Below are 59,767 nucleotides of genomic sequence, written 5' to 3'. Positions count from 1 at the left end.
ATATGTGTGGTTTTATTTTCAGATTTTCTGTTTTATTCCAATGATCTATATGTCTTTCCTTACACCAATGCTGCCTTGATTACTGTAGCTTTAGAGAAAGTCTTAAAATTAGGTAATAAGGGCTTGGGATTTAGCTCAGTTGTTCCACCACCTGCCTCCCAAGCGCAAGGTCCTGAGTTCGATCTCTGGTACAAAAAAAAAAATTAGATAATAAATGTCTTCCAACATTGTTTTTTTTCTTTTTCTTTTTCTATCCTTTGTACTACTACATAACTTTTAAATTCAATATCCAATTCTTCATTTATTGTAAGTATACATAGACCTGAATTTTTATATACCTTTATATACCTTGTGTTTTCTAATCCTGCTAAATTCAAAAATACAAGTTCTAGGGGCTCATAGAGATTTCTTAGTATTTTCTCTGTAGATAATCATTTCATCTACATATAAAGATTTTACTTATACCTTGCCAATCCTATACTAATTGTTTCTTTTTATTGCCAGACTATTTTGGTTTGTGCCTATGTTTCAAAGTTCAGTGAACAGATGAAGAGTAGGCATATCTGCCCTTGTTCCCCACCTTAGGGAGAAAGCATTGTATCTTTTCCATTCATATAAGCCATTTTTGCTGGAAGTATGGAGTACATGTCTTTAATCTGTTGAGAAGGTTCTGTTTTACTTCTAGACTCCTGATAGGTTTTACCATGAACAGCTGGAGAATTTAGTCCAATACATTTTCTCCAACTAGTGACAGGATCATATGGCTTTTGCCTTTCCTCTGTTAAAATGATGACTTATGGGGGTGGATCTTCCAATGCTGAACCAACACTGCCATCCCATAATAAAACCACTTTCTTACATACTGCCAGATCTGACTTCCAAGAGTTTGTTTTGTTAAACAAATTTTTATCTATGTTCATACTTTTTTCTTCTATTATCTTTATCCAGTTTTAGGATTAGCACAATGTTGAGTTCCTAAAATGAGGGAAGAAGTGTTCCTTCTTTTTTCTGCTTTAAATGTTTGATATAATTTATCAGTTAAAATGTATATGGCCCTGTTGTTGTCATATGGGTAGGTTTTCAAGCTAGGAATATACTTTCTTTAATAGGTGTTATTCAAATTTTATATTTCCTCCAGAGTTAGTTTCATTAATTTGTCTTCCAAGGTACTTCTTAGAAGTTGTCAAATTTATTTCAAAACAGATTTTTGAGATATGCTTTCTATATCCTTTTAAATTCTGTAAAATCTGTGGTAATGTCTCCTAGATCTTCATATTATAATTTTAAAAATGTGTAATTGATATTGTGTAATAGGAAGTAAAGGTCTAAAGGAGCAGGGGAAGTGGGAGGAGTAGGGGAAAGGAAAAAAGGGAAAAGAAAACATATGAGAAAGGAAAAAAATGGAAACAAAGTCTTTGCCGATAGGGAAGGGTGGAGGGGGTGAAGGGAGGGCAAGGAAAGGGGAAAAAATAAGAACCAAGAGACTCATGTAATGGTACAAGATCCCAATGATGAATGTAACTGTATTTTATACCAAAAATGTACCAATAAACTTAATAGGGGGAAAAAAAAGAAATAAAGTCAGCAAGTACAAAATGTAAGTCAATGATCATTCTACAGTTTCTAGCTTAAGTGCTGAGTGAACAAATGGAATACACAGGCCCAGAAGAAACAGATCTGAGGGAGAGAGATGCATTCTATCCAGGACATGTTTCTTTAAATACCCATCATACCTGGAGTTCTTGAAAGGGACACTGGAGTCCAAGATTTTGAAGACAATAGATATTCTCCACTTCCAGGCATTTTGAATTAACTGACATCCTCTTTCTTCATTCAAACTACTTTCCAGATAAAATTTATATCCTTAGCTTGGGCTTAACAAATGAAGGGTTATCATATTTTTGCAAACTTGTTTCTCCTAAAAATAAAACTGGCATAAATTATTTATAATACTTAAAAGAAAAATCAAAGTTCAGGCATGGTGGTACATACATAATCACGCTATTTGAGAGGTGAGTCAGGAGAATAGCAAGTTCAAAGTCAGCCTTAGTGATTTAGCAAGACTCAGTCTCAAAATAAAATTAATAAATGGCTGAGGGTGTTGTTCATTTGTAAAGCACTTGCCTACCATGTATGAGGCCCTGTACTACAACAAAAGAAAGAAGAGAGAGTGGAAGGGAAGGGAGGAGGGAGGGAAGGAGAAGAAGAAAGAAAGAGGAGAGAGGGAGAGAGGGAAAGAGGGAGAGAAGGAAAGAAAGAGAAGAGAAAAAGGAAAAGATAAACGAAAAGGAAACAAAATTTCAAGTATATCAAATAACTGATCCTCTATGGATATTACAGATCAATATAGTCATGCAAGTCATTGATGGTAAGGGAGAAAATATTGTATATGTTCTCAAAAATTAATTGAAAATAATAACATATTAGTCAGGCTTTAAAATTCTTCAAGAAAATCAGTCACATAAAGGAGCCAAACACCCTCACTAGAGGAAAGATAGCCTCTTTAATAAATGGAGCTGGAAAAATTGGGCTTCAACTTGCCAAAGATTAAAACTAGACCTATATCTCTCACCATGCACTAAACTAAAATCAAAATGGATTAAAGATCTAAATATTAAAATAGAAACTCTGAACCAGTTGGAACAGAGCTTAGGTAGAAGTCTTGAAGACATAGGTATAGGAAAAGATTTTGTGAACAAAACCTCAATTGCCCATGAACTAGCAGAAACAATCAACAAGTGGGATCTCTTCTTATTAAAAAGCTTCTGCACAGCAAGAGAAACCACCAGCAATGTGAAGAGACAACCCACAATGTGGGAAAAAATCTTTACCTGGTTTTCCTCAGACAAAGGTCTAGTATCTCAAATCTATAAAGAATTTAAAAAGATCAGACCTCCCAAATTTAAAGACCCAATCCGAAAATGGGCATCTGAAATGAACAGACATTTCTCACACAAGGAAGTAGAAATACCAAATAAATACATAAAAAAATGTTCAACATCACTGGTCATTCGAGAGATGCAAATGAAAACAACACTGAGATTCCACCTCACTCCAGAAAGAATGGCTGCTATCACGAAATCAACCAACAACAAATGCTGGTGGGACTGTGGGGAAAGAGGAACCCTGCTCCACTGCTGGTGGGAGTGTAGACTGGTGCAACCACTGTGGAAATCTGTATGGAGCTACCTCAAAGAACTAGGACTGGAAGTCCCATTTAGCCTCACTATTCCCCTGCTGGGGATCTTCCCCAAAGAATTAAAAGAATCATACCACAGTGTTATATGTGCACCCATGTTCATAGCAGCACAGTTTGTGATAGCTAAAACTTGGAAACAGCCCAAATGCCCATCAACTGGAGACTGGATAAAGAAAATGTGGGGTTTTAATAAAATGGAGTACTACTCAGCCATAAAAATGAGAAATTAGAGACATTTATAGCTAAATGGATACACATTGAGCCGATACTCTTGAGTGAAATAAATAGGACACACATGTATAAATGCCAAATAGTTTCTCTGGTATGAGAAATTGAAAGTGTAAATAAGGACTAAAACATATAATAAGTAATGTGAAATAGGAAGAAAAGGGGCAAAGGGGAAGGAAGTGGGAGGGGTAGGAGAAAGGAAAGAGGGGAATGGAATTAATATGAGAAAATGGAAAAATAGGAACAAAATCTTTGTAAATAGGGAGGGATGGAGGGGTTGAAGGGAGGGCTGGGCAAGGGTGAAAAATAAGAACCAAGAGAGACTATGTAAAGGTGCAAATTTCCAATGATGAATGTCATTATATTGTATACCTAAAATGTACCAATGATTAGAATGAACAATCGATAATGCAAAATAGGAAGAAAAGATCCAAAGGGGTAGGGGTAGTGGGAGGGGCAGGGGAAAGGAGAGAAGGGAAAGGAAAAATGATGAGAAATGGAAAAAAATGGAAGTAAAGTCTTTGTAAATAGGGAAGGGTGGAGGGGATGAAGGGAGGCCTAGGAAGAAAAAAAAAGAAAGAAAATCAGTCACATGTTTTAACATCCCTAACCTTCATGATCTATAACAACTTTTGTGCCAGAATACTAGTTGGATACTAGTTTGTTTAAGATAAACAACACTACAGTGAAAATAACCCTTGCTTCAATAAAGACTTCCCTTTTACCTAAACTAAATTTCATTAGAAAAAGGAGAAATACTGATGCCAAAATGGGTTATATTAACTAGACTAAAAAATGTTGACTGTTCCAAACCTCAGGGTATAAAAATGAACAGACTCAAAATGTTTTACTGAAATAAACATTACCTCAATCTTGTGTATATAGACAGTTTCAACTTTTCCAAAACCAATGCTAGATATTCTTGTTTGACTCTTGTTTGTTGTCAAATGCCATAGATAGCCTCCTATCATCTTATGACAGTAATTCAGGCTAACGTATAAATACATCACACACAATTAATTTCCACTTCTTGAAGCAGTTATGGGAATAAAAGCAGAACAATTCTTCTAGTCTCTTTACTAGATTCAAATGCTAATCAATTATATCAAGCTTCAGGGCTTGCTCTACCCAGATTGCTTACTTTTGACCAATTCTGCTCCTTATAAACTGGGATCTTGAACAAGATCCTGGACCTTTGTGTGCCTGTTTATTGCACCTACAGAATGGAGCAGTGACAGTATTTAGAGCTCTGGTCACAATATGTGCCACATAAGTTACCCAAAGGAAAATGGATCCTGTCTGCCTAGATAAACAGAATGTCATCTCCCTCCAAGAGCCCATTTCCCATATCATCAAATTGCTTCTGGGGCTGACTGATATTCTAAGGATTAGACCTAATACTTCCAAACAGATCCAGACAGTATTTCTTGGAAAAGAGGACTCCACCTGCATTATTAATAGAACAGCAGTTCCAGGGCTCACAGCTTCTGAGCTCCTATTCTGCATTCACCCCAAGAAGCTTCCAGAAGGAAGAGTCCATTGCCCATGGTCAGTTCATGTTTTGCTGAACAGTACCATGCTATGGCTTAGAAGAAGAGAAACTTCCTTTCCTTTCTCCCTCTTCCCCAAGACCTGTGGAACATATAAGCCCCTTATGATAGTTGGAGAGTTCTGAAAACTAGTCAATAACAAATTTTAATTTGTCAAGCTATTTTAGTATTTTCCTTGTAAAAAATTTTTAATGAATTAGGATTATATGGTATCCCGGGAAAAATATTTCTTCTACTTCCTTAAGAATCTGAGATTAAGAATTAACATAGTTATACACAGATATGGCATGGTCTATGTTTTGTTGACCATCACTACAAAGCCCAGTTTCATCTCCATGGGTGACATAATAATACTTTATAGAATATATATAATGTTCAGTGTATGCATTCTTTACAAAATGCATTGTAGAAACATGGTTTCCTAGCACAGCTTCCTCTGAAAGTTTTGACAAAACAGGTCACTTAAGAAGCAACTGTTACAAGAAAAGTAGTAATGATTTAAATCCATCTCCTGATAACCCAGATAACTGTATGCTCATGAAGATCACTCTCTGAATGGTCAATGTGATCTCTCTGAAATCAATCTCATTTGCATATCTAGTTATTTTTTTCAGTATGATTACAGAAGACAGAAGGTCATGTTCAGGAGGGGTGGAGAAGAGATGCAGGGGAATGTCAAATGAGCAGTGGTGAGTGTGGTACAAAGGGAGGGCCTGGGCAGAGCAAACTGTGACGCTGGCAGGCTAAAGGAGTTATTTCACAAGCTTTGTTATTTCTCAAAAGAATTGCATCAGAGATTTAATAAAAATGAGTTTCAAATGGACTAATGCATAAATTTAATATAACTCCAAATCCAAATAGAGAAGATAGAGAAGGGTTTCTACCACCCACTAATCCTTCAGGATCTTTTGCATTATGCTCAAAGAGTTTTTCAGTAAACAAAAAGGTGGAAATATTTTCTGAAGGGTGATGTTCCTAATACGGATTGACCATGAACCTACATTTTTCCTACCAAGGCTAACTTTTATAGAAAATAATTTGCCTTTCCAACAGTCAGTAACCCTAGTGAGAAGAAATCACAACCAGATGAGTTGCTTAAGGCAACTACTAGCAGGCCAATGTGAGTGCCCCTAGGCCACTGTGTCTATTCCTCAGGGATTGAGTAGGTGTGTGGCAATATTCTGACCCCCTTCAGCCCTGGGCAGCTCAGCAAAGCTGGGATGGGATGGCAGAGCCTCGTCCAGGGTTCCTCAGAGGCCACTCCTCAGCGGGAGCTCCGACAGGCCCCTTGCCCACTGCCCACTTAGATGAGGGTCCTGTGTCAGTTTACTGTAGCTGCTTTAACAAATTACCACAAACTTAGAGACTTAAAACAAGTATTATTCCCTTGAAGTGCTGGTGGCCAGAAGTCTGAAATCCAGGTATCAGCAAGGGTTTCATTTCCACTGGAAGAGCCAAAGGAGAGTCTTGCTTTGCCTCTTCTATCTTCAGGGAGCTGTTGGCATTCCTCTGCCTCCAAGGTTACACTATTTCTTCTTCCTCTGCCAAACTTGTGTTTATGGAGTAAATGAGCATGCACCCTCCAAAATTCCTATGTTAAAATCCTTACCCCAGTGTGGTAGTATTAAGAGGTGGGGTCATTGGGAGGTGATTAGACCCAAGGTTGGAGTCCTCATGAATGAGATTAGTGCTCTTATAGAAAGGGGCCAGAAAGCTCAGTCACTTGGTTTTTTAGATATGTGAAGATTCAAGAAGTCAGCAGACTGCAATCTGGAAGTCAGGTCTCACTAGAACTCAGCTATGCTAACTTTCTGATATTAGAAATTTCTGTTGTTCATATGCCATTGCATTCTACTATAGGAGCCTGAGCTAGCTAAGATATTTGCCCTGTGAATTTATATAAAGACATTTGTCATTGAATTTAGGGCCTATCCAGATAATCCAGGATGATGTCCTAATCTCAAAAAATTACATCTGCAAATAACTTTTTTTTTTTCTAAATAAGGAAACATTTGCTGGTTCTGGGAGTTAAGACATGGACTTATTTTTGGGGGATTAGCATTTAACACACTATAGGGCCCATGAGGCTGACAGAGGCACTGATGTTCAAGATTCCCAAATACCTTAAGGAGAGCCTCATTTAGCAGATGTAGGGGCAGGAAGAAGCACAGCTCAGGCCTGGAAACCAGGACCAGGCAGTGGTCCCATGTTTCTGGCTTCAAGTGTACTGAATGTTCTCAGTTCACGTGCCTTTTTGAAGTATCATCCGTGCTGGCTACACTGGAACTTATCCAGTATGCAGACTTGTCCCAAAATAGAGCTTTGTCACTATTTTTAAAAATTTAACATGAAAAATGTCTACCCTCATTAGCAAAAGAAATTTCAGTTTTACAGTTCTCAGTGGTAAAAGGCAGGAGCTGCTGAAATATTCAAATGTGCTTTTATCTGTTAACATATTTTAATTTTTTGATTTTTTATTACTTATGCAAAGCTAGTATCTTGGCAATGATAATTATCAACTGTTTGCTAAGGCCATCATTAATAAGACTAGAACAGGAAGTTTTTGACCACTTCAAGCATAAAAAAAGAAACCAAAAATAAAAATTTAGCAAAACAAACTTAAGTTTCTTTTTAAAAATGTTCAATAATTCAACAGATTTAGATAAAGAATATTTAGCTTCTTCATTAGTGCTTTGTGTTTGTATCATAACTGTATACTTAAGGAATACATGATAAATTTTTCAACAAGCACCCTACAGATTCCTTGCATGAAAAAGCTAGAATCATTATATGAGATAATCATTAAAAAAGTGTTTGTGTGTGTGTGTGTGTGTTTGTGTGCATGTTTGTGTGTATCAGCAATAACAAAGGAATTCAAGAAAGGATAAAATAGGAAAACAAGAAGGGAACTATGACTGGATTTTCCTCATAGCCATAAAAACATTTGTAAAAATGTAATGATTGTAAGGGAGCAGTCAGATGAGAACATAAGGCACAAAAAGACCTAAAGGAAAACTAACCAAGTGAAGTAGGCTATTGAGTATGAAAGTGTTTTCTGACTTTCTAACCAGCAGAAATTGGTGGTCAACACTAAACTCAAATCTACAAATGCTATTAATATTCACATTTAAAAGTTTAATACTGTGACTATGTCCACATAGTGGATCATTACAGTATTAACAGTAAGTGTCCTAACAGCTTAAAAATAAAAACTCAACATAATGCTAAGTGGAAGGAGCCTGGAACAAAAGAATATATACTGTATATAAAACCAATCAAGATGTAATATGTGTATGTACCAATTATCCAAGATGGATGTAATAACTATGTATCAAAAACATATTAATAAAAAATTTTTTATAAAGATTACATACTATATGATTTCATTTGTAGAAAGTACAAATTCTTTTAAAGTGTTGAAAAACAGAACAATGGTAATCTTCAGGTTACTAATTTAGAAGAGATTATGGGTTGTTGAATTGATGACATTTTATAGTTTGGTCCGGAAGCTGGTTTCACAGATCGGAGCAGATCATGAAAATTCATTGAACTGGGCTGGGGATGTAGGTCAGTGATGCCATGCCTGCCTGGCAAACAAAGTCCTGAGTTCAATCCCTGGTACTACAAAAAGAAAGAAAAGTAATTGAACTACATACTTGTGTTATGTGCACTTTTCTATGTGTATGTTTTCTTCAATAAATTTTTTAAAAATGGGTAATAAATTTCTCTCCTATTTTTCTTTCTGGTGTTTATAATATGTGTATGTGTGGGGAAATAGAATACCATTCTATTCTATTCCATTGTTCTCACCTAAAATAAAAACAATGAATGAAGGGTTATATGTTCTTTCCCCAAATAATCCATTTAAATATAATCTTGGTGTTATAACATGACTATAAATGTGATTGAGAATATGGGGCTGTAGAACATGATTTCTGATGGTAAAGAGAAATTGTTTCCTCTATTAGGTTTGAGGTAGAATGGAACATAGATTGGTTGGACTCCAAGACATGCTTTTCAACCATCTCAAGCATGGTCAAGCTGTTGATGCCCTCTTCAGACCATCCCCCTGTAGAGTTAGCATGGGACAGTTATAACCAATGGATTAAGAGTGGAAATGACATATGTCACTTTGTGCCCAGGCATTTAAGAGACAAACATAATTTTTCTTCCTCTCTTCCTAACACACGTTAGAGAAAATGATTCTGTGTAACAGAAAACAAAAATCAAGAGAAATTTAAGAAAATCACTACTTATTCACATTAAAATGTAGCCAGAATTACATTTACAAAAGCATCATTTTATTGGTTGGTATCTAGGTAAAATTATAATAGTTAAGCTCACTGCTCCTACTGCACTACTAATGTCACTGATCTTCTCTTCTGGGTGTTCAACTAAAGTTTGGAGACCAAAACTAGAAAGGTAAGCGGGCTAAGAAGACTGCCAATATTTTCACCCTAGCTCCTCAAGGTCAACAAAGAATCCAGGACATGAGGGAACCTTTTCTATGAGATACTATATCTTTGGTAAGTCACCCAACCTCCTGAGCAGGGAGATTGCGGGACACCAGAGGACAAATGTACCATGTGCCAAAGGAGAATCACAAAGAGGGAAAAATCTCCCATGCTTTCACTGAAAGCAACGTGGTCAAGCAAGGCCTTGACCCATCCTGACAGCTGACACTGACAGAAGAGCTGAGAGGCTCTATGTGTGGTTCCAAAGCAATGCCTGAAGAGACTTAACTGAACTTGATAGATAGCAAGATCTTCATATTGATTGACACAGGTCTCATTTTAACTTGGTCTTAAATACCCAGTAGAAAAAAATATCCAAAAGAGGTATAAAATAATGCCATAGTAATAAAGCTAGATTTAAAAAGGAGCTCCAGTCACTGACCCCATCTGGCAGTTTCCAGCTCTACCAGTCAGTGACCGTGGTTATGGATCTTTAGGAAAAACTATGGTACAATCTATAAGAGCTCAGCTAGAATTTTGCATTTCTTAGTGAGATTTGTTCTTCAAATTGTCTCTTCTTACAGCTAAAACTAGAGAGACCTATGAGAAAGTATCAGACTTATAGGTAACTTTATCAGTGAAAGAATCTAAGAGCCAACAGGTTACAATCACTCACTATTTCAGTATCTAAATGTGACTTTCTCCCTGACCTGCCCTTCCGTTCTAGTGTGTTCATGCTTGGATTTTTCATGTTCTAATTTCTTTAAAAATCTTGTTTATTCTTGCCTAAAGGCTGCCAAATTCAAAGTGATCATACAGATAATAACAACAAATGTACTAGACATTTTTTTAACCAATATCCACCATCTTAACAAACATTCACTTCCTATACTCCCTTTCCTAATGGGAGCCGGAGTTCTGGCAGGAATCTCAATATCAAAACACTTCTATTACTCTCTGTCCCAAGAGCTAAATGAAGATATGGAAAAGGTAGCTGACTCTCTGGTCACCCTATAGTCCCAAATCAATTCGCTGGCAGCTGTGGTACTCCAAAATAGACAAACTCTGGATATAATAATAGCAGAAAGAGGAAGAACATGCCTCCTATTAGGAGAAGAGTGTTGTTACTTTGTGAACCAATCTGGCATTGTTGGAGACAAAGTAAAGGAGCTCAGGGAGTGCATAGAAAAAAGTAGACAAGATCTAGACTGAGTACAATCTCTGCCAGGATACTTTGACCAGTGGCTTCTGTAGCTTTTTCATTTCCTGGGACCGCTCACCATCCTCTGCATAATCCTGCTTTTTGGACCCTGTCTGTTTTGCTGTTTTCAAAATTTCTTACAGGAACACAAGCGGGCCTTTACCAACCAGATGGTAGGTGAATTGACCTCATCATGGCCAGCTACCGGCCCCTGGCTACTGATGGTGGCTCCACCTAACTAGACCACACCTCAGCTGTCTAAAACCCCTACCTAACAACACCCCTTTGCCAGCAGGAAGCAGCTGCAGAAAAAGAGACCTTCACCCCTATTCCATAATAACAAGAGTCTGGAATGATAGAGTTCTCTACCAGACAAAATGGCCCCAATGGTTCTACATTCTAAAATGGCTCCCATTCCTAAAATGGTTCCCAATTTCACTTCGGAAACATGAAACCTACCCCCTCTGGATAAGTAAAACCTAACTTGTTGCTCTACCCTGCTACCCACTCTATCCTCCCCTTCCAATCACCTGGCATCCTGTTGCTCAACTCTCACAATACTCTCCCCACTGCACTGCCCTATATAAACCTTACCCCAGCTAGTCTCTCCTCTCACCATTTTTCGAGGTAGTCCAGCAGCTCCTTCCCAATAAAGCCTTGCCTTGGGTGAAAAAAACCCCCCATCATTTTATGATTAAAAAATGTTTTCTGATATCTTTTCCTACTTTCTTTGAAGTCTATGTGAGCAATACACAGTTTGACCTTATTAATGTCCCTTGGGATTTAAAAAAAAAAATCATCAAAAAATTTACAATAACACCTAAAATCTTTCTCTCACATACACATTCTATTTGATATTCATCCTTACTCTTATTAAATAGTCTTATATTTCAACATTAGGAAATTTGCACAAAAAGTTAAAATCCATATGAAAATATCTTGAAATCCATATTACTAATGGATCATTCACATGTAACAACTCAGCATTGGTATGATTCAGTATCAAAATTGCTCTTTAACTTGAAAGGTTAAAGAAGAAAATGTGGAGAGAGTAGAAAGATAAAGGACAGGAAGTGTCTTAGTTCAAGAGAAGTGAAGAATGTTAGAAATAAGAAAATAAAACTAATTAGGAGAAAAAGGCATTTTCAAAGAAAGTCTTGTGGCTAAAAAAAAAACCTTTATGGAAACATTTGGTTTATCATTTAACATCTATCTTATGATCTACATATTTGCCAATTTATCCAATATATTTATTTTAATGATCCCACAAGCTGGCTTCCTAAAACAAACCACTCTCCTCAGGCATATGGATACAGTAGAAAGATAACCAGGAAGCAGCCCAAGGACTCATATTGCTTATTACAGCACTGCTTCTTGTAATAATTTATTTTTATAATAAAAGTATGTAGGCCAATGATTTCCTCAGAAGAAAGCTATCTTCACATTCTAGAAACTCATGGGGAGGTCCTTGAAAGAACAAGCCGTGCACACAGAAATGTATCCAGAAGAACCTGTCCTCCTGTGGAGTGCAAATTTAGCTCTGCTTTGAAGTAGCTGAGGTGGAACCCAGGAGGAGGCTCCCCTGCCACCATTCCACCACTCCTAGGGCAGAGGAGGTGAGCCAGTCCCATCATCCAGGAAGAGGCTCCCCTGCCACCATTCCACACTCCTAGGGCAGAGGAGATGAGCCAGTCCCAGAGTCCAGGAGGAGACTCACCGACCACCATTCCACTGCTCCTAGAGCAGAGGAGGTAAGCCAATCCCAGCACTCAGGAGGATTATCCCCACTGCTATTCCACTGCTCCTAGGGCAGAGGAGGTGAGCCATGTGGGTGCCAACAGCATCCCCACCCCCATGGAAATGAGAAGACATGTAAACAAGCCTCAAAAACAGACTTCCAGATCACCTACAGCAACCCCAAAGGGAAACCAGATGGAACAATCTGATATTCAACCACGTGGACTCCCTGAACTGGCAACAAAAGAGGATCTGGAAGAAATGAAATCAGAAATAATGTCCCAGATAACAGCAAAGATTGTGCTCATAGTGCAAGACATGATTGATAAATCTAGAGAGGGCAAAGATAAAAAAAATAGAGGATCTGAGGAACATGATGGAATCCCAGCATAGGAAACAAATGGAATCCATAAAACAGATGCAAACAGATATCCAGGAGATTAAAAATTCCATTGAAAGTCAATGCACCAGAATGAACCAATATGAGGATAGAATTTCACATATAGAAGATGAGATTGCAATTAGTGACCAGGAAAAGAAAAATTGCTTTAAAATTGTAAGGGACCATGAGAAAGAAATCCAGCAGCTCCTAGATGATTCAAAGAAGAATAACATAAGACTGATTGGAGTCAATGAAGAAAGAGGAGAGAGTGCAGATGACATAAAAAAACTGTTCACAGAAGTGATGGCAGAACACTTCCCAAGGAGGGGAAAAGAACTTGACATACAGATAAGTGAGGCATATAGGACTCCAACTAGCCCTGATCAAAAAAAAATCTACACATAGGCATATAATAGTTAGGATTCCAGAAACCCAACAGAAGAACAAAATTCTACAAGCAGTGAGAGAAAAGAAACAAATCACATGCAAAGGAAAGCCCATCAGAATCACAGCAGACTTCTCAATGCAAACCCTCAAGGCAAGAAGAGTTTGGAGTGATGTATTTCAAGCCCTAAAGGAAAACAGCCTCCAACCCAGATTGATGTATGCTACAAAACTATTTTTCAAAATTGGTGGAGAAATAAGATACTTTCATAACAAAGAGAACTTTAGGAACTTCATGAATACCAAACCAACACTCCAAAAAATTTTAGACAATATCCTAGGAAAAGACAATGAGGATCACAACCCCAGGAAGCCCAGCAGAATGAATCTGTTGTGTGTGACAAATTAAACACAAAGAGGGAGAATCCAACAACAACAAAAAAGTCATGATAAGGCTTTTAAAACTTTTAACTTCATCTCCCTAATGAGTGTATAATTCAATCTTATTATTGTACTGATTAGTATTTTTCTGATTCTAGAGTTGCACACCTTTCCTTGTGCTGTACTGGCTATTTATCATTTTGTGTCTACTTTTTAATTGGGTTCTCTATTAATGAGCTGTAAGAATTCTTTATATATTCTGGTCATAGGTTACATGTATTGTAAATATGGTCTGTTTAAGGACTACTTTTCATTTTAACAATGTCATTTAAAGTTCTAAATTTTGATGGAATCTCATTTATCAATTTTTTTCTTTTATACATCATTTCTTTTGTATCCTAGGTAGTTCTTGCCTATCCTAAATTCAAAGACATTTTCCCTTATAATTTCTTCTTAAAGTTTTATGGTTTTAGTCTTTCATATTTAGGTTCATAGATGCTTTCAAGTTATTTTTATGTATGCAAATAAAGGGTTGAGATTAATTTTTCATATGCGGATACCAGGTGTTCTAGTGCCATTTGTTGAAAGCACTATCTTTTCCTCGGCTCTTGAATTGAGTTTATGTTTTATAAAATGTTAATGTTAAATAATCTCTCAAAACTCAGTGGACCATATATGTGTGGTTCTATTTCTATATTCCCTTTTATTCCAATGATCTATATGTCTTTCCTTACACCAACATTGCCTTGATTACTGTAGCTTTAGAGGAAGTCTTAAAATTAGGTACTAAACGTTTTCCAACACTTTTTTTTTTCTTTTTCTATTTACTTTTCTAGGTCCTTTGTACTCCTACATAACTTTCAAATTTCAATATCCAATTCTTCATTTATAGCAAGTATACATAGACCTGAATTTTTATATATACCTTGTGTTTTCTAATCCTGCTAAATTCAAATACAAGTTCTAGGGGCTCCTAGAGATTTCTTAGTATTTTCTCTGTAGATGATCATTTCATCTACATATAAAGATTTTGCTTCTACCTTGCCAATCCTATCCTAATTGTGTCATTTTATTGCCAGACTATTTCGGTTTGGGCCTAGGTTTCAAAGTTTAATGGACAGATGAAGAGTAGGCATATCTGTCCTTGTTCCCCACCTTAGGGAGAAAGCATTGTATCTTATCCATTCATATAAGGGCTTTTTTCTGGAAGTATGGAGCACATGTCTTTTAATCTGTTGAGAAAGTTCTTTTCTACTTCTAGTTTCCTGATACCTTTTACCATGAACAGCTGTAGAATTTAGTTCGATACTTTTTCTCCAACTAGTGACAGGATCATATGGCTTTTTCCTTTCCTCTGTTAGAATGATGACTTCTGGAGGTGGATCTTCTGATGCTGAACTAACACTGCCATTCCTACCATAAAACCACTTTCTACATCCTGCCAGATCTCACTTCTAATAGTTTGTTTTGTTAAAAAAATTTCTATCTAGGCCCTACTGAGGTCCTGAGTCATGTGGAACACGCCAAATCAGCCCGTGCCCCAGCAACAATCCACTGGACCCCCCGCCCCCCTGCTCCTCTGTACAGCCACCTGGTTCCACACTACAAAGACACAGAGGACACCGGACTACCAGATCACAGTACTGAGTCCTGCTGTTCCCGGCACAGAGGTAGTGGCTTCTGAGCTGCCATCCCACTGCTCCTGGTCCAGAGGAGGGGGCTTCTCGGCCACCATCACTCCCGCTGCTCCCAGCCCAGAGGAAAGAGCTTTTGGGCCACCTTCTGTCCTGCCACTCCTGGTCCAAAGGAAGGGGCTTCTGGGCCACCATTCCTCTCACCACTCCCGGCCCAGAGGTAGGGGTGTCTGAGCCACTGACCCACTGCTCCTGGACCAGAGGAAGGGGCTTCCTGGCCGCCATACCTACCACTGCTCCCAGCCCTTGTCCCACCTTTCCCAGCTCAGAGGAGGTAATCGGTGTAGGCGCCAACAGCTCCCACCCACAGTCAAAATTAGAAAACACATAAATAAGTCTCAAAACCAGACTTTCAGATCACCTACAGCAACCCCAAAGGGAAATGAGATGGAACACTCTGATACTCAACCACCTGGACCCACTGAACTGGAAACAAAAGGGGATCTGGAAAAAATGAAATCAGAAATAATTTCTCAGATAACAGGAGAAATTGTGCTCCTAGTGCAAGACATGATTAATAACTCTAGAGAGTAGCTGAGGAACATGATGGAATCACAACATAGGAAACAAATGGAGTTCATAAAACAGATGCAAATAGATTTCCAGGAGATGAAAAACTCCACTTAAATCTGCACAGCAGAATGAGCTGATGTGAGGACAGAATTTCAGATATACAAGATAAGATTGCAATTAGAGACCAGGAAAACTAAAATTGCTTCAAAATTATAAGGGAACATGAGAAATCAATCCAGCAGCTGCTAGATGATGAAAAGAAGAATAACATAAGACTGATTGGGCTCAATGAAGAAACAGGAGAGAGTGCAGATGACATAAAAAATCTCTTCGCAGAAATAATGGCAGAAAACTTCCCAAGCAGGGGAAAAGAACTTGACATACAGATAAGTGAGGCATCTAGGACTCCAAATAGCCTTGATCAAAAAAAATATACACATAGGCATATAATTGTTAAGATTCCAGAAACTCAATAGAAGAACAAAGTTCTGTAAGCAGTTAGAGAAAAGCAATAAATCACATACAAAGGAAAGCCCATCAGTATCACAGCAGACTTCTCAACACAAATCATCAAGGCAAGAAGAGTTGGAGTGACATATTCCAAGCCCTAAAAGAAAACAGCCTCCAACCCAGATTGATGTACCCTGCAAAACTATCTTTCAAAATGGATGGAGAAATAAGATACTTTCATGACAAAGAGCACCTTAGGAATTTCGTGAATACCAAACCAGCACTCCAAAGAATTTTACACAATGTCCTAGGAACAGACATTGAGGATCACAACCCCAGGAAGCAAAGCAGAATGAACCCATCTGGCATGACAAGAAATTAAATGTAAAGGGGGAGAACCCAACAAAAAGAAAAAGTCATGGCAAAGACAAACCAATACGTTTCAGTTATAGCCATCAATGTTAATGGTCTCAATTCACCAATAAAAAGAAATAGACTGGCAGAACAGGTCAAGAAGCAAAATCCAACAATATGCTGCATGCAAGAAACACACTTAATTCAAAAGGAAACTCATAGACTGAAAGTTAATGAGTGGAAAACAATACTCCATGCAACAGGAACCCGAAAAAAAGCAGGAGTAGCTATCCTCTTGGCAGATCAAGTAGATTTCAAACCAACACTGATTAAGAGAGATGAAGAAGGACACTACATCCTTGTAAAGGGAAGAATCCAAGAAGAAGAGATGACAATCATGAATATGTATGACACTAGTGTGCCCAACTATATAAAATACTAACCGATATGAAAAGTCATATATGCACTAATACAATTGTAGTGGGGAACCTCAACACCCCACTGCCATAAATAGATAGATCAACTAGACGAAAAATAAGTAATGAAATACTAGAACTCAATCGAACTCTTGAACAAATGAACTTAACAGATGTTTACAGAGTCTTCCACCCCACAAAATCAGAATACACATTCTTGTCAGCTGCACATGGGCCATTCTCCAAAATACACCAGATAGTCACTCATAGAACATGTTTAAGTAAGTGCAAAGGAATTGAAGTTATCCCCTGTATATTATCAGACCATAGTGTGATGAAATTGGATATCCATAGCAAAAGAAACTCAAAAAATTTCATAAACATGTGGAAATTGAACAACACACTTCTGAATAACCAGTGGGTCACAAAGGAAATTAAAGAAGAAATCAGACAGTTCCTTCAATTAAATGACAATGACAATACAACATATCGGAATCTGTGGGACACATGAAAGCAGTCTTAGGAGGGAAATTTATAGCAGCATAGCAGTGAATATGCATATTAGGAAAACAGAATGGGCCCAATTAAACAACCTGATGCTGCACCTCAAGCTTCTAGAAAAAGAAGAACAGGACAACCCCAGAGCTCATACAAGGGAGGAAATTATAAAGATCAGAGGAGAAATCAATGCAATGGAGACTAAGAGAACGATACAAAAAATCAATGAAGCCAAGAGTTGGTTCTTTGAAAGAATCAACAAAATTGACAAACCCTTAGCCAACCTTGTCAGAAAAAGGAAAGAAAAGGCCTAATTCCATGCAATGAGGAATGAAAATGGTGAAATGACAACAGACCCAGCAGAAATCCAGAGGATCATCAATACTTACTTCCAGAACCTATACGCCAATAAGATGGACAACACAGAAGAAATAGACAGATTCCTACACACATATGAATTACCAATGTTGAATGAAGAAGACCTAAAAATTCTGAACAACCCAATAATCAACCAATGAAGTTGAAAATGTAATTAAAAACTTATCAACTAAGAAAATCCCAGGCCCTGGTGGCTTCACTACTGAATTCTAAAAGATATTTAGAGAGGAACTACTGCCACTACTGTTTAAACTCTTCAATGAGGGACCGGGGACTTAGCTCAGTGTTTCTGCCACCTGCCTTGCAAGTGGAAGGATCCAAGTTCAATCCCCGGTACCAAAAGACAAACAAACAAAAAAAAGAACTCTTCAATGAAATTGAAAGGGAAGCAATACTCCCAAATTCATTCCTGGAAGCAAGCATCACCTTGATCCCCAAAGCAGAGAAAGGCCCAACAGAAAAGGAGAACTAGAGGCCAATCTCACTAATGAATATAGATACAAAAATCCTTAATAATATAATGGCAAACAGAATGCAGAAGATCATCAAGAAGATCATACATCCTGATCAAGTGGGATTCATCCCAGGGATGCAGAGATGGTTCAATATACACAAATCAATCAATGTAATACATTATATCAATAGAGGCAAGGACAAAAACCATATGATTATCTCCATAGATGCAGAAAAAGCATTTGACAAAATCCAACAATGCATTTATGATAAAAACCCTACAAAAAATTGCAATAGATGGTCTCTACCTCAAACTGATAAAAGCCATCTATGAATAATGAACAGCCAATATCATACTAAATGGTCAAAAACTGAAATCCTTCACACTAAAATCAGGAACAAGACAAAGATGTCCACTGTCACCCCTCTTGTTCAATATAGTTCTGGAAACATTAGCCATGACAATTAGACAAGAGAAAGAAATAAAAGGAATAAAGATAGGAAATGAAGAAGTCAAATTGTCATTATTTGCAGAGGACATGATACTCTATATAGAAGACCTCAAGAACTCCACCAAAAGTCTTCTAGACTTAATAACCAAATTCAGTCAAGTAGCTGGTTACAAGGTCAACACACAAAAATCAATAGCTTTCCTCTACACAAATGACAGACTCACTTGAGAGAGAAATAGGGCAAATAATTCCCTTCACAATAGCATCCAAAAAACTGAAATACCTAGGAATCAACCTAACAAAAGAAATCAAAGACCTCTTCTCTGAAAACTATGGCACTCTGAAAAGAGAGATTGAAGATGATATCAGAAAATGGACAGCCATCCCCTGCTCCTGGGTAGGAAGGATTAATAGAGTGAAAATGGCCATACTTCCAAAACTGTTATATAGATTTAATGCAATTCCAATTGAGATCCCAGCAGTATACTTCATGCACCTTGAGAAAACAATCCAAAAATTCATTTGGAGCAAGAAGAGACCTAGAATAGCAAAAGCAATCCTAGGTAACAGAGACATGGCAGGGGGTATCACAATCCCCAACCTGCAACTATACTACAAAGCTACAGTGATAAAAACAGCATGGTACTGGCAAAGAAACAGACCTGAAGACCAGTGGAACAGATTAGAAGATGCAGAAACAACGCCAGACACACTCAGCCATCTCATCTTTGACAAAGGAGCCAAACACCCTCAGTGGAGGAAAGATAGCCTCTTTAATAAATGGTGCTGGAAAAATTGGGGTTCAACTTGCCAAAGATTAAAACTAGACCTACATCTCTTGCCATGCACTAAACTAAAATTGAAATGGATTAAAGATCTAAATATTAAAATAGAAACTCTGAACCAGTTGGAACAGAACTTAGGTAGAACCCTTGAAGACATCGGCATAGGAAAGGATTTTATGAAGAAAACCTCAGTTGCCCATGAACTAGCACAAACAATCAACAAGTGGGATCTGTTCTTATTAAAAGGCTTCTGCACAGCAAGAGAAAACACCAGCAATGTGAAGAGACAACCCATAATGTGGGAAAAATCTTCACCTGCTCTTCCTCATTCAAAGGTCTATTCTCTCAAATCTATAAAGAACTTAAAAAGATCAGACCTCCCAAATTTAAAGACCCAATCCGAAAATGGGCATCTGAAATGAACAGACATTTCTCACACAAAGAAGTAGAAATACCAAATAAATACACGAAATAATGTTCAACATCACTGGTCATTCGAGAGATGCAAATGAAAACAATGCTGAGATTCCTCTTCACTCCAGAAAGAATGGCTGCTATCATGAAATCAACCAATAACAAATGCTGGTGGGGCTGTGGGGAAAGAGGAACCCTGCTCCACTGCTGGTGGGAGTGTAGACTGGTGCAACCACTGTGGAAATCAGTATGGAGATACCTCAAAGAACTAGGACTGGAAGTCCCCTTTGACCCTGCTATTCCACTGCTGGGGATCTTCCCCAAAGAATTAAAAGAATCATACCACAGTGATATATGTGCGCCCATGTTCATAGCAGCACAGTTTGTGATAGCTAAAACTTGGAAACAGCCCAAATGCCCATCAACTGGAGACTGGATAAAGAAAATGTGGGGTTTTTTTTTATAAAATGGAGTACTACTCAGCCATAAAAAATGAGAAATTAGAGACATTTATAGCTAAGTGGATGCATATTGAGGCGATACTCTTAAGTGAAATAAATAGGACACACATGTATAAATACCGAATAGTTTCTCTGGTGTGAGTAAGTGAAAGTGTAAATAAGGACTAAAATGTATAATAGGTAATGGGAAATAGGAAGAAAAGGGGCAAAGGGGAAGGAAGTGGGTGGGCTTGTGGAAAGGATTGAAGGGAATGGGATTAATATGAGAAAATGGAAAAATAGGAACAAAATCTTTGTAAATAGGGAGGGATGGAGGGGTTGAAGGGAGGGCTGGACAAGGGTGAAAAATAAGAACCAAGAGAGACTATGTAAAGGTGCAAATTTCCAATGATGAATGTCATTATATTGTATACCTAAAATGTACCAATGATTAGAATGAATAATCAATAATGCAAAATAGGAAGAAAAGGTCCAAAGGGGTAGGGGTAGTGGGAGGGGCAGGGGAAAGGAGAGAAGGGAAAGGAAAAATGATGAGAAATGGAAAAAATGGAAATAAAGTCTCTGTAAATAGGGAAGGGTGGAGGGCATGAAGGGAGGGCTAGGAATGGGGAAAAAATAAGAACCAAGATGCATTATGTAAAGGTACAATTCCCAATGAAAAATGTAATTCTGTTGTATACCTACAATGTACCAATAAAAGAATTTTTAAAAAGAATTAAAGAAATAAATTTTGACTGGTTCTAATTTATTTTCCTCTTTTAAATATTCACATTCATTTCTACTTTTGTATTTTGTATTTCTAACAAATAACATAGTCAGAGGGGGGAATTCAAAGCTGTATGAGGTTTAAGTCCCACAAAATGTGTTTTTTTCTTGTGCACATACATTTTCAATGATGGAGAAGGATGTGTTGAAACATTTAAAGAGGAGAGTCATTTGCAACTCAAGGCAAATTATCACGTCTGATTAATAAACTGGTGAAATAACTAAAACACTGTGTGTTTCCACCTTCTTTCATCTTTCTTTCATCGACTTTTCATCTCCTAATTACAAAGAAGGGTTTCTCCAAAACCTCAGATTAGCAGAGCTTTGAGAGAACCAGAGCGAGACCTTAGGATGTCCTGGAGGAAACATCATATAATGTTCCACGGATATTTCTAATGATTGGCATCATTGCTTTTCATAAGTAGTGGGAAATCAGAGCACTGGGCATAAGATACATTTTCCAAGGAGTAGAGTGGGCACCGATACTTAAATTTCCTGAGAATCAAGAGTGAAATTGTTCCCAGGGAAGGAAAATACATGTGAAGTTTTACAAGACTGACTTGGTGGATTCACTGTGAAAAAATGAAACCAGAAGAGAAAAGGTATACAGGCCACCTTCTCTTATTTTCATGGTTTCTGAGTAAAAGAAGAAAGTTTCAATTGAAATAAAATGTGGAAGTTGTCATTATTGCATTGAATTGGGCACTTTAGTTATAGAATTGTGGTTGCTCTCTGGCTGAGTGACCTGCCTGAGAAATCATTCAGTACTGGGGGAAGACCTCACTGAGGTTGAAGACAATGGGAAAAGGATAAAGTTGCTTTGTATTACACATCATGAGTCCAACTTATTCAAGAAAAGATACATTTATTCATCTTTAACTTTCCTAATCTATCAATGACTTAGAAATTTGTGATAAAGCTTCTCTGTTTTTCTTCAAGCTTCTTTTATAGCATTTCTAAGAATATTATTTTAAGTATAAATTAAGAGCAAAATAAAAGATAAAAATAAGAAATACGGAGAGAGATCTTTTGCAAATGTGTCAGAGACTAAGAGATGGAGGAGAAGGAAGGGAAAGGAGATGAAAAAAGAATTCAGATATGTTATGTACATGTACCAACTCCTCACAAAGCATCTAATCATTATGTACTGCAAGCATGTAGTAATAAAAAATAGAAATTGAAAAAATATTATTTTAAGGGAATGTTACATAGTATATAAACATTTATTAACTTTTAAATTCAACAAATGTGCAAGTGTAGTGTCCACTGCTTTCTCTCTCCTCTCTCTCTCTCTTTAGCATTGGCCTAACTAAATTAAGCTTTGAGAGAAAAGAATGGATAATTTCTACTTTTTAGAACTTTTAAATTTTCTTTGTTCCCTTAAAAATGATTTTAGGTATTTTTATAAATGATCCATGATATTTGAAATAAATCTTTATTTACAGTTTAAAGAAAACAAGTTTTTCTGTATCAGTATTATTCCCATCTATAGCCAGATATAAAGTAAAAGAATCTTTCCCCAAAAAATATCCATCAAAAAAGAAAATGTATCTTCCTTATAGCATTTGAAACCTACAGAAAATTCTAAGAGGAGTAGAAGAAAGAGTATAAAATCCTATAGATTTCACAGTGGAAGCAGCACATTCATTTTTCTACAGGTCTTATGAACCCAGATGTGTATACAAAAAGGATGAGATGGGATAGATGTTCAAAGCAATGGCTCTACATGTCCTCCCCAGGGCCATTGCAATATCTTGGAATTAAGATTGCTGTCTTAGTTACTTTTCTTGTTGCTGAGACAAAATACTTGACACCTAAAGTTAAAAGAGGAAAGATTTGTTTAGCTCACAGTTTGTAGAGGTTTCAGTCCATAATTGGCTGGGTGCAAGGCAGGGTGGCAAGGCAGACAGGCAGACAGAGGAGAAACAGTTCATGGTGGGCAGAAGGTAGCAAACCAACCAAGTAAAAAGCTACAAGTAACTAGCAGCAAGTTTCCCTTATATTGTATCCAGGCTACCCACCCTTAGGGCAGATAGCACTCATATCCTTAAATCCTAGCATTGCACCACGAATCAGTCACACACTGTAGATCCAGCTACCTCTGAAAAAGCTCCAGCTATGACCACATGAGGCTTTGGGGAGACATCTAAACACGTCATAACAATTATGTTAGCAAGGCTATTCAAGATTCGGGGCAGGAGGGTATATTATTTCAGATATACTGCAGAAGTAGACATTGGAGCTCAGAGAATGGCACTCCCAAATTGGCAGAATTCATACAGATTAAAAATCCACATATCTCTTCATAAATTTAGTGAAGAAAAGCATCTGTATATGTACATCAAAAAACACAAACAAGAAATTTCATGGGACATTGTTTTACAAGTAAAGAAATGAACAATCATTCAAATGCTGATTGACAGTTAACTAAATTATGGACATCTGTATCATGAAACATTATACAATCATTAAGTACAATGTGTATATTGACTTGTGAAATCTACATAAAATATAAACATTTTAAATGAAGTTGTAAATATATATAAAGTCTGATCCTGTTTTTGAAAAAGTGTGTGTGTAAATTTTCATGAATTCCTAGAAAAGGTTTTGGAAAGATAACAAAACAAACTCAGTGATATACTTTAGGAAGAAATAAGGCATGGTGGTGCTTGTTTTTAATCCCAGCCCCTTCAGAGACCTTGGCAGGCAAATCACATGTTCAAGGCCAAATATATATAATAATATACTTTGAGAAGGCAAGTGTTGTTAGGGAGAAAGTATTGAAAGGATGCTGAAGATTTATTTCCCACTGATTGAGCTTGACAATGAGAATATTTTCATGCATTACTTGTGGAAAATGTTATGATAAAATATTAAAATATTTTCTTGTACAATTTAGAATTTTGAGTTTTTGTAACTCAAAAAGCCAGAAATTGAAAATAAGCTTAATATGTATTATAAAGTTTTAAATATTTACATTTCCATTTACACTCATTCATTGCCCTTAAAATTTTTACCATATAATTTTCCTTACCCATTACAAAAGTGCTGGATTATAGGTACTACTTGTATGCAAATTTTTTTCCCATACCGGGGATCAAACTCAGGTCCTTGCGCTTGCAGGACAGTGGAACCATTGAGCTAAATCCCCAGTCCACTTGTATGTAAATTGACATACAAGTTGACATCCATAAATCAGAAAACATTTAATGAATACAGACCATATTTCTAGTACTATCTTAGACACAAATATCACCAAGCATCATGAAATTTCAGAAGGTAGCATGTAGTGACATTATACAAGACAATCTAAGAAGTTACCAAATATATTTGCTTTCAATATTATGACAGGTGACTGCTTGAACAATGGTAGATAACTACTGTGGTATTTTCCAGTCTTTATAGATTCATAATAAAATCAGAATACATTAATAAATATATGGCACGAACTAAACAATATTGTCACTATATTAAAACAGAAAAAGTGAAGGTCAGAGACTTTAAGTGCCTAATGTCACACAACAAATAAGTGTCAGAATCACAATTTGATTCTGGGCCTAGTAGGGATTCTTATTTCATCTCTTTCTCTCATATCAATATACTTCCTCTCACCCATCTGACAATTTGGAAAAGCTTGCATAGAAATATGAGAACTTGAGCTCCCTCCTCTATTTCATCTTGTAAGTTTTAGAAATGGAAGACTAAGTTACAAGAACTGTTAAATGTACTTGTTCAGAACATCAAAACATTTATAGATGTTATACAAACCCAACATTATTATAAACTGGGCCAGCACATATATTTCAATTTATTTTTAGAAACAATTTGGATTCAGTCTATTTTGGTCTTCTGTTTCTTAAAAACCTTCCAGAAAGAGTTCATTCTCCATACTTTTTGAAATTTTTCCAGTTTAAAATATACTTAACAGGTGTTATTTGAAGGAGGCCAATATTCCCAAGTAGTTTAGATATTCAAGCTTTAAAATGAATTTGTTTAATTGGATCTCTCCCATTCTTGGCACTAATTGAGATTTCAGAAAAAAGCAAGAATGAAATGACAACAGTAGAGGTAATTTAAGAATTCAGAAACTGTAGAAAAGAGGGTCTGCCATTAGCTGTAGGAAGCTAGGACATAAAAAGTGCTGAGAAATAGCAAAGACATGAAGAAATGGTAGCAGGCTTCATTGTAAAAATAGTGTTGACAATGCCTTTACCAACAATGATCATCCTTTATAGTGTGTTTAAGTAAGCCTTAAGCACTGATAAGCACAAACTCTCACAGTACAAATCATATTTTATTCCCATTTCATAGATGAAGAAATAGAGGGTGAGAGATGTTGAGTTTTCATGTTAGTAAGTAAACAGAATCATCTGCAGTAAGGTGTAATATTTCTCAGATCAGATTTCTTATACAATAGGGAAATTCTTCAAGTTAATTCCATGAAAAATGGTGTTTCTTGAGTGCTTAGAAATATAAATGGAAGCCTATAGTTAGCTTTCTGTGGTCTAAATTTTGCATTCTTCTATGTCCTCCTCAGAACACAAAGAAACAAATGATCTGTGTAGATCAAGAAAAATCTGACTATTGAAATTTTGTGATTTTTACTCAAATCACCCTCCACTGATTTGCATTTCATATAGAAATCTGTCTTTCTTCTCAACTCTCCTTCTACCATTCTACCCTTCTCTCCTATTTTACATCTCTCTAAAGATTAAAACTCTCCATATGCCTTCACCAGGCACCCCTTGCTTCCTTCACTATGTCAGTTTACATATGTGTGATTATTTGAGTATGACTTGAGCATCCCTCAAGGCCTACTATGACTGGAGACTTGGTTCCTAGGGTAGGGTGATTGGGATATGTTATGGAACCCTTAAGAGGTGGGGCCTAGGGGAAGGCTCTTAAGACATTGTTCTTAGAAGGAGTTCTCATGTAATCCCATAAGTTCTTTATGAGAGGGATGTAAAAGGAGCAAGCCTGACCTTTCCTGGCCTCTCTGCTCATGGTTCAGGATGTAGAGTGTGTGCTTCCACCATTTCTATCCACACCACGAGGTGACAGATCCAAGGGGTGGCCGTTATTATAGACCATATACTAGGATGTTTATACTTTGAACCTCAAACACTATGTAGTAATTAATCTTTTCATTCTTTATCAGTCTCTTATTTGGTATATTTCATCATAGTGATACAAAGCTGATTAACACAATGTGGGCTTGGTTGATTAAGGCTTTGATTCAAGCCTGGACTCCATGTGACTGTGCTATGAGTACCTCCCTGTTGTCTAAGTTATGTGTGTCTCAGTTTCACATACCCAAGTCTGCACGTGCGGACTGGCCTGGTTTGTGTTTATTTTTGCTATAAATAGTTGTCATAATCCACATGATAATGTTGCTGCCTCTTTTGGGGATGTTGATTGAGATTTTTTTTCCTCAGAGAAGAGTATAAATGAGGAAGAAATGATTTGTTTTTAGAACTATTACCTTGAAGCAGTAGATGCAAAATTCAAACTTTATGGAAAGGAGAGTTAGCAATAAGAAGGCAGGTGACAACCTATAAGAATCATGCAAAAAAGCAAGGGGCTGTAGATGATGGGCATGTATTGCAAGAGGAGAGAAAATAACACAAGGTCATTTCAATACAATAAAGCACTCAAAGGAGAAATCCTTGGAGACAAAAAAGAATGTGGTCCTTATACCTGGGACCAGGACAACTGCTAACAGAAAATAGAAATGTAGCTTTGGAGAAGGGCAGGTGGGAAATTTGCACTGAGTGATAAAACTAATCTCAAGGCTTGAGTGGAATTTAGAATCCCACAGTATCTTAGAAACTGTTTATCCAAATCTAACTTACACTAAAAGTTTTCTCTTTTCAATCTTCTAGACCAATTTAGATATAATATGTAATGTTATTTGTCATTTTTAGGATGAGTTCTCTGCTTTGTTTTTCTTTATTTACTTCACTTCATTGCTAAACTTATCATTTTTAGTTATCAAGAAATCTGTAAAGGGAGAGAAGGTGAGCTGGTCCCAGCACCCGGAAGGAAGCTCCCTGCCTCCATCCTAGGCTCCTAGGGCACAGAAGCTCAGCAGGTCCCAGAACCTGGAAGGAAGCTCCCCACCTCCATCCCACTCCTAGAGCAGAGAAGGCTCCTAGGGCAGAGAAGCTCAGCCAGTCCCAGCACCCTGAAGGAAGCTCCCCACCTCCATCCCAGGCTCCTAGGGCAGAGAAGTTCAGCTGGTCCCAGCACCTGAAAAGAAGCTCCCCACCTCCATCCCAGGCTCCTAGGGCAGAGAAGTTCAGCTGGTCCCAGCACCCGGAAGGAAGCTCCCTGCCTCCATCCCAGGCTCCTAGGACAGAGAAGGTGAGCCAGTCCCAGCACCTGGAAGGTAGCTCCCTGCCTCCATCCCAGGCTCCTAGGGCAGAGAAGGTGAGCCACGTGGGCGCCAGAAGGACGCTCCACCCTGTGGAAATGAGAAGACACATAACCAAGCCTCAAAAACAGACTTCCAGATCACCTCCAGCAACCCCAAAGGGAAACCAGATAGAACAATCTGACACTCAACCACCTGGACTCTCTGAACTGGCAACAAAAGAGGATCTGGGAAAAATGAAATCAGAAATAATTACTCAGATAATAGCAAAGATTTTGCTCATGGTGCAAGACATGATTAATAAATCTAGTGAGGACACAGATAAAAAAACAGAGGATCTGAGGAACATGATGGAATCCCAACATAGGAAACAAATGGAATCCATAAAACAGATACAGATTTCCAAGAGATTAAAAGCTCCATCAAAAGTCTGCACAGCAGAATGAACCAATGTGAGGATAGAATTTCACATGTAGAAGATAAGATTGCAACTAGTGAGGAGAAAAAGAAAAATTGCTTTAAAATTGTAAGGGAACATGATAAATCAATCCAGCAGCTGCTAGACGGTGCAAAGAAGAATAATATAAGACTGATTGGAGTCAATGAAGAAAGAGGAGAGAGTGTAGATGACATAAAAAAACTGTTCACAGAAGTGATGGCAGAAAACTTCCCAAGGAGGGGAAAAGAACTTGACATACAGATAAGTAAGGCATATAGGACTCCAGCTAGCCTGGATCAAAAAAAATCTACACATAGGCATATAATAGTTAGGATTCCAGAAATCCAACAGAAGAATAAAATTCTGCAAGCAGTTAGAGAAAAGAAACAAATCACATACAAAGGAAAGCCCATCAGACTTCTCAGTGCAAACCCTCAAGGCAAGAAGAGCTTGGAGTGATGTATTTCAAGCCCTAAAGGAAAACAGCCTCCAACCCAGATTGATGTACCCTGCAAAACTATCTTTCAAAATAGATGGAGAAATAAGATACTTTCATGATAAAGAGCACTTCAAGAACTTCATGAATACCAAACCAGCACTCCAAAAAATTTTAGACAATACCCTAGGAAAAGACAATGAGGATCACAACCCCAGGAAACCCAGCAGAATGAATCCACTGGGCGTGACAAATTAAATGCAAAGGGGGAGAATCCAACAAAAAGAAAAAGTCATGACAAGGCTTTTAAAACTTTGAACTTCATCTCCCTAATGAGTGTATAATTCAATCTTATTATTGTACTGATTAGTATTTTTCTGATTCTAGAGTTGCACACCATTCCTTGTGCTATACTGGCTATTTATCATCTTCTTATGTTACATTTTAATTGGGTTGTCTATTAATAAGCTCTAAGAATGCTTTATATATTCTGCTCATAGGTTATATGCATTGTAAATATGGTCTGTTTAAGGACTACTTTTCATTTTAATTATGTCATTTAAAGTTCTAAATTTTGATGGAATCTCATTTATCAATTTTTTTCTTTTATACATCATGTTTTTTTGTATCCTTGGTAGTTCTTGCCTACCCTGAATTCATAAACATTTTCCCTTACAATTTCTTCTTAAAGTTTTATACTTTTAGGCTTTCTTATTTAGGTTCATAGATCCTTTCAAGTTATGTTCATGTATGGAAAAAAAGGGTTGAGGTTAATTTTTTATATATGGATACCAGGTGTTCTAGTGCTGTTTGCTGAAAACACTATCTCTTCCTCGGCTCTTAATTGAGTTTATATTCTATAAAAAGCTAATGTTAATTAATCTTTCAAAACTCAGTGGAACATATATGTGTGGTTCTATTTCTAGATTCTCTGTTTTATTCAAATGATCTATATGTCTTTCCTTACACCAACACTGCCTTGATTACTGTAGCTTTAGAAGTCTTAAAATTAGGTACTAAACATCTTCCAACACTGTTTTTGTTTTTAACTTTTCTAGGTCCTTTGTACTCCTACATAACTTTTAAATTTCAATATCCAATTCTTCATTTATAGCAAGTATACACAGACCTGAATTTTTATAAATACCTTGTGTTTTCTAATCCTGCTAGATTCAAGTACAAGTTCTAGGGGCTCCTAGAGATTTCTTAGTATTTTCTCTGTAGATGATCATTTCATCTACATATAAAGATTTTGCTTTTGCCATGCCAATCCTATCCTAGTTGTGTCATTTTATTGCCAGACTATTTTGGTGGGGACTAGGTTTCAAAATTTAATGGACGGATAAAGAGTAAGCATATCTGTCCTTGTTCCCCACCTTAAGGAGAAAGCATTGTATCTTCTCCATTCATACAAGGCATTCTCGCTGGAAGTATGGAGTACATGTCTTTAATCTGTTGAGAAGGTTCTGTTCTACTTCCAGTCTCCTGATAGGTTTTACCATGAACAGCTGGAGAATTTAGTCCAATACTTTTTCTCCAACTAGTGACAGGATCATATGGCTTTTTCCTTTCCTCTGTTAAAATGATGACTTTTGGGGGTAGATCTTCCAATGCTGAACCAACACTCCCATCCCTATAACAAAACCACTTTCTTACATACTGCCAGATCTGACTTCTAAGAGTTTGTTTTGTTAAATTTCTGCCTATGTTCATACTTTTTTCTTCTATTATCTTTACCCAGTTTTAGGATTAGCACAAAGTTGATTTCCTAAAATGAGGGGAGATGTGTTCCTTCTTTTTTCTGCTTTAATTGTTTGATATAATTTATAAGTTAAAATGTTTATGAGCCTGCTGTTGTCATATAGATAGGTTTTCAAGCTAGGGATATACTTTCTTTAATAGGTGCTATTCAAATTTTATATTTCCTCCAGAGTTAGTTTCATTAATTTGTCTTCCAAGGTACTTCTTAGAAGTTGTCAAATTTATTTCAAAAAAGATTTTTGAAATATGCTTTCTATATCCTTTTAAATTCTGTAAAATCTGTGGTAATGTCTCCTAGATCTTGATATTGTAATTTTAAAAATGTATAATTGATATTGTGTAACAGGAAGAAAAGGTCTAAAAGAGCAGGGGAATTGGGAGGGATAGGGGAAGGAAAAAAGGGAAAGGAAAAAATATGAGAAGAGGAAAAAAATGGGAACAAGGTCTTTGCAAATAGGGAAGGGAGGGCAAGGGAAGGGGAAAAAATAAGAACCAAGATACTTATGTAATAGCACAAGATCCCAATGATGAATGTAACTGTATTTTATACCTAAAATGTACCAATAAACTTAATGGGGGGAAAAAAAAGAAAAAGGAAAAAGAAAAAAGAAAAAAAAAAGAAATCTGTAAAGTGAAGGGAATAGAGCACTGTTCCTACACCACCAGACAATGAGTAACTCAAGGGGAGGGACAGTGTTATTTAACTCAATATCCTTAGCAACCAGCCCAGGGTCTGGTTTCTTGCAGTTGCTCAATAAATATTTTTTGAATGATTCAGACTCCAACCAGACCACCCTGGGGAGCCAGGTGTTGTGTTACCAGAAACACACCAGATGGGAGCAGAAGTGATGGGGCAATCAGGGCAGGTAATGAGAGAGAATTTTAGGATAAAAATCTACCGAAAAAAAAATGGCTTTAGTATTTCTGAACACATTAATACCATAACCAAAATGGAAATAGTTTATTATGCTTGGGACTAACTAATAGAACAAACAAGTAATAGAACAAAATTGTTTATCCCAATACTACCAGCAACAGCTCAAACCTCAAAGAGCTTTGTGGTGCTTTAAACCTTTTTAAAAGTTCACAAGTATCACAAAGAGTAGCACAGAGCACTCTTCATGTGGGAAATTGGCTCAAACTCTCATCCTTTGATATTTCCACCACTGAGCATCTAAGAAACTTCTTTTAATTTGTGAGTGATGAATGAGTAGGTCACCCTAGGCCAGTGGTAGCGAATCTGTGGTACACATACCTCAGTCAGCTGTTTGTTATCATTGAAGGCTCTAAAAGGTTAGCCATCACTGTTCTAGGCTCTTCTGTGACACTCTTGCCCAATTAAAACACAATAGTATACTAAAGGGATTGCATAGGCCAAGTAGAGAGTAATGATGTTTTTCATCAAGTTCCCCAAATTCATTAAAATCCACTTTATAGAGGGCTTTGCCTGCTATCTGTAGTAATGTCAAAAGACAATATTAAAACAAAGTTTTTATAAATAAGGGAAGAGGAGTCAAAGGGGGGGGATGGGAAAAAAGAAGCAAGATATATCACTTACAGGCACAAGTTCCCTACGATGAATATTATCACTATGTATATCTAAAATATACCAATAAATGTTTTGCTTCAAAAAACAAATTTAGTTATAGCTCTAATTGGCTTTTATTCAAGATTAGTGAATCAGGGTAGCCTCCAATCTACAAGGTAGAATGAAAGCTCCATTGAGCAATACCAGACTAGTACATCTTGTAAGGCAGAAAAGGAAAAACAGAACAATAAGAAAAAACTGGCCACTTTACATCAGGTTACATTTTATTTTTGGTAAGGATTAAAGCAGAAGGAATTTCTTTATTATGCTGATTCAGGTCGACTAGAATGTTCTGTTTTCAGGAAAAAAAATTACTCTGTTTGGGGATGTACCTGATTCCTTAAAGTTTCAGTTTGATTATATGGCATTTACCATGAGTGACTCCATTTTGGTTTGGAATGGTCTGTTGGGCCCTAATACAGGTGCTCAGTCCAGAAAAATGGCCTCCTATCATTTTTGTTTCACAGTAACCATCAGGCAAATAGTACCATTTGATTAGGAGGAAAGTCAGAATAAATCTAAACAGAGATTTTCTTTTCAGAATCTTTTACTAGCACTAATCTCACTGGAAGTGCATGAAAAGGAAATGGGATAGAAAAGCAAGGAAAACCAAGGCTAAGTCACTTGCTTTCAGGCCCCATACATTTTATTTTAAGCTTACTTTCATTTGTAAATATTCTTCTTAACATTATTTTAAGAACCTCCAATTCTTTTCATCTCTATACTGACAAAAAAATTTGCCTTCACAAAAATATGGGAAATGAATACACATTTTTTAAGTTTAATGGTCTCAAATATTTAACATAATTTTCTTTTTTGGTACCAGGGATGGAACTCAGGACCTTGTGCTTGGGAGGCAGGAGAGGCGCCACTGAGCTAAATCCCCAGCCCCTAACATAACTTTTTTTTTTTAGAAGGTACCTGTCTGAATGTCCCTGTGGAGACTTTGATTAATGTCTTACTACAAAAGGCATAGGCTTTGTGATCTTCCCTTACACAGAGTCAGCTGAGATTTCAATTTATCAGAGCACCAAATGTCATTTGAACAATGAATGTGACTTCTTGGACACCTCGCATTTTTCCTTTACAAAGCCTCCCTTAGCTGGGTGAGATGGTGCACACTTGTAATCCCATCTACTCAGGTGGCTGAGGCAGATGGATTGCAAATTCAGTCAGTCTGGACAGCTAAACAAGACTTCAAAAAAGTAAAAACAAAAAGAAGGATGGAGATGTAACTCAGTTGGACCTAGCACTACAAAAAAGAAAAAAGAAAAGAAAAGGAAAGGAAAGAAGCCTCTCCTTTTTCTAAATTACACATTTAGGTCATGTATTACTCTTATCTCTTCAAATGTAGAGTTTGGCTCTAATACAACTGTTGCAGCTGAACCAAAGTCTGCCCTTGCCTGGCAAAAGCCTGTGGAATTTTGAATTCACATTTTGAGAAAATTTCATTTTTCTTTCATACTCATTGTGATGTCAGACTCAAAGTACTTCCCAGCTTCAGGGTGGTATATTTTCTTTTGCCCTGCATTCCCTCTCCCTACCCCAGTAGTACACAATTAAAACTACAAATGCTACTAAATCTCTTAAAATATGTGATATTGACATAGAATATCTGCTGACATACTTGCGTGACTTTTAAAAACAAGAATATAGCAATCTTCACAAAACTTTACTACTTGTAACTCAGTAAGTGTTATAGGGGATATGGAAACATATATTTTGGTCTACCTGCATTTATAATTTGATTGGGATGACATCTGAATAGAAATTACTAATACATAGTGTAAGGAAAATTGAGATGAGTGCCAAGCCAACATAACCAGTTAATGCTAACAGAATGGACAAGTGGTAAGTCTCCGCAGAGAGAAAGGAAAAGAGTAGAGGAAGTTTTGACTTGGGTCAAGAAAGTCAGGTAAAACAGTGGAATGGAGATGGTAAGAGCATGAACAAATTTACAGGTGCAACAAATAAACACACTGGTGGATTAGGCATGTGCTAAGAAAAGTTGGGGGCGTTAGTTTGGAAAATTGATGCTGAGACCAGACTGTGGAATACTGAGAAATACTGTGGATACTGAGGATTACAAAATAAGTTTCATGGCGGTGTACTAACCCTGGAAAATTCTGAGGAGTTAAGTAACATGGTTAATACATGAAACTCTAGGAAGATCGTAGTACCCATGTGAGCCCTTCAGCTAGTGTTCATACTCTATGTACTACTCCCCAAAAGCAGGAGCTTACAATCATGCTTCCCATGAAATCTCACAGCAGGGGTGGAGGGGTGGAAGGGAGGGAAGGGGAATGGGAAAAAATAGGAACTAAGATATATCATGTACAGGTACAAATTCTCAATGATGGATGTGATTGTAATGTACCTAAAATGTACCAATAAAGTTAATTTTTAAAAAATGTGTTGAGTGATTGAGAGTAAAAAGGAAATGTCTAAAGGAAGTAAAACCAAGCAAGAAGTGATGCAATGTTTTTGGACCACAGGAAATAAACTAATGTTCTAGAACAATGGCTCTGGGAGTGATTTAGCCCAGGGAATTTGGGCAATATCTGCAGTTTTGGTTTTGACAACTCAAGATGTTGCTGATGTCTGGTAGAGATGCTGCTAATTGTCGAGCCCAAAATGTTGATAGTGCCAAGTTTCAGATGACCAGATCTAGAAAGAAGCCAGTAAAAATTAAAAATTAAAAATGGAGATAAGACAAAGGATAGACATAAAAATTTGATGATGACTTTCTTCAGAAAGAGAAAGGAAAATAAATGTTAAGGGTCACATGGGAACTATCTTCTGGGTCATTGAGGAATAGGTATATTATGGGCAAAACAAAAGCACAAAGGAGAAGCTGAATTATTCTTTTCTGCAGGTTGATGAGTTTGAGTTGAGGGTTGATGAATTTATGGAAAAAATAAAATTTACAAACAGAATTTGCAGTTGGAAGCTGAGAATGTCAGACCAGAAGTAAGGAAAAAAGTTAGGACTAATGCTTTATATTTGGTGGCCCCCAAAGCTGATAAGAGTCTGGCACATTATTGAGAAGTTTAGTGGGAGAGATGAGCATTAAGCAAATAATTTCTAGTATATCTATAGAATTAGAAATCATGAGTTCTATTAAAAAACTATAATTTCTATGGGAAAGTTTAACATGTATATTGAGAACATATTTGTAAACTGGGGACTAACTCTCTAGCAAATGACATTTACACTGAAAGAAGAGTATAAATTTGCCAGAGAAAGAAAAGGGGAAAACATACCATAAGTCACCACTATGACAGGGATGAAGCTCTGTAACAGACAAAAATGATGAGTTTGAAGGAACAGAAAGAAGTGACTGAGTTGCAGAGAAAAAGGTGAGAGGTATGAAATGAGCTTGAAGAGGCAGACAGAGGATGGATAATGTGAGCTTGGAGGCCATGTTGAAATTTGAATTTAATCCAGTTGTAATGGGAGACCATCAAGATGTTTTAAGCAGGGATATGAGAGTATTTCTTTCATACTGTTGAAATGTGTTTTGTATTTTTATAATTTCAAAATCAGATATACTGTGAACAATAAATTGGAGAGTGAGAGTAGTAAATAGGTGTCTATTATAGCAAATAAGGCAAGAGATCAAGGGAGCTTGGACTCAAGGTAAGAGACTGATGGAAGAAAAATTTAAGAAAAATCAAATTATTCAAGTGATACTGTTGAGTAGAATCCTTTTGGAGTTGATGAATTAGAAGAAAAGAATAACAGGAAAAAGAGTGCTCAGGTGACTCTGGGTTTCCTGAGGCTGCTATAACAAAGTACTACAAACTTGGTGGTCAGTAACGATGTAAATTCATTCTCTCACAGTACTGGAAGACAGTTCTGTTGACAAGGCCGAACTTCTGCTGAATATTCTAGAAGAGAATTATTTCTTATTTCTTCAAGTTTTTGTTGGCTGTAGGAATTCCTTGGCTTATGGCTGTATAACTCCAATTTCCTTCTCTAAATTAATTAATTAATTAATTAATTAATTAATTTGTTGGTACGGGGGATCCAACTCGGGTCCTTGCGCTTGCACAGCAGGCGGTGAAACCACTGAGCTAAATCCCCGGCCCCTATTTATTTTTTTAAAAAATTAGCTGCAAGAAACTTTATCTAGACCTGCAGCTGCCCGGCGCTCGGAGCTGGTATTTGCTGGCAGATTAATTACAGACATTTCTTCTGTTCCCTTAAATACGGTCAGGCACATGCAAAAGTCGAGCCCAGCAGTGCCTTTCTCCTCAGTGCCTCGGTTTAAAATGGCTTCAAGGAGTCCGTAGCTGTCAAGATGACATAATTCTTTGTGAAGAAGTCCCGAAGTTTTCTTTTCAGATAGCTCTTGTTTTGTTACTTTTGTCAATAGTTCTTTGGTTTTCTTCACTTCTCTTTTTAAGAAACGTGATGTACAAGAGGTGCCGAGGAGATTTTCCAACTTCTTGTTGCCCTCTAAAGCCTGTACACTCCTTAAATTCCACATTATCTCCACGATTTCTTCCAATGATTTCTCAGCTTTAGAGAACATCACCATGAATTCATCGTCTTTTGGCGGACATTCCTTTCTTTCTGCCAAACCGAGGTGATCCAACTTTTTTCTCTTTCCGTTTGATGGTCTATTTCTGTGCTTCTGTTTTTTAGAGCTCGTGGGAGAAGAAAACGGGCTCATCTGATGAGTTCCAGTTGTTGGAGAGTAAGATGTAATACTTCTCTTCCTTGTGATTTTGGAAGGACCAAACGAATTTTCTTCTAACTGATCGTCCAATTTCAGTGACCTTTTAACAGGCATCGCGGGTTCGGGAGGCGCCACCACTGCTGAAGGACGGGCGCTTGAGCGCTTCTTCCGTGCCCCGAGCAACAGCCCGGGATGGGGGGGAAGGACACCGGGGTCCTTCTCTAATTTTACATGGTTTTATCTTTCATCACTTAAATCTTTCACATTCTTTCTTATAAGGACATTTGTTACTAGATTTAGAAACCATCTAGATAATTAATCTTGGGGTTTCTCAGATTCAATTGGCTTGAACTCAGTTACATGGCAAGAGAGTTCAGGAAAGATAGTTTAATTGTATGTCCAGGAAAGAAATAGGTTCTAGTCAGCACCAAGATGTCCCTGACACAGAACATTTCCAAAAATAAAAACAATTTTCTATGGGGTTCTCTCTCCTCAATAACAAGAGATATCTTTGAATTATGATTGCCAAGATTACACTGACATTTAACATTGAGTGGACCTACATTTAAAGTAAAAAGCACCAAGATGTGAGATATATATATATATATATATATATATATATATATATATATCTACCATTACTCCGTATTGAATATTTTTATTATGTATCCCAAACACATACTAATAAAATTTTTTAAAAATACATAAGTACACTAATAATTTTAGTTTTCTCTTATATTTCACATGTAATTTGTAAGCAAATTCTGTTATACTTACCAACTACATATTTCTGAAATATGTTACCACCCTTAATTCTTGCAAATCACTTCTAACTTGAATTATTTTCAAAAGCTCTCCTAACTGATTTGCTTGCTCTTGCCCTTACTCTTTACAGTCTATTCTTCCAATGGAATGCAGAAAAGTCTTTCTGAGACGTAAATCAGATCATACTACACATTAACATAAAGTCCTACAGTTGTTACCTATCCCAATGAAATCTAATGCAGGCCTTTGGCTTGTAAGGCCTGACACAGTTTTATGCTTGGCTATCATTCTGATGTCGGCCCTACTTCTCTCTCTGAATTTTTTTTTTTAGCTCCACTCACATTGGCCACTTTATTTCTAAAACATGCTATTCTTTCTACTCTTGTTGACTTCCTCCCAGAAATTAACTTCTTTATTTCCTTCCCACCTCATCCTTCTCAAGAAGGGTGTCTGGGATCATTTATGTTGCTACTGGTTACACAGTCCCCACTTCACATCCCTTCATATTACAGTTTGACACACTGCATAGTATCTGTGTTCCCCTACTAACATGGACCCTCTTTGGAAGTATGAACTCTCTTTTGTTTAATGTTACACAACCAAATTTAGTACAGTATCTGACACACAATAGGCACTCAATAATATTTGTCAAGTAAATGCATGACCCCTAGTTATTAAATGATTGGATGCATATGTTTTTAAAAAGAACCAATTCTCGTATCCACTAATGATGTAATGAACTAAACATTAGCTTATGGTAATTGAGGTTATCAAACTGATGCAAATTGAAAAACAAATAAAAACATTTTAAGTTGATCAGAACAGATAAGATGCGTAAATATAATTTTATCAAATAGATGACATCACACTATGATTTGCAAAAGTAACAAATTACTTTCCTTTATAAATTGAAAGAATATTGATGTACATACACCTTGTTTGAAATATAACATTTAAAAGTCGAAAAAACACTGTTAAGACTAAATTTATGTGTACCTTATAACCTATCCATTCTTCATGTTTATCCAAAAGAAATGTGTTTGTATGATTACCAAAACACATATATGAATATTCATGGCAGCCTAATTAATAATATAACAGATTAAGGATAACTCAAATGATTATCAGTGGTAGAATGCACAATTTAATAATGTACATTTCAGTGTGAGAAACTGAAAGTGAAATTAAGGATTAAAATGATTAAAACAAATAATTGATAATGTGAAATAGGAAGTAAAGGTCCAAAGGGATAGAGGTGGTGGGAGGGGAAGGGGAAAGGAAAGAAGGGAAAGGAAAAATTATGAGAAAAGAAAAAAAATGGAAGCAAAGTCTATGTAAATAGGGGAGGTGGAGGGGGTGAAGGGCGCACACGTAATGGGGAAAAAATAAGAACCAAGATACATCATATGCAGGTACAAGCACCCAATGATGAATGTAAATGTACTGTTTACCTAAAATGTACCAATAAAAGAATTTAAGGAGAAAAATAATGTAAATTTCAAAACTTTACTGAAATGAGAATAAGTGACTATAATCTTATGCAACATTATAGATGAATTTCACAAGATACATTGAGTTAAAGAAGCCAGCTACAAAAAATACGTAAGATATGGTTCCTTTTATAAATAGCTCCAACAAGTCAAAATTAATATAGGATTATTATATAACATATGATGCAATATATATATAATGTATTGGATATGGAAATTATGGGTATGAATGAGGCATGGGTAGTGATGGGAAAAAGAAGCAAGATATCTCTGGGACACAGTCAATGTTCTGTTTCTTATTTCAGGTCTGTTTCATGTCTTCACTTTGTGAACTCATTGAACTCTTCATTTGTTATATATGCCCTTCCTTTATGCATATTTTATATCAATAAAGTATTCAAAAATCAATAAAGCTGCATGTTCTATCAAATATGAATATTCTGCTGATTTAACTAAAGCTCTCATCTTGCTTTTCATTCTGCAAATTGCTTCCCAGTAACATTTGGATTTGCCTTTTATACACATACAATGTCTGAATACTTTCTGGCCAACATTAATCAAATTCATCTCATTTTATAGGTGCTGGCTTCCCTAATTAAAGCAAAGCAATTCCTTTCAAGGTTTGAAAAGAGTTCCAAAAGGGCTTCAGTTATGTAAGCAGCTTTCCCTGGGTTTCTCCCCCACCTTGAAAGTCCAGTATATTGATTGCTGCTGACACAACTAGTTCCCAACTTTTTACTATCTGGTTATAGCAAAAGTCCTTTCTATTGCTGCTATTTAGACAAAGCTAAAACTAGCTAATGATTTCAAAATAAATTCTACTATCTAGGAGTAAAGAGGTACAAAAAGAAATGAAAAAAATAAACCCACATAGAAATAGTTGTGTCTCCAATACAGATTTTATACAACATTATGCAACTATTTGACATTATGACATTGAGCGTACTGTCTTTCTATAACTTCTCCAGCATACCTAGGAACAACCAGCACCCGCCCCCCTCCCCAAAATCCTAGTATCCCAGAACACTCGAAATTTATTTAGTTTTTAAAACCTGTCATTCCAATTAAACGCTGGTGGAAATTCATTTTAATTTTTTTCCACTGCTTGTCATAGACTTGCAAAGTCCATTATCAGATGAAAGTTTTATTCTCAAGGCCTTCAGATACATACAAATCAAATAATTTCAGATTTCCAGCCCCATTTGTTGTTTTGGTCAGGTTACTAAATTGTAAATAGAAGAATCACTCAGGAGCTGGAGTCCCAGCCATGGCTGGGTTCAAGCTTTTCTAGAACTGCTCTGCAAGGAGCCAGACTGTCCCCAGCATGTCCAGCAGAAACAACAACAAGCTCCTGAGCAACCTGCCGCAGTTACAGAATCTGATCAAGCGGGACCTGCCAGCCTACGTTGAGGAGTTTCTCCAGCAGTATAATGACTACCAATCCAATGTGGAGATTTTCAAGTTACAACCAAATAAACCCAGCAAAGAACTGGCAGAGCTGGTGATGTTTATGGCACAGGTTGGTCACTGCTACCCGGAACATCTAAGTAACTTCTCTTAAGAGCTAAAAGATCTTCTCTCTTACAATCACACTGTCGTAGAGCCAGATCTGCAGATGTTTTGCAAAGCTTTGATCTTGCTGAGAAATAAGAATCTCATCAGTCTATCGAGTTTGCTGGAGCTCTTCTTTGAACTTCTGCGTTGCCATGATAAGCTTCTGCGAAAGACTTTATACACACATATTGTGACTGATATTAAGAATATAAATGCAAAACACAAGAACAATAAAATGAACATAGTACTACAGAATTTCATGTACACCATGCTGAGAGACAGCAGTGCAACTGCAGCTAAGATGTCTTTGGACGTGATGATTGAGCTGTACAGGAGGAACATCTGGAATGATGCCAAAACTGTCAATGTTATCACGACTGCATGCTTCTCCAAGGTCACCAAGATATTGGTTGCTGCTCTGACATTTTTCCTTGGGAAAGATGAAGATGAGAAAAAGGACAGTGACTCAGCGTCTGAGGATGAAGGACCCACAGGGAGAGACCTATTAGTGCAATATGCCACAGGGAAGAAGAGCTCCAAAATTAAGAAGAATTTGGAAAAGGTAATGAAAGTGCTCAAGAAACAAAAGAAGAAAAAGCCAGAGGTGTTTAACTTTTCAGCTATTCACTTGATCCACGATCCCCAAGATTTTGCAGAAAAACTACTAAAGCAGCTAGAAAACTCAAAGGAGAGGTTTGAAGTGAAGATGATGCTTATGAACCTTATCTTCAGATTGGTAGGAATCCATGAGCTTTTTCTCTTCAATTTCTACCCCTTTCTCCAAAGGTTTCTACAGTCCCACCAGAGAGAAGTAACAAAGATCTTTCTGTTTGGTGCACAAGCCTCTCATTACCTTGTACCCTCAGAGGTCATTCAATCATTGCCCATGACTGTGGCCAACAATTTTGTGACTGACAAGAACTCGGGGGAAGTCATGGCAGGTATCAATGCTATAAAAGAAATAACAGCTTGATGTCCTCTAGCCATGACTGAGGAACTTCTCCATGACCTGGCTCAGTATAAGACACACAAAGATAAGAATGTCATGATGTCTGCTAGAACTTTGATCCAGCTCTTCCGGACACTGAATCCTCAGATGTTACAAAAGAAATTCCGGGGCAAACCTACAGAAGCTTCTGTAGAAGCAAGAGTACAAGAATATAGTGAATTAGATGCTAAAGACTACATCCCAGGAGCAGAGGTTCTGGAAATTGAGAAAGAAGAGGATGCTGAAAATGGTGAAAACGAGTGGGAAAGTACCAGTCTCAGTGAAGAAGAGGAGGCTGATGGTGAATGGGTCAGTGTGCACCGCTCCTCTGATGAAGAACAGCAAGTGATTTCCCAGAAGCTGAGCAGCATGGCCACAGAGGAGCCAAGGGTCAAGGCCACAGCCGTCAGCTCCAGCCAGGTCTTGACTCAAGAGGACTTCCGGAAAATCCGCAAGGCTCAAATGAAGAAAGAACTCGCTGCTGCCCCTGGGAAAGCCCAAAAGAGGAAATATATTGAAATAGACAGTGATGAAGAGCCCAGGGGTGAATTTTACTGTCTCTTCGAGACATTGAACACCTTCATAAAAAGCCTAAGTCTGACCAGGAGACACAACTAGCAACTGCAATGGCTGGAAAGACAAACCGAAAGGAATTTGTGAGGAAGAAAATCAAAATGAATCCATTTTCCAGTTCTACAAATAAAGAGAAGAAAAAACAGAAGAACTTTATGATGATGAGATACAGCCAGAATGTTTGGTCTAAAACCAAGCGATCCTTCCAAGAAAAGCAGCTGGCACTGCGAGATACACTTCTGAAAAAGAGGAAAAGAATGAAGTAACTTCCAAGCAAGTTTTTCATTGCAAGGAGAATGCTAAATTTGTGCAGTTACTCCAAAAATTAATAAATTAGGATGTTTATTTATATTAAATAAAAAAATAAATAGAAGAATCAACTCATATCATCTTAAATAAGAAAAGGAATAAGTAAAAGCATGTTGTCCTCACAGAATCTGTGGGATCAGAGATACAATGTGAGAAACACCCAGGCTGGAGCGATGTCTAGCCATGCCACTCTTGCCACATCTTGATTCCAACACTGCAACCTTCACAAACACTGTGATTTTTCCATGAAGACACTTGGGACTGAATAAAAGAACTCCCTCCACAGCTTCATGCAGCTCTCAGATACCACTACTGCCATCACAAGAGCAGTGGTTATTTGACTAATCCCTTATATTTCGTGTCAGTCCCTGTTGCTGCCTTGATGGAAATATTGTCACCTATGAGCATCCTTGTTAGAAGGAAGCCTAGGAAAATGTCTCCTGACTATGATAATTTATATTATGGTGAGAATTTCACCACACGTAAAATGAACACTGAATAGTTTTGGGGTGGTATTTGACTACTTCCTATTCATGCCTTTGGTGATGCAAGGATTCTTGCCTTATAGTAATGGCAGATGCTGAACACATTGCCCCTAACATTAGGCAGATAACATTCACAGCAGTTGTTAATCATATACTTACTCACAACCTGGAGAAAAGAGATCCAGCATTCCATGCTGAGCTATGTGAACACTACACTTAGGGACAGCAAACAAGCAGGGGCTTTGGGAGGCAAGCTCTGTAGTCTCAAGAAGGTGAAGTGATCCAGCTTCCACAAGAGAATGTGATTCCTTGCTGAGCAGTCCTATGGGCTGTCAGAGAACTGAAGCTCACTGTTCAAGGAGAAGCAGGAACTATGCCAGGTGCCTGTGATTAAGAAGTCGTTTAGGTGTGGGACCTAATCTGTGGGAGCAGAGTAAGGTGAAGAATTTGTAGTGAGGGCATTCCAGACCCTCCTAATTTTAAGGAATGTCAAGACAGCAAATATTATTGATTCTTAGTATCGTACCATAGGAAACCACATATATGACAAAGGCCAACCACATATTTATTTAAATTTTGCCTTTAAATCTTATTTTAAGCTTTTTATATTTAACATTCAATTTAATAAGTTACTTTTAAAATTCTCTATTATATCAAGAGCATTTTCTAACATCAAAAAAATACTTAAAATATTGTTTTAAATGTGTATATAAAATATATAAAGACATTATTCTTTAAGAGAGGCTGTGTTGTACAAGAATTTTTGTGAAACAAATAATTTCTTATCCTATGTAGCCTTTTCCTTAAATTTAGAATTTAGGCTTTCTCTAACTTTTCATTGCTTTAAATCATGTCATGATGTGCCTACTAATATTTCTTCTTGGGCTAGATCAGTAGAACTTCAGTTAATGTGTCAAAAGATAAAACTATTTTTTTGGAGACAGGATCTTAACATGTAGTTCAGACTAGCCTTCAGCTCACTATGTAGCTCAGGTTGGCCTTAAACTCATGGTAATATTCCTGCCTCAGCCTCCCAAGTGGGAGGATTACAAGCATGCACCACCATGGCTGGCAAACATTTTGAGTTTTTAACATTCTCAGTTAATATTTTAGCCACTTGGAGATATATTTTTATAAAAGTAAAAAGGACTAACTAGTTCAGTTAAATGGAAATGCTAAGATTTTGCTCATTGACATAATATTTTAAAACCACTATTTCTAAATAAATGTAGCTGTTCAAAAAGTTAGGCTGTTTTAAGTGGTTTTCCTTTCTTTGGGTGTAAATGAAGTATTTCATTTCTGAGGCTTCAAAATTTTTGTTACTATTTCTATGCTTTGTTATCTGAGTATTTTTCAGGATTACAATTATCATATGGCTTGAAGAGAAAAGATTATTTAAAAATGCTTAAAAATAGCTTTATTTTACTAAGAGGAGGTTGAGAGACAGTTGATGTGAATGTTTACATGTGTGAGAGTATATTTTATAGAAAATGAAGGTTTTCTTTTTTTACTCATTTTAAAAATTAAGTGATAGATTTTCATTTTAAACAGGTGATGTATATTTCACTGAGAGAAAATATTAACCGGAGAATATTGCGAAGGAGATTGAAGACTCTCCCTTTAAAGATATTTTTAAAGAATAGGAAAATATATCATTGGCTAGATTATTCTGTAGCATACCCCTTCAAAAATATGACCACAGACATCAGCATCATTTATGCTAGAGAAGAAGGTAAGCTTACTCTTTGAATTCATCAGCAAACATTTATGGGGATTCATGATGCCACAGACATTGGAGGTTCAACTTCAGTTCACAATATGCATGCAAACAGACATGCAGATAGACCTGTGGACAGGCAATTGAAATGTGGTGGGGTTGGTACTATGATAGAGAACAAGAAGAACTAGCTCAGCAATCATTATCACATTTTATTAAGTTCTTTCATTGTGTCAGTCATTGTGTTAAATAGTATACAGAGGTGTATATTATTTTATCTCATACAACAACTCCATCAAATATATGCTATCATTTGTCAGATATTTACCCATGAAGAAACTAAGGTTAAGAGAGATTTGATAACTTGCTCATGATCACACAGACAGTACTTTTCAGAGATTGTTTCCAAACACGTCTTTCAAAGTTTGTGAACACTGAGCCAGCCAGTGTAACTCTGAGAGGAGACAGCAAAAGGATACTGAGAAATGGAAAGTGGCGGGTTGAGGGAAGCTTTCAGCAGGAGTTGAGCAGGAATTAGCCAGCTCAATGAGTGGTGATGGAAAACCTGTGCTTGTGGAGAAAGCAGCCAAGGAAGGGCCCCAGTCACTTGCTTTTAAAGACCCTGTCATGCTGAAGTCTTCACTGAGTTCTTTTACTTTGAAAGCAAGGTTTTCGGTAACTAGTGCTCAATTGATAAGGATGGAATCACCATTTCCTAATCTAAGTAAAAGTAGTACTCCATCAGAGATCTGCATGCACGCTGCTCTGCCTATGTTTCGGCAAATCATTTTCCATTCCGGTTATCAGTTATCTTCTCTCCAAGTCTCTAACTCTCATAACCACTTCTCATTTGTACTTCTTGTTTTTTGAAGAGAAGCTCTCTTCTTCAACAGAGAACACCCTCAACTGGCTCATTGGAAAGTCTTTCAAGCACAGCCAGCTGGCATCTCACATGCCTTATTGTGATTGGTCCTTATTTAAACCCTGAAATCAATTATCCAGTGTCTGCAATCTGATTTCACTGCTAGCCCCACAATGCCTATGGCTGTGCCACTCTCTCAAACATTTGCAGTTACTTTCTTTTGGAAGGAGAAAAAAATGACCATAGTTCATATTTCTTTTCTTCTTCTAGGCTTTTTTTTTTAAGTTCTAGTTAGTTTATGCTCAGTTAACCCTCAAGTGGAGCCTTATGTTCTCTTTGTGCTGGGTCTTTATTATATATCTGTTTTTCTGTCATACATCAGTGTAAACAAGGATGAAGTTGGCTGTATTTTTTCCTGATTTTGTTTCTTCTCCAGAAAATAGGTCCTATTGAACTTTTCTAACTTATGCTTAATATATTTCTTACATCTCAGGTAATTTTGTTTTTCAAATGGCCGTTAGAGCTTCAGTAGAATCTATAAACAACTATTCCATTTCCTACCTGAATTCAGAACCAATTGAAAGAGGAGGAGCCAGGCTAGTGGCCTCATGAAAGATGGATGGAAGAATGTGGCTTTAGATCTGCAGGTGTAATTGACCTCAGCACTCAAATCCTGAATGAGATAGTCAGAATAGTACGTCCATGTCAGAGCTGGAAAGTCTCAGGTTTTCCTCCAGGTGTCCCCACGAAGCCTGCCCTGGTTGGCTCATCCCTCAAGGGAGGAGTGAGTCAGGGTGGCCAGAGCTGGAACAGGCCCTTGCAAGCCAGTTTCTCCTCACGGAAGGAGGAGATATGGGGATAGGAGAGTCTTCTTTATTGGGATATTGCTATGGTTTAGATGTGGAATGTCCCCCCAAAGACCTCATGAGTTGATAGGTGTAGCTCCTGGGAAGTGTTTGAATCATGGGGGCCTGATAGCTGAGGTTAGAAGAGGCCAGTCATTGGGGTGTGAGTCCCCACTGGCTCCTCCATTCTCTCTCTGCTTCCTGGCCATCACGATGTGAGCAGCTTTCCTCTGCCCAGGTTTTCCCACCATGCCTTCTGCCTTGGAGTTGGCTAACCATGTGCTGTAACCACGTGACAAAATAAACTTCTCCTCCTTTAGGTTTCAGGTATCAGTTGGTTTCAGGAACAACTAATGTGACTAAGACTACTATGGAAATAAACTTAATTTTTGTTTGTCTCCTTTTATGATATTAACTCATGTTCCTTTCAAATTAGTTTTTCATGTTTTATTGTATATAGGGAATTATTTTTAACCACTTAGGTAATACTCTTGAATATAATTATGTAAATTTTTTCTGCCTGACATTTCTCAAATAAAGCCTCTCTCTGTGTAGAAATATATCATTATTCTACTGTAACTATTAACAAAAGGCAAAATTCAACAAATTCCATGAATGATCTATCTGGTTTTTATTAGCAATTCATGAATTAGGGATCATCCTATCTATGAAATAGAAATAAGATCCAATGAACTGAGCAGAGTAGGGGAGCTTTCTAGGTAGAGAAGAAATAAAGAAAAAAAGCATTCTGATCATTTCCAAGTGCTTTCCTTAAAGCAGAAGGGAATTACCTTATGCCGGATGTTGATTTGGCCTCCTCTGAATAGTTGGTATGAAACTCTTGGGTGTTTGTTTGTTTGTTTTTGTGTTTAGAAAACTGAACCTTTTTGAACTGCAGTTTGATTTCACAGCTCCTAGTCAGAGTGACTCCATTCTGTGTTCTGGTTAGGTCTAATCTGTTGGGTCTAGTGCAGGAGCTTAACCGAAAAACTGGCTTCCCATTAGTTTTATTCTCTGATAAAAATAATCATTAGTAACTTTGTGGCATGGCTTCTAATAATGGTCATATTTGCAAAGTGCATTTCCTGAGTTGATTTTATGGTAACTTAACTTTCAAAATAATTTCCTTTTAGGAAGATATCAGAACAACACACATAACTGTCCCCAAATTGTATCTGAAATAAAATCACTTGAGAACATGAGTCAAAGAAGGTGTGTAACCAGCTGAGCTCTCCTAATTAAATTGAGTTTCCAAGGCAGGCAAAAGAATGTGATAGATTGTTTAAAGATTTCAAGATAAAGAGCATAGATTTGAAGGATGTCAAACATAGGGCAGGGAGGAGTCTACATATATGTTTTTCTTTTTTTTTTGCTTAAATTCTTTTATTGGTACATTTTAGGTATACAGTACATTTACATTTATCATTGGATGCTTGTACCTGTACATGATGTATCTTGGTTCTTATTTTTTCCCCATTCCCTGTGCTCCCTTCACCCCCTCCACCTTTCCCTATTTACAAAGGTTTTGTTTCCATTTTTTTCCTTTTCTCATAATTTTTCCTTTCCTTTCTTTCCTTTCCCCTTCCCCTTCCACTTCCCTACCCCTTTGGACCTATTCTTCCTATTTCAAATTATCAATTGTTCATTTTAATCATTTTAATCTTTATTTACACTTTCAGTTTCTTACACTAGAGAAACTGTTTGGTATTTATACATGTGTGTTCTATTTATTTCACTTAAGAATATGCCCCCAATATGCATCCGTTTAGCTATAAGTGTCTCTAGTTTCTCATTCTTTATGGCTGAGTAGTACTACATCTTATGAAAAAAAAAACACATCTTCTTTATCCAGTTTCCAGTTGATGGGCACTTGGGCTGTTTCCAAGCTTTAGCTATTACAAACTGTGCCAGTATAAACATGGATGCACATATATCACTGTGGTATGATTCTTTGAATTCTGGGAAGATACTCAGCAGGGGAATAGCTGGGTCAAATAGGATCTCTAGTCCTAGTTCTTTGAGGTATTTCCGCACTGATGTCCACAGTGGTTGCACCAGTCTGCACTCCCACCAACAGTGGAGAAGGGTTCCTTCCCCCTACACCCCCACCAGCATTTGTTGTTGGTTGATTTCTTGATAGCAGCCATTCTTTCTGGGGTGAGGTGGAATTTCAGTGTTGTTTTCATCTGCATCTCTCGAATGACCAGTGATGTTGAACTATTTTTCATATATTTATTTGCTGTTTTACTTCTTTGTCTGAGAAACGTCTGTTCATTTCAGATGCCCATTTTTGAATTGGTTCTTTGAATTTGGGGGGTCTGATTTTTTTCAGTTCTTTATATATTCTAGATAGTAGACCTTTGTCTGAGGTACAGCTGCTAAAATTTTTTTCCCACATTGTAGGTTGTCTGTTAGCTCTGTTGGTGGTTTCTCTTGCAGTGCAGAAGCTTTTTAATGTGATGAGATCCCAGTTGTTGGTTCCTTTTTTTTTTTCTGGTGAAACAATTTTAATCAAGTTAACAGTAGACAGTATAAGTGCAGTTCCATGGGAAGCCTGTATTTTACATGTTGCAGCTGGTTCTCATCGCCTTTATTTGTGTGTGGCGTGGAAGGTGGGACCCATTCCTGAATCTTCTTTCTGGTGGTGGAGTAAGGCAAATACTGTCCTGGAGTGCTGGTCACATTGAACTTATGGTTTCTCCAGATGAATTTACGATCCGTCAGAGGGTGAGTTGTTGGAGGGTCATCAGTCATACTGTGAAGCCAGCGATGCCACTCGGGAGGCACCATGCTTCTGTCCAGATCCCAGAAAGTATTTTTGCCATTCATTTCAGTGGTATATATAACCCATCGGTGACGGCCAAAAAATTGCTTGTTCTTCTCATAGTATTTGTTGCCATATTTGTCTTCTCCCACCAATGTACCGACCCTCACATCATTGGCCCTGAAGAAAACTCGCAGCAAGCCACGGAGGCCACCGTGGCCAGTGACCTGCTGCAGCCCACGCTTCAAGACCTGTACCAACTCCATCTTGTCCCACCCAGTTGTTGATTCTTTGTGCTAGTTCCTGTGCTACTGAAGTTTTGTTCATAAAGTCTTTTCCTATCCCAATGTCTTCAAGATTTCTACCTAATTTATCTTCCAGCAAGTTTAGTGTTTCTGTCTTAATATTTAGATGTTTAATCCACTTTGATCTTAGTTTAGTGCATGGTGATAGATACGGGTCTAGTTTTAATCTTTGGCAGGTTGAAATCCAGTTTTTTCAACACCATTTATTAAATAAGCTATCTTTCCTCCAATGAAGGTGGTTGGCTCCTTTGTCAAAGATGAGGTGTCTGAGTATGTCTGGAGTTGTTTCTGCATCTTCTAATATTCCACTGATCCTCGGGTTTGTTTCTTTGCCAGTACCATGCTGTTTTTATCACAGTAGCTTTGTAGTATAATTTCAAGTTGGGGATTGTGATACCCCCAGCCATGTCTCTATTGCCTAGAATTACTTTTGCTATTCTAGGTCTCTTCTGGTTCCAAATGAATTTTTGGATTGTTTTCTCTAGTTCTGTGAAGTATATTGTTGGAATTTCAATTGGCATTGCATTAAATCTATATAGCAGTTTTGGAAGAATGGCCATTTTCACTCTATTGGTTCTCCCTATCCAGGAAGAAGGGATGTCTTTCCATTTTCTTTTATCCTCTTCAATCTCTTTTTTCAGAGTGCTGTAGTTTTCAGTGTAGAGGTCTTTTGTTTCCTTTGTTAGATTGATTCCTAGATATTTCATTTTTTGGATGCTATTGTAAAAGGAATTGTTTCCCGAATTTCTCTCTCAGTGAGCCTGTTATTTGTGTATAAGAAGGCTATTGTTTTTTGAGTGTTGACCTTGTATCCAACTACTCTACTGAATCTGTCAATTAAGTCTAGAAGTCTTTTGGTAGAGTTTTTTGGGTCTTCTAGGTAAAGTATCATATGGTCAGCAAATAATGAGAGTTTAACTTCTTCCTTTCCTATCTGTATTCTTTTGTTTCTTTCTCTTTTTCTAATTGCTGTGGCTAATATTTCCAGAACTATATTGAATACATAGATGTTTTTCTATGTAATAGTTTGCAACTCTCTCTGGTTTTCTAATGACATCCTACATATTCTTCATGAGAAAAAAATCTAAGAAAGAGAGAGAGAGAAAGAGAGACTTAAAAGCAAATATTTGGACTTCCTTCAACCGGTATTTTTTAAATGCCAATTGATTAACAGGCAAATAGGATCTATGAATTTGAAATGAATAAATGAATAAATGAATCCTTTTTCTCTGCCAGACTTTTTTGGCTTTATTGTTATCAGATCTGTCATTTCATTCAACATTCTTGGGCTCCCTGGCTATCACCCCTCTTGCTTATCTTTGAGATGGTTTCAACATCCTCTCTGTGTGGTCTAATTGCCTCACCTAATTTGCATTAGGCTCATTCAGTCACTCCCCAGCCCGGTTATTTTCCCAATGGTTTCCACATTGGAAAGCTGTCTCATACTGGTTGTAATCCCAGCAGGATTCAAAAAATGCTCATTTTGGAAGGACTGCAGATCAAAGGTAAAGAATTTAGCAAAATGAACACAGAGAGAATTTAAGCATGTTTTTTAAAGACCTGAAACCCATTCTGCTTATGTTAAAATAGTTTTCCACTGAGGATGAAAAATCCTGCTGGCAATCAGAGGATTGTGTGACATTCAAGTCTGCCCAAAGGAAGCAGCCAAGCAGAGAGGTTCTCTGGTCTACAGATTTGCATTGTTCTATTAACTTTCCTATGCCAAAAACACTCAGTTGTTCCCTTTCACCAGCCTCTAAGGTCACAAGACAGACAGTTCTTTCTTGATTACTCAAACAAATACACGTCTGATTCAGAGGGGGGAAAAGAGAGTTGCCAACAGTCTATGCTTAGGAAGGGCAAGGCTGCTTTCACTTTATAAGCCAACCTGATGAATCACCACGTCCATGACTAATGCTGGTGTTCAAATGTGCCCAGTAATGTAGCCTGTTTTTCAAAAAGGAAAATGCTAAAGAAGATGAAAGAAATATGGAAGAAAATTAGACATTTGTGCATGAATATATAGGATAGACCAATAATCACAACAAGCTTGATAAATCTCAATATATTTTTTCTTTTAATTAAGCCCCAGAAAATGTAGAACTAGCATTGCTCTCAACTTGGATTTCCTCACAAGCATTAACTTCACGGGTTCAAAAATTTTCCAAATGTTTTCTAAATCTCATAAGGTTAAGCCCAGATAGTGATTTCAATAATGATGCCAACAATTTTCATTTTAAAGAACTGATAAAAATAGACTGACTTTTATATATGAGTATATATGTAAAATATTCATATAAATGTATATATGTATAATATACAAACAAACATACACATGTTAATTACAAAAATGTGATATATATATTATGAAAGACTTGGTTCATACCCTCAATTATATGTGTATTGGAAAAAGAAAATATATGAAAAGAAAATTCTAATATGACCCAATACAATAAATAATGGTAATGCACAAGGCATTGTAGAAGATTGTAGGAAGTTGTTCATTTTCTTAAATTTTCACAAAGAATTTGTGTGGGATTGATATTTTTTCTTAAATAGCATGTACAACTTAACAGTGAAGTCTTTGATACCTGAAGTTTTCTTTGTACCAAGTTTTTAAACTATAAATTTTATTTCCTTAGTAGATAACTCATCTATGATCTTGTATTACTCAAATCCCTAGTCCAGACAAACATTGCAAGAAAAGGTAACCACACAGCAATATCCTACATGGACATATATACAATACCTTAACAAAATTTTAGCAAATGAAACTAAACAACATAAAAAGAATAGTATATGGTATAAATGAGGTTTATTGTGGAAATGCAGAGATGACTAAACATTTAAAAATCACTCAATGTTATTCATTATAATATTTAAAACAGTTGATCATAATAGGTGCAGAAAAAAGCTGGGATTGGTGGCATACAGCTATAACTCCAGCACTCTGGGAAGTTGAGGTAGGATGATCACAAATTCAACCCCGGCCTGACAACTTACTGACTTAGCAAGACCCTGTCTCAAAATAAAAAATTAAAAAGGTAAAAGGATGTTGCTCAGCACGAAGGTTCTGGGTTCATTCCCCACCCTGAAATAAAGAGTGCCAAAAAAGTCGGCAAAATTTGAGCCCGCTGCAGACAGGCAGGTCTGTGCATGCCCTACTGAGGTCGAGAGTCTTGCGGAACATGCCAAATCAGCCCATGCCCCGGCAACAATCCACTGGACAACACCACCCCCCACTCCGCCCGCCCCGCTTCTCTGTACAGCCACCTGGTTCCACAGTACAAAGACAGACACAGAGGACACTGGACCACCAGACCATGGTACTGAGTCCTGCTGCTGCTGGCACAGAGGTAGGGGCTTCTGAGCAGCCAACCCAATGCTCTTGGTCCAGAGGAAGGGGCTTCCCAGCCACCATCCCTCCCACTGCTCCCAGCCCAGAGGATAGGGCTTTTGGGACGCCATCCTTACCACTGCTCCTGGCCCCTGTCCCACCTCTCCAAGCTCAGAGGAGGTAATCCGTGCAGGCACCAACAGCACCCCTCCCCCCCCCAGTTGAAATGAGAAAACATGTAAATAAGTCTCAAAATCAGACTTCCAGATCACCTACAGCAACCCCAAAGGGAAATGAGATGGAACACTCTGATACTCAACCACCTGGACCCACTGAACTGGCAAAAAAAGGGGATCTGGAAAAAATGAAATCAGAAATAATTTCTCAGATGACAGGAGAAATTGTGCCCCTAGTGCAAGACATGATTAATAAATCTAGAGAGGAGCTGAGGAACATGATGGAATCACAACATAGGAAACAAATAGAATCCATAAAACAGATGCAAATAGATTTCCAGGAGATGAAAAACTCCATCGAAAGTCTACACAGCAGAATGACCCATTGTGATGACAGAATTTCAGATATAGAAGATAAGATTGAAATTAATGACTAGGAAAAGAAAAATTGCTTCAAAATTATAAGGGAACATGAGAAATCAATCCAGCAGCTGCTAGATGATGCAAAGAAGAATAAGATAAGACTGACTGACGTCAATGAAGAAGCAGAACAGAGTGCAAACAACATTAAAAAACTCTTCACAGAAGTAATGGAAGAAAACTTCCCAAGCAGGGGAAAAGAGCTTGACATACAGATAAGTGAGGCATATAGGACTCCAAATAGCCTTGATCAAAAACTCTACACATAGGTATATAATTGTTAAGATTCCAGAAACTCAACAGAAGAACAAAGTTCTACAAGCAGAGAAAAGAAACAAATCACGTACAAAGGAAGGGCCATCAGAATCACAGCATTCTCAACACAAACCATTAAGGCAAGAAGAGCTTGGAGTGACATATTCCAAGCCCTAAAAGAAAACAGCCTCCAACCCAGATTGAGGTACCCTGCAAAACTATCTTTCAAAATGGATGGAGACATAAGATACTTTCATGACAAAAGAGCACCTTAGGAACTTCGTGAATACCAAACCAGCACTCCAAAGAATTTTACACAATAACCTAGGAACAGACATTGAGAATCACAACCCCAGGAAGCAAAGCAGAATGAACCCATCTGGCATGACAAGAAATTAAATGGAAAGGGGGAGAACCCAACAAAAAGAAAAAGTCATGGCAATGACAAGTCAATACATTTCAGTTATAACTATCAACGTTAATAGTCTCAATTCACCAATCAAAAGAAATAGACTGACAGAATGGGTCAAGAAGCAAAATCCAACAATATGCTGCATACAAGAAACACACTTAATTCAAAAGGAAACTCAGACTGAAAGTTAAAGGGTGGAAAACAATACTCCCTGCGACAGGAACCCGAAAAAAAGCAGGAGTAGCTATCCTCTTGGCAGATCAAGTAGATTTCAAAACGACACTGATTAAGAGAGACAAAGAAGGACACTACATCTTTGTAAAAGGAAGAATCCAAGAGGAAGAGATGACAATCATAAATATCTGTGCACCAAACACTAGTGTGCCCAACTGTATAAAACAAATACTAACGGACATGAAAAGTCATATATGCACTAATACAATTGTAGTGGGGGACCTCAACACCCCACTGTCACAAATAGATAGATCAACTAGACAAAAAATAAGTAATGAAATACTAGAACTCAATTGAACTCTTGAACAAATGAACTTAACAGATGTTTACAGAGTCTTCCACCCCACAAAATCAGAATACACATTCTTCTTGGCTGCACATGGGTCATTCTCCAAAATAGACCACATACTCACACATAGAACATGTTTAAGTAAGTGCAAAGGAATTGAAGTTATCCCCTGTGTATTATCAGACCATAGTGCGATGAAATTGGAGATCCATAGCAAAAGAAACTCGAAAAATTTCAGTTTCATAAACACATGGAAATTGAACAACACACTTCTGAATAACCAGTGGGTCACAGAGGAAATTAAAGAAGAAATCAGACAGTTCCTTCAATTAAATGACAATGACAATACAACATATCAGAATCTATGGGACACAATGAAAGCTGTCTTACGAGGGAAATTCATAGCAGTAAATATGCACACTAGGAAAACAGAATGAGCCCAATTAAACAACCTGATGCTGAACCTCAAGCTTCTAGAAAAAGAAGAACAGGACAACCCCAGAGCTCATACAAGGGAGGAAATTATAAAGATCAGAGGAGAAATCAATGCAATGGAGACTAAGACAAGGATACAAAAAATCAATGAAGCCAAGAGTTGGTTCTTTGAAAGAATCAACAAAATTGACAAACCCTTAGCCAAACTTGTCAGAAAAAGGAAAGAAAAGGCCCAAATCCATGCAATTAGGAATGAAAATGGTGAAATGACAGCAGACCCAGCAGAAATCCAGAGGATCATCAATACCTACTTCCAGAACCTATATGCCAATAAGATGGACAACACAGAAGAAATGGACAGATTCCTAGATACATATGAATTACAAAACTTGAACGAAGAAGACCTAAATATTCTGAACAACCCAATATCAACCAATGAAGTTGAAAATGTAATTAAAAACTTATCAACTAAGAAAAGCCCAGGCCCTGATGGCTTCACTGCGGAATTCTACAAGACATTTAGAGAGGAACTGCTGCCACTACTGTTTAAATTCTTCAGTGAAATTGAAAGGGAAGTAATACTCCCAAATTCATTCCTGGAAGCAAGCATCACCTTGATCCCCAAAGCAGACAAAGACGCAACCAAAAAGGAGAACTAGAGGCCAATCTCACTAATGAACATAGATGCAAAAATCCTTAATAAGATAATGGCAAATAGAATGCAGAAGATCATCAAGAAGATCATACACCCTGATCAAGTGGGATTCATCCCAGGGATGCAGGGATGGTTCAATATACACAAATCAATCAATGTAATACACTATATCAATAGAGCCAAGGACAAAAACCATATGATTATCTCCATAGATGCAGAAAAAGCATTTGACAAAATCCAACACCCATTTATGATAAAAAACCCTACAAAAAATTGGAATAGATGGTCTCTACCTCAAACTGATAAAAGCCATCTATGAAAAACCAACAGCCAATATCATGCTAAATGGTCAAAAACTGAAATCCTTCACACTAAAATCAGGAACAAGACAAAGATGTCCACTGTCACCCCTCTTGTTCAATATAGTTCTGGAAACATTAGCCACGGCAATTAGACAAGAGAAAGAAATAAAAGGAATAAAGATAGGAAATGAAGAAGTCAAATTGTCATTATTTGCAGAGGACATGATACTCTATATAGAAGACCCCAAGAACTCCACCAAAAGTCTTCTAGACTTAATAACCAAATTCAGTCAAGTAGCTGGTTACAAGATCAACACACAAAAATCAATAGCTTTCCTCTACACAAATGACAGACTCACTGAGAGAGAAATAGGGCAAATAATTCCTTTCACAATAGCATCCAAAAAACTGAAATACCTAGGAATCAACCTAACAAAAGAATCAAATACCTCTTCTCTGAAAACTATGGAACTCTGAAAAGAGATTGAAGATGATATCAGAAAATGGACAGCCATCCCCTGCTCCTGGGTAGGAAGGATTAATGTAGTGAAAACGGCCATACTTCCAAAACTGCTATATAGATTTAATGCAATTCCAATTGAGATCCTAGCAGTATACTTCATGGACCTTGAGAAAACAATCCAAAAATTCATTTGGAACAAGAAGAGACCCAGAATAGCAAAAGCAATTCTAGGTAACAGAGACATGGCAGGGGGTATCACAATCTCCAACCTGCAACTATACTACAAACTATTGTGATAAGAACAGCATGGTACTGGCAAAGAAACAGACCTGAGGAGCAGTGGAACAGATTAGAAGATGCAGAAACAATTGCCAGACATACTCAGCCATCTTGTCTTCGATAAGGGAGCCAAACACCCTCAGTGGAGGAAAGATAGCCTCTTTAATAAATGGTGCTGGAAAAATTGGGGTTCAACTTGCCAAAGATTAAAACTAGACCTATATCTCTTGCCATGCACTAAACTAAACTCAAAATGGATTAAAGATCTAAATATTAAAATAGAAATTCTGAACCAGTTGGAACAGAGCTTAGGTAGAAGTCTTGAAGACATTGATGTAGGAAAAGATTTTATGAACATAACCTCAGTTGCCTGTGAACTAGCACAAACAATCAACAAGTGGGATCTATTCTTATTAAAAAGCTTCTGCACAGCAAGAGAAACCACCAGCAGTGTGAAGAGACAACCCACCATGTGGGAAAAAATCTTCACTTGCTCTTCCTCAGACAAAGGTCCACTATCTCAAATCTATAAAGAACTTTAAAAGATCAGACCTCTCAAATTTAAAGACCCAATCCGAAAATGGGCATCTGAAATGAACAGACATTTCTCACACAAAGAAGTAGAAATAGCAAATAAATACATGAAAAAATGTTCAACATCACTAGTCATTCGAGAGATGCAAATGAAGACAATGCTGAGATTCCACTTCACTCCAGAAAGAATGGCTGCTATCATGAAATCAACCAATAACAAATGCTGGCTGGGCTGTGGGGAAAGAGGAACCCTGCTCCACTGCTGGTGGGAGTGTAGACTGGTACAACCACTGTGGAAATCAGTATGGAGATACCTCAAAGAACTAGGACTGGAAGTCCCCTTTGACCCTGCTATTCCACTGCTGGGGATCTTCCCCAAAGAATTAAAAGAATCATACCACAGTGATATATGTGCACCCATGTTCATAGCAGCAGTTTGTAATAGCTAAAACTTGGAAACAGCCCAAATGCCCATCAACTGGAGACTGGATAAAGAAAATGTATTTTTTTAATAAAATGGAGTACTACTCCGCCATAAAAAATGAGAAATTAGAGACATTTATAGCTAATTGGATGCACATTGAGGTGATACTCTTAAGTGAAATAAATAGGACACACATGTATAAATACCGAATAGTTTCTCTGGTGTGAGTAAGTGAAAGTGTAAATAAGGACTAAAATGTGTAATAGGTAATATGAAATAGGAAGAAAAGGGGCAAAGGGGAAGGAAGTGGGAGGGCTAGGGGAAAGGATAGAAGGGAATGGGATTAGTATGGGAAAATGGTATAATAGGAACAAAATCTTTGTAAATAGGGAGGACTGGAGGGGTTGAAGGGAGGGCTGGACAAGGGTGAAAAATAAGAACCAAGAGAGACTATGTAAAGGTGCAAATTTCCAATGATGAATGTCATTATATTGTATACCTAAAATGTACCAATGATTAGAATGAATAATTGACAATGTAAAATAGGAAGAAAAGATCCAAAGGGGTAGGGGTAGTGGGAGGGGCAGGGGAAAGGAGAGAAGGGAAAGGAAAAATGCTGAGAAATGGAAAAAATGGAAATAAAGTCTTTGTAGATAGGGAAGGGCAGAGGGGGTGAAGGGAGGGCTAGGAATGGGGAAAAAATAAGAACCAAGATGCATTCTGTAAAGGTACAATTCCCAATGAGAAATGTAATTGTGTTCTACACCTAAAATGTACCAATAAAAGAATTTTAAAAATATTGGCAAAATTTTATGTCTATTCATAATAGAAGTAACAACTTTCAGCCATCTAGGAATAGAAGGAAACTTCCTTAGCCTGATAAAGGCATCTGCAACAAACTAAAAGGCAAACCATTGGTAGCATCACCCCTAATGGTGAAGAGCTAAACACTTAGCCCTAAGATCAGGGAAAAATTAAGAATCCTGTTCTTATTATTCTTATTCGGCATATCAGAGGTCTGAGATTGTCTACATAAAATAATCCCAAGGAGGGCTGGGGATTTATCTCAGTGGTTCTGCCGCCTGCCTCCAAGCACAAGGTCCTGAGTTCGAGCTCCAGTACACACACACACACAACACACACACACACACACACACAAATCCCAAAGACTCCACAAAGAAGTCACTAGATATAATAAATGAGCTAATCAAGCTTGTAGGGTACAAGATTAATACATAAACATCAATTGTACTTTTATATTTTAGTACTTTGTAAAGAAAAATTAGAAAATAAACTTTTAAAACAATATCATTTAGACTTAAAACATTTAATAACATAAAGTTCTTGGGTATAAACCTAACAAAATATGAAAATATATGAAAAAATAAAAAGGTAAAATCCCAAGGGATAAATCCAATAAAAGATGCCTATAAAACTTTTTTGATAGACACTAAAGAGGACATATACAAGGAAAGATATGCTATTGGGCTGGGTATGTAGCTCAGTGGTATAGTGCTTAGCATGTGTTCGGCCCTGGATTCAATCTCCAGTACTACTGCACTACTAGAAGAAATGTGTGACATATATACCGTGCTATACACTCACTCAGAACCAGAACAGTGACTGCTCCTTCCAGCCAGACTGGAAAATTAATTAAAGGCAGAGTGTTCAGGACAATTTAGCCTCAGTGGGGCATAATTAGCTTTTGCTGAGCAATCACAAAAGCAATACCTTAACCACTTTGATGATCTCACCTTTTATCTATGCATGAAACTCATCTCTAACCCTTCCTCCATTTTTTCCTAAAGTACAACAATCTAGATTTCCTGTGTTCAGCTGCTGAATACTTGGATGTGAACTTTCTCATACTGTAGTTGATATTAGGGGTCCATAACCAAGGTAATCAGGAGTGGCAGGTATCTTAGCACTATTTAGATCAATCACAGACACAGAAAAGACAAAGGTTATTACCGTAATCTAGGTGAGAAATGGTGGCATGGACTCCAGCAATAGTGGGGGAGCTGGTGAGAATTAGTTCTGGATATGTGTGGAAGGCAGAGCCAAAAGATTTGCCAATGAACTGGATGTGGAACATGAGAGATAAGCAAAATACAAAGGTAACTCCAAAGTTGTTCATTTTGTTTGTTTGGTTTTATTTTTTGATAAAAGGATAGGAAGAATATATTCCAGTTCCTAAGATGGAGAAAACATTAGGAAAAGGAGTTTGAAGGAAACCAACAGTCCTGTTATGAACAAAGTAAATTTGAAGCTCCTGTATTTCATTTAGGTGGTGGTAGGAGATCAGCAATTATATATACAAACTTGGAATTCATAGGATTGGTCAAAGTTGGAGATCTAATTTAGGGTCATCTATATAGAGAGATATTTCAAAGGAAGGACCTGAATGAAGATGCCAAGAGAGTGAAAGTAGAGAATGAAGAAAGATTACATAAAGCCCGACCCTG

At 37.3% G+C, this 59,767-nt stretch overlaps 3 pseudogenes; 1 reads left to right on the top strand and 2 right to left on the bottom strand.

The window, feature by feature from the left end:
• Positions 1–35,857: 35,857 nt before the first annotated feature.
• LOC101711642 (centromere protein R pseudogene) lies at positions 35,858–36,581 on the bottom strand (annotated as a pseudogene).
• A 3,428-nt stretch (positions 36,582–40,009) lies between these two features.
• Positions 40,010–42,094, top strand: LOC101697225 (protein SDA1 homolog pseudogene; annotated as a pseudogene).
• A 6,407-nt stretch (positions 42,095–48,501) lies between these two features.
• LOC101696846 (NADH dehydrogenase [ubiquinone] 1 alpha subcomplex subunit 12 pseudogene) lies at positions 48,502–50,182 on the bottom strand (annotated as a pseudogene).
• Between the last annotated feature and the right edge of the window lie 9,585 nt (positions 50,183–59,767).

The sequence above is a fragment of the Heterocephalus glaber genome, unplaced genomic scaffold (assembly GCF_053883595.1).
Source record: "Heterocephalus glaber isolate CG9 unplaced genomic scaffold, H.glaber_assembly_v1.0 deba00000546, whole genome shotgun sequence".
NCBI classification, from domain to species: Eukaryota; Metazoa; Chordata; class Mammalia; order Rodentia; family Bathyergidae; genus Heterocephalus; species Heterocephalus glaber.
This window is presented reverse-complemented; position numbering and strand designations above follow the sequence as displayed.